The 72,089-nt window shown below is 35.9% G+C and overlaps 1 protein-coding gene across 1 annotated transcript; it reads right to left on the bottom strand.

Moving 5' to 3' along the window:
- Window positions 1-17,296: 17,296 nt before the first annotated feature.
- LOC131057541 (F-box/kelch-repeat protein At5g15710-like) lies at window positions 17,297-60,734 on the bottom strand. The gene is made up of 2 exons (XM_059212689.1): window positions 59,937-60,734; window positions 17,297-17,584 (listed from the first exon to the last, which is right to left on the bottom strand). The coding sequence occupies exons 1-2, from the start codon at window positions 60,732-60,734 to the stop codon at window positions 17,297-17,299; spliced, it is 1,086 nt and encodes a 361-aa protein (XP_059068672.1).
- Window positions 60,735-72,089: the final 11,355 nt, after the last annotated feature.

The following is a 72,089-nucleotide window of genomic DNA, read 5'->3' as shown; positions in this document are numbered from 1 at the left end:
ATATCCTAATGTAGTAAGGAGGAGTTCACCTTCTCAAATCCCAAGGACGTCCTCAGATCTTCAATGGTCAGTGCCTTACATGGCTTAGGTACGTCCTCCTCTATCCTTGTCTCCTACTCAAGTTGCTTCTTACGTTTTCCCCATTGCCACAATGTAAGCTCAAGTTCCTACTGCCCTCACCTTGGCTACTATTGGGACACCAGTTGAACCCCAAGATGTATTCCAGCAAGCCTCCATTCCTTTCCCAGCCTTTTCTTTTATCCCCACAACTTTTCCCATGCAAATGTCTAAAGCAACCTCTATGTCACGTAGGTTGGGTTTTGGAGAGTCCCCTCCTCCGATTATGGGAACAGCATCAAGCCCTTTTCCATTGGGAGATCCCCCCTTTGTCCCATTATTTTCCCCATCAACCCTGGCTCATCCCATCCAGACTACTTTCGTTGGGCCTATTTCGTAGTTTCCTTTGTAGTCCCCCCTGGCGCAGCTTTTGCAGGTCAAGTTATTGACAACCCAGATGATTTCCAGCAACAAGTTACTTTTTCTAAGACTGCTTGCATTGGTAAAACGGGCAAGCAAAAAGAAAAGGAAGGTGCCCGTCTAGCCCATCCTCATCTACAGACGGATTTTAGTGAGGAGAAAGATTGCCTTTTCTTTGCATTTTTTTTCTCCAAGGTTGACAAGCTAGAGTCTCAAATGAGACTGAATTACTACACATTACATGCTATCGGCATTAGCCTTCAAAGTGCTACAGCCTCAGACAAGGTAGAAATGATGGAGGAAACCTCAAAAGTTGTATCATCAGATTTCATCAAAAAGAGTCACCGTCTAGAAAAGATCCAAGTAGAGAATGCCAATCTCTGAGAATCCTTGACCCTACAGAGAAAAGAAGATAAGGCACAGAGCTCATAAATTAATTGCCTACAAATGCTGCTGGCCCAAGCCAATTTAGAAAAAGGGGAGCTGCAGTCAGCCTTTAACAATGTGAGCTCTCAGTTGAAGGGCCAGGAGGCGATGAGAAATGTAGCTCTGAAGGAGTTGCAGGAGAAGGACTCAGAGATTAAGAAATTAAAGGTAGCCTCTAGAGATGCTACTCAGGTGCAAGTGCAGCTATGTGAAAAAGTTCACTTGAAGGAGGATTACACCCAATAGCTGCGTGAGGCTCAATTGTTGTTGTTCAAGGAAAAGATGAGGTTTGAGGTAGAGCTGAAAGCAAAAGAGGCTAGCCTCAGGCAATCTGATAAGCACCTTCTAGAGGTGGAGGCTCTTTTGGGACATGAGGAAGACTAAACATCATAGCTTCAGTAGACGGTGCAAGATGGAAAGACCAAAATCCTCACTCTAGAGAATCAGATGATTATTGAATAGAACAAATGCAGGGAGCTGCAACAAGAAGTGATTTCAAAAGGTGATGAGGTCTCGTGATTGTTGAGCATTTTGCCACCGGTGCAGGTTCCTCGAGACTTTTTGGCAATTCTAGTAGAATTGTATGTTTCACACTGGGAAAAGATTAAGCAATATGGCCCCTCGCTTCAACCTATGTTGAGATTCATTCAAGAAGCACAATCCCTTTGTGTAGAAGCGGAAGCTCTAGTAAATAGTTTGATGGTTGTCTTGGGTCCTAAGATCCCTGTGGCTCAGGACTTGATCCAAATGTTGTATGCAACTCAAGATGATGAACTAAGAGAGAAGCGAATAGCCGATCGCAAGCAGATGATCGAAAGGATGAATGTTTTCATCAATCACCACATAATGGTCATGCATATATCAGCTGCACTAGATCCATTACAAATATTTGTCCTAGAAATCAAGTAGCGTATAGAAAGCTTTGTTTTGCTGGGCTTGCCTTTCCCTTTCTCTGTTGATGGTTTTGTATTAGGGGTTGAACAGTTATCAAATCAAATTCAGTACCTACAGCAAGATAGATCTTTCATCTAGAACCTGAGTGACCCTGTCTCAGTCGAGGACGTAGAGCATCTTCTACATCCCCTTGCCCAGCTCTATGCTCTTTTAAAGTTGGTCCATGATGAACCCACAAGCTTGCTATTCAGTGAGGTCACCTGTTTGGATCAACACTATCAGAATCTGGATGCTCAAGCGTTGCCTTCTAAGGACGATTGGTTGTTATTGCAGTAGGTCTCCGACCTACTCCATCCTATCTTAGCATGAAGTTTGGTCTCTGAACCAGCAATTTTGGGTTCCTGTATTCTGCAGGCAGTATTTCCCCTTTTAGTTGCCAAGAAATGTTCACATTAAAATCCCGGAGGTGATTTTTCAGTCAGAGTATCCTTTTTTCCTCTCTTAGCTTTCTAGTAGTACGTGGCATATAGGACAAGTGTCATCTCGACGTTGCCCCCAATGGTCCATTTTTTGCAATTGAGGATTGGAGTAGTGTGATGATGACAAATGGAGAGGTTTTGCTGACTAGGCTTTTTTCGGGGCCCACCTTGTAGCACAAACGGGAAAGGGACACCTAGCATCTTCACGCTGGCATATTCATTTCTTTTTTGAGAAGTTTTTTAGAAGAGGTCTCCTTGCTTGCTGCATTTTCTTCTATGGTTAGCAAAATCTTTTTTGTTCGGGCCGGTATGAAGATCATCGCAAATAAGAAAAACAACAACCTCGGGGCTGTTTTGTTGGGTGTGACCTCGCAGAATGACACAACTTAGTTTTTTTGTTCAGGGGCGGTTATGCATGTTTGGCGTACTTTAGAGCTATTGGCAGAGCCACGGGCTCTATTTATGCTTGTTTTTTCCCTGTTGTAGAGGTTCAGAACTTTAAAAAAAAACAATCAAGGCTCTTAGATAAAATTTAGCTATTATAGTTTCCCAAGAGGAAGGTTAATCAGAATTGTGCTTGTGGCCTTTCTGATTGTCTCTTTTGGATGCTTAAATAGTTTTTTCTATGCTTTTTCCTATATTTTGATGACTTTAGAGATATCTATCTAATACTCTATCGATTAAACTATGTTCTACACTTGTTATCTGGTGGATGCATGATATATGTTTAGAACTTTATGTTTTTCCAAAGGAGTCTTAATTGTATCTTAATTATAGTTTTGTTTGGGCATGTAGATTGTTTAATAGGCTTTAAAATTGTGTGTTTCCTGGTTTTATATGCTATCTTCTTTTTATGAAATGTTCTGGCGCATCACCTCCACAGTATAGATCATTTTATTTTAAGTTTCCTTCTTTTCCCTTTTCCCAAACCCCCAAGGAAGAGCTGGCTTCTCAAATCCGGAGGTTATTCAATGAATTCCGCGTAGTAGGTCCCCCATCACTAAATTTCCCATAAGGTTTTTCAAAGTAAAATTTAGAGTCAACAATGACCATGAAGCTTTCAAAAATCCTCTTCTCAATTACAACAAAGGAGGAGCGTCAACATCAAACAACACCAAAGGAGCTCATATTAATCACATATACGAAAGCACCATCATTCACATATCAACATATGACAATCAAGTGAATGTCATAAAAATCAAAGACAAACAAGAACATGTGTCAATAAATGCGACCATAAGAGCACAAAAATATATCTTGAAAGGGAACACATCAACATCAACAACTCTCCCCAATACTCAATATAGCTTGGTCAATCAACTACAAAGAACACCCACTTAGATATCTATACTTGAGTTGCTCAAACTTTCACCAAAACACAAGGATATCTTGGAGCAAGCTCTTATCAAAACAATTGTTCCAAATGATCTGTGTATTAATCGATTCCAAGCCATGGTGGCCTAATCGATTCCAAGCCATGGTGGCCCTTATGATGGTACCACACAACATATCTTTTTCTGAATAGGATGATGTCTCCTTGAATCATCTACGTAATACCCCACTACATATCAAGGTCTTAGTATATAAACATTGAGTAAAAAGGGTATTAATAGATGGAGGAGTTGGTCTCAATATATGTACTCTAAAGCTTATCTGTGCATTGGGCTTCTCTAAGCAGTCTATAGATCCCAAATAGAAAATCACAATCAAAGCTTATGATGATGAAGAGAGGTCATCTGAAGGAACTGTAATACTACCCATTCAGGTAGGTCCTGTACAAAGAGACACCATGTGCCAAGTCTTGGACATAGACTTGACACTTAACATACTATTGGGTCATCCATGGATCCATGAAATGCAAGCGGTGCCTTCCACGTCCCATCAAAGTATCAAGTTCCCCTACAATGGACAAGAAATTTTAATATCTGTAGATAATAACCCTTTTCAGTATAGCAATGCTATGGGGGAAGCTCAAGATAGCCTGGTTTCACACAATAGGTAGGCCCAAGCTTCCCTAGAATCCAACCATCAAGAATAACTCAAGTCCTTATCCATGAACTTCAAGAAAAAGATGCAAATAAAGGACCAAGGCATGGGGGAGTACTCTTTTGAACCCTTATGTCTACCTAAATTGCCAACTTCATCGAGGTCTTATGGAGAACCTTCCACATCAAGACATCAGGAAACACAACCCATCACCAAGTTTGATGGTTAATTTATCCAAATGGGCATGCTGGTTGACGAATCGGAAGATAAAGACATCCTTAGTTGGCTATACAAGGATGAAGAAGAAGTCAGATTTGCTACCATAGAAGTGGTCATACCAACAAAATAGTATGGAAATGGGTTCTAGATCATGCAAGCAATGGGATACAAAGGAAAAGGACCTATTGGCAAGCATCAAGAAGGCATCATAGAACCCCTACAACTTCGTTCACAATTTGCAAATGACAAAATAGGACTTGTGTATGGCCAACATATTTCACCTGTGCAAAAGAAAAATCACCATCAAATTACCTCAATGGAAGGAAAAGAAAAATATAATAAAGACTCATGGCAAGAAGCACTACACCAAGCAGTGAAAAAGACATGGAAGGAGCAAAAGCATCAAGAAAATGAAAGACACCGAGAAGAGCTCGCTATTCAAAAGGAGGAAGTTTCTTATAAAAAAGTACATCATGTACAAGAACTTGATCAAACCAAGGTTGAGCCACAACCTAAAGAAATTTCTACTCATAGAAAAGAAATGGTGTAGGAATAAATTCAAAGAATATGAGAAAGCACCAATCCTGAATCAGAACAAGCTACTAAACTTGTGTCAAATATCAGTGATCTTTTCTCACCGTACAATATACCTATCAAATATAGTGAGGTAACCTGGGGCAGTGATTCTAAAACTGATTCCAATGAATATGAGTGGGATAGTTGTTCTTATATTACTGAAGATATTGAGGTGGATACAATCCACACATACACACCCATTTCTCATGAAGGACAAATCTCAAGATCTCAACTGCTTGAATTCTGACCTAAACATATCTATGAGGCTAGTGAGAATGAGTGGTGACAATACGAACAAGGCAATATCGAAGAGAATCCCATCGAAGACTTCAAAAATATCATAGACCTCACCAATATCCCAAATGACTGTAACGATGAATCCATCATGACACTTACAGCAGTTGATCTTAACCCACCAAATGACTCCTTAGCGCTTATATATCCCAATCTCATAGACTAGGAAGAACCCAAATATCATGATATACCAATTCCCAAATGATGAATCAAGTGTCCAATACCTATGCTCAATCAATCTAGAAACATGTTGGACCAGTGAACAAAATAACGATATCTGCAATCATGGGAGTTCCAAGTCTCTCAGTCACAAAAATAAAATAAACAACGGATCTAATGGTGAAAACCAATCAATGGCAGTATTAGATCGCAAAAAAGTAAAAAAATAGGACGTATCTAAGGGTGAAAACCTTTTTGAGGCACCTAAAGATGGGAGACTTAAACTCTTCCTGAACATTATCAGGAAAGGTCACCAATCTTGATAGAGCCAACTCAATCAATAAATATCGACACTAAAGTAGCAGTCAGAACCATACATTTGGCAGAATCACTCACAGAAAGAGAACAACCAGATTTTATCAAATTCTTCAAGGAAAAGTAAATCAATTTTGCTTGGTCTTATGCTGACATGCTAGGGGTAGATCCAAATATAATCATGCATCACTTATCCATTTCTCTTGGAGCTATGTTGATATGGTAGATGATATGGTAGATCTTAATCCACATGTGGATTAAGAAGGATGAATCCACGTGTGGCATTATTGGTCAAAGTAGAACTGAAGAATTTATTAGATGTTGGATTTATCTGACCTATAGACTATGCTAAATGGATCTCAAATATTGTACCAATTTCTAAACCCAACAAAAGTATCATAATATGCACAGACTTCAGGGATCTAAACAAGGCATATCCAAAGGACGAATTTCCTTAACCAAGGATCGACACTATTGTTGATCTAACAGCAGGGCGTGCAATGCTATCTCTCATGGATGACTTCTATGGCTATAATCAAATCAAGATAGCCCCAGAGGATCAAGATAAAACTACATTCACATGTCCATGGAGAACATATTGTTGAAACGTCATGCCTTTTGGTTTGAAAAATGTTGCTGCAACTTATCAAAGAGCCATTACAACAATCTTCCATGACATGATGCATACTTTCATGGAGGATTATGTGGATGATTTGGTAGCTAAATCATTCACCAAAGTAGAACACCTGAGCATACTAGATAAAATCTTTCAATGATTGGAACAATTCAAGGTCAAATTAAACCCTAAAAAGTATGTCTTCGGGGTCACATTGGGCAAACTTTTGGGCTACATTGTATTAGAAAAGGGCATCAAAGTAGATCCAGCAAAAGGTTTGGGCTATCATGGAGATGACACCTCCTAAAAACATCAACCAGCTACGATCTCTCCAGAGAAGGCTTCCATTTGAATATTCATCACTCAGCTGGCAGATAAATGTCTTCCATTCAAGCATCTACTTCATAAGAATATACATTTCAGATGGGAAGACAAATGTGTAGAATCATTCCACTAGCTCAAACAATATCTAATGAATCCACCAGTTTTGGTACCTCCAATAGCAAGCAAGCCACTCATTCTATATATACCAACAACAAAAGTATCCTTGGGGAAACTACTAGCACAAGAGAATCCAGTATGCAAAGAAAGGGTTATCTATTACATCAACAAGACTTTGAACGGATAAGAACTCAATTATACATTCATCAAACAGGCTTGCCTAGCAGTGGTGTTTGCCTCTCAAAAGTTCCGCCACTATATGCTAACCCACACGATCAAGCTCATAGAAAAAATTGATCCTCTCAAGTATCTACTCAAAAAGGAAGCTCTCACAGAAAGATTAGCTAAGTGGGTCATGATTCTAAGTGAGTTTTATATTTAGTACACAGAATGATGGGCTGTCAAAGAACAGGCAATTGCAGATCACCTGGCAGAAGCACCACTACCAGACCAACAACCACTACACGTGGAATTTCCAAACATGGATATGCTCACTATCACCCCTAAGCAATGGACCCTATACTTTGATGGATCCTATACACAACATGGATCAGGTGTCAGCATCCTATTCATCACTCCAGAAGGGCACACAATTCCAAGATATTACAGACTAATGTTTCAATGCACCAACAACATTGTTGAATATGAAGCCTTGGTAACAGAAATCAAGGTACTTGTAGAATGGCGAATCACAGAATTGAAAGTCTATTGGGATTCTCAATTAGTTATCAACCAGATCAACGATGACTATCAGACAAAAGATGATAAGCTAATGCCTTACAAGAGAATGGTGGATGACTTCAAAAAGTATTTTGTGCACATCACCTTTGAGCAAGTTCCAAGATTGGACAATAGAGTTGCCAATGCAATGGCCACTATCGCCTCACTTCTAAAAATTCCAGATAAATATAATCATTATGAATTCCTGGTGGAGCAATTATTTTCCCCAACCTATGACAATTCTGCATCCCAAGTCATATATGCCCTAACCGGTTCTAATTCCCCTCTATACGGGAAGATCTATGACTATCTAAAAAACAATACTCTTCCACCCAACCTATCTCACAACCAAAAACAAAGCTTCATTCGACGAGCCGCTCACTATACCTTAACCGCTGACACACTTTACCACCGAGGTCTAGATGGTACTCTTCTTCGATGCCTCGATCATAACGAATCTGACTCTACCTTACATGAGCTTCATGAAGGTATTTGTGGTACTCATTCAAGTGGTCCTACTCTCACCAAGAAACTTCTCAGAATGGGATATTACTGGCCGAAAATGGAAAGAGAATCCTATCAATTTGCTAAGAAATGTCTTAAATGTCAAATTTATGGTAACCTCATACATGCACCAGCACAGGAGCTACAACCGTTCACTACATCTTGGCCTTTCTATCAATGGGGACTTGATCTAGTAGGAAAGATTCATCCTTCCTCTTCAAATGGGCATAAGTTCATTATCACCATCATGGAGTACTTCACCAAGTAGATCGAGGCAGTCCTAATGACCATCGTGACTGGAAAGAAGATCTCATCATTCATCCTCAACTATCTCATTTGTAGATATGGAATTCCCAGTTCCATCATCATAGATAATGGATGTCCTTTTAAGAATCAAGATGTATGAGAGCTATGTGAATGATTCAAAATCCAATATCGCTTTTCCACACCATACTACCTACAGGGGAATGGCCAAGCAGAAGCATCAAACAAAACAATCCTGAAAATCCTTATGAAAACAGTAAATGATGCTGGCAAGGATTCGAATGTACAACTCAATCCGACACTTTGGGCCTATAGAACGAGTATTCGCACACCTATAGGGGCTATTCCATATTCATTAGTGTATGGTTCAGAAGAAACTCTACCTCTTGAAGTAGAAATCCCATCTCTCTTGAGTATCTTTGAAGGGCCTCATACCAAATGAGGAATATCGAGTAAACAGGTTGCAGGAACTAGAGCTTCTTGATGAAAAATGACAACATGCCTATGACCATCTCAAGGCATATCATAAATGAATATGAAAAATCTATGATCACAAATGTTGAAATGTGGCGACTGATCAACAAAGTACTGTACACTCAGCACGTATCCTCGCCGGGATCCGGGGCTGGGCTGGGCCCCGGGCAAGGGTTCGGGAGCGGTAGCCCCCGAGAAAAGCGAGGCTTCGGGGGTAGCAGCCCCCAAGAAAAAAAAAATTGCCATTTTTCGTTGATGAAAACCGACATTGTAATAAAACCCTAAAAAGGCCGACTTTGTTTGTTGCCCTAAAAATACATGTTATAAGCAGCTGGGATGCTTAAGGCATTGTAAGGTTGATGTACTATTTTTGCTGGATAATAAGAAAGATTGGACGGCTATGTATGGTGGACGTAACCCATTCTGGGTGAACCACGTTAAATCTCTGTGTTATCTATGTCCTATTTTATTTCTTTATCTTTTTGTATTTAAATCTGCATATAATTGTTAGTTCATATTTGCTTCGAATCTGCTTGAAACCCTAACAATTGGTATCAGAGTGAGGTTTTCTGTAAATTGGCAGGAATTTTAAATTTGAGTGGGAGCAATCGAGGATTCCAAATTCAAGGTCGAAAAGTTTAACGGCCAGAATTATTAGTTATGGAAAATGTAGATGGAGGATTACCTATATCAAAAGGATTTGTGGCGGCCATTGGAAGGAAAGGCAAAGAAACTGACCACAATATCAGATGAAGAGTGGGATATTTTAGATAGAAAGGCACTGGGATCCATTTGATTGTGCCTTGTGTCATCTGTAGCATTCAATATAACAGAAGCAAAAATGACTGTAGATTTGATGGCAACATTGGCTAAGCTGTATGAGAAACCCTCGGCTTCGAATAAGGTATTTCTTATGAAGCGTTTGTTTAATTTGAAAATGAGTGAGGGAGGATCTGTAGCAGAGCACTTAAATGAATTTAATACAATTACCAATCAAATGTCTTCGGTAAAAATTACCTTTGCAGAAGAGGTTAGGGCTCTCTTGATTTTATGTCTTTGCTAGAAAGGTGGAATAGCTTGGTTATGGCTGTAAGTAACTCTGTATGTGGTAAAAATACTTTGGTATTTGATGATATTGTTGGTGTTATCCTAAGCGAGGAAATGCGAAGGAAAAGCACAGGTGAGACTCCAACATCATCAAGTAGTGTTTTGAATGTGGAGAATAGAGGAAGATCAAAGGAAAGAGGAAAAGGCCCTGGGAATGAGAAGTCACGAGGGAAGTCAAAAAAAGGACGCTCTCAATCTAGAGGAAAGAAAGATTGCTAGTACTGCGGAAAGCCTGGTCATCTAAAGAAAGACTGTTGGTCTCGGAAAAACAAAGAAGGAGACAAAAATGAAAATGACAGTAAGGAAGCTAATATTGCAAGTAATACTTTACAAGATGCTTTAATCTTATGTTTGGATAATGTTAATGATTCCTGGTTAATAGATTCAAGGGCTTCATTTCATACTACACCCCATAGAAAATATTTTCTAGATTATGTTCAAGGTGATTTTGGACAGGTATATTTGGGTGATGATGAGCCCTGTCAAATTGTTGGAAAAGGAAAGATAAAGATCAAGCTGCAGAATGGTAATGACTGGTTTCTGCAAGAGGTAAGACATGTTCCTAATTTAAGAAGACTAGGTAGTGAAGGTTGCATAGTTAGCTTCTCAGACAGTATGTGGAAGGTCACTAAAGGATCATTAGTATTAGCTAAAGGTGCGAAGGTAGGCATATTATATCTGTGTACTGGTAACACTTACTCTACCTTAGCTGCTACAGATAAAGTTACTGCAGGGACAACAACAATAAATGTTGCAAGAACAGATTCGATAATGTGGCACCATAGGCTTGGGCACATGAGTGAGAAAGGGATGAAAATCCTTCACTCCAAAAATCTATTGCCAGGACTAAAGAAGATCTATTTAGAGTTCTGTGAAAACTGTGTTTATGGTAAACAGAAAAGAGTCAGATTTCTCAAGGTTGGGAAAGAGAAGAAGAGTGAGAAGTTAGAGCTTGTACATTCAGATGTATGGGGACCGGCTCAAGTATCATCTCTTGGTGGCTCTTGTTATTATGTTATTTTTATTGATGACTCAACCAGAAAAACACGGGTATATTTCCTAAAGCAAAAATCAGATGTTTTTGAAACTTTTAAGAAATGGAAAGCTTTGGTTGAGAATGAGACAGGGAAAAAGTTGAAGTGTCTCAGATCGGATAATGGAGGTGAGTATTGCAGCAAAGCATTTGAAGATTACTGTTCCTTAAATGGGATTCAAAAGTAGAAGATAGTTCCAGGAACTCCACAGGAAAATGGTGTGTCAGAGAGAATGAATAGGACTATTATGGAACGTGCGAGGAGCATGAGATTGCATGTTGGATTGCCCTTACATTTTTGGGCAAATGTTGTACATACTATTGTCTATTTGATAAATAGAGGACCTTCAACCCCTTTGGATGGTGGTATTCCAGAGGAGGCATGGACTGGTAAAAAGGTAAATTATTCTTTTCTAAAAACTTTTGGTTGCGAAGCTTTTGTCCATGTTGATAAAGAAAACAGAACCAAGCTTGATGCTAAATCTCAGAAATGTACCTTCAATGGATATGGGATAGATGAATATGGCTATCGGTTATGGGATTTTGAAAATAAAAAAATAATTAGAAGTAGAGATGTTATATTCAATGAGAAGGTTATGTATAAAGAACAGATGTAGGAAAAGAAGCATGAATAGGACAAACAAGAATATGTGGTGTTGGATGAGATTCCTGAAAATGAAATGCCATAGGTACCTGATGCTTAGCAACAACAGATTGTCCCACAAACTCCTGCAAGTGTTAGATGTTCTACGAGGACAAGTAGACCCCCTGAAAGATTTTCTCCTTCTTTGTATTCTATTTTATTAACTGATTCTGGTGAACCAAAAGAATATGAAGAAGCAATGCAGGTAGATGCCAAACAATAGTGGGAGCTAGGCATGAAAGAGGAGATGGACTCCTTGATGAAAAATAAGACTTGGGACTTAGTCCCTTTACCTGAAGAAAAAAGAGCCTTGCCTAACAAATGGGTTTATCAGCTGAAGGAGGAGGAAGGAGGTCAGAAAAGATATAAGGTCAGACTTGTGGTAAAAGGTTTTGCACAGAAAAGGGGTATAGATTATGATGAAATATTTTCTCCAGTTGTAAAAATGACTTCAATTAGAACTGTACTTAGTCTTGTGGCTGCAGATGATTTACATCTTGAACAATTAGATGTCAAAATAGCTTTTCTCCATGGAGATTTGGAGGAGGAAATTTACATGTTGCAACCATAGGGATATGAGGTCAAAGGTAAGGAGAACTTGGTGTGCAGGTTGAAGAAAAGTCTGTATGGCCTAAAGCAAACACCCCGACAATGGTATTTAAAATTTGATAGTTTCATGGCTAAACACGGTTATCATAGATGTCATTCTGATCATTGTGTATATTTTAAGAGATTTGATAATGGCAGTTATATTATCCTATTGCTTTATGTTGATGAAATGCTTGTTGCTGGGTCTAACATGCAACATATAAATGATCTTAAACATAAATTAGCTAGGTCATTTGCTATGAAGGATTTGGGTGCAGCTAAGCAAATTCTCGGTATGAGGATTACACAGGACAGGAAAAATAGAACCTTGAATTTGTCCCAAAGTGAGTATATAAAGAAGGCGTTGAAAAGATTTAACATGCAGGATGCAAAAGCAGTTAGTACACCTTTGGCTAGTCATTTCAAATTGACTAAGGAGATGTGCCCAAAGGCACAGGAAGAGGTTAATAAAATGTCTAACATCCCGTATTCATCAGCTATTGGCAGTCTAATGTATGCAATGGTATGCACAAGGCCAGATATTGCACATGCAGTGGGAGTTGTGAGCAGGTTTATGAGTAATTCGGGTATGGAACATTGGAATGCTGTGAAATGGATTCTTTGGTATTTGAAAGGAACTACTATGAAGGCATTATGTTTCAAAGGATCTAATGCTGCTCTGAGTGGATTTGTTGACTCTCATCTGGCGGGTGATATTGATTCATGGAGGAGTACTACAGGGTATGTTTTTACTATAGGGGGAACTGCAATCAGTTGGGTTTCTAGGCTGCAAAAGGTTGTTCCACTTTCAACCACTGAAGCTGAGTATGTTGCTGCTATAGAAGCCAGCAAGGAGATGATTTGGTTACAATGTTTTCTGGAGGAATTGGGTCAAACACAGGAGGATCGCCCATTGTATACTGATAGCCAGAGTGCCATTCATCTTGCAAAGAACTTTGCTTTTCATTCAAGGACAAAGAACATTCAGCTCAAGTACCACTTCATCCGGATTGTTTTGGAGGAGGGTTAGTTACGGCTTGAGAAGATTCACACAAGTGAGAATCCCGCCGATATGTTCACAAAGGCAGTTCCACAGGAGAAGCTGATTTCTTCATCAGTTTCTATTGGTCTTCTTGATTGATAATTGTGGAATTTATACCAGTCAAGTCCTAGTGTTTTATCCAGCGGATGTTGCATGTACAATGGTGTCATGTAGTATCAGTCTCCAAGTGGGAGATTGTTCGGTGTGGAGCCTAATCAGTCTCCAAGTGGGAGATTGTTGATATGTGGCAACTGATTAGCAAAGTACTGTACACTCAACACGTATCCTCATCGGGGTTCGGGGCCGGGTTGGGCCCCGGGTAGGGGTTCGAGGATGGCAGCCCTCAAGAAAAGTGAGGGTTTGGGGGCAGCAACCCCCGAGAAAAATTTTTTTGCCGTTTTTCATTGATGAAAACCGACATTGTAATAAAACCCTAAAAAGGCCGACTTTGTTTGTTGCCCTAAAAATGCATGTTATAAGCGGCTGGGATGCTTAAGGCATTGTAAGGTTGAAGTACTATTTTTGCTGGATGATAAGAAAGATTGGACGGCTGTGTATGGTGGACGTAACCCATTCTGGGTGAACCACGTTAAATCTCTATGTTATCTGTGTCCTATTTTATTTCTTTATCTTTTTGTATTTAAATCTACATATAATTGTTAGTTCATATTTGCTTCGGATCTGCTTGAAACCCTAACAACAAAGTCATCCCAAGGGATTTCAAAATTGGTGATCTTGTCCTAAAGGAAAATCCCAAAAATCAGCAAGATCGAGAAAAGAAGGGGAAGTTTGAACCTAACTGGTTGGGACCCTTTGTCATCATATCAGCCTATGGATCAAGAGCATATCAGTTGTCAAATTCAAAAGGGTGTGTTCTCAATGAAGCAACCAACAAAATCCATCTAAAGAATTTCTACACTTGAATCGTCCAATGCATGGATCAAGCAAAAAAAAAATTAAAAAAATTAAAAAAATACAAAAAAATTAGAAAAATACAAAAAAAATGAAAAACATATCAAAAGGTACAATAAAAACAAGTGGTGAAAACCTGGCCAAAGGTGCTATTTGTGAGAGAACAACTCCTCTATCTATCAGTGCTCACATCATATCATTGATCCATCTAGTCTAAGCCCATAGCCATCACCGAACACTTATACACGCAACATTATCCCGAACATACTTAGCGTAGTCACTGTCCTTGATTATATAAAAATTTATTTGTATCATATCCCACCATGGCTTGGTGATCAATGTATATATCCACATCAATGAGTGTCCATAACTAGGGGCAACATTCATCTCACTTTAGCATTCAGATAACAAACAAGGATCGCAACATACTAGAGAAACCATTGTCAAAATTGCTCATCGGGCTAGAAATCATTATCCAACTACAACTTCAACACACACACAATGGATGATTTTATTCTGCATTGTGATTTGTTTACATTTGGCATGAATTTTTGACTATTTGTATCTTGATTTATGAATCATTAGATCTCCTGAGCTACTCAAGGATGCACTAAGCTAGAGAAGAAACGAAGGAATCTGGTATTTTCTTTGGTTTCTATCTATGAGGCAATCATTTGTATGGTGCAAATTTGTCTCGAGACATGATTGGAAACATATCATTGAAGATATTTTCCATTTTGCACTTAAAATGGTTAACTCTTGTCTATTTTACACAAGCAACACTCAGGTTATCTTGGTTCAATTATACCTCGATGCTTGTGTCATCTTGCAATATCAAAAATCCATGTAAGTTATACTAAAGTCATTATGGTTCAATTATACCATGATGCTTGTATTAAACTTTCAACATATCAAAATCTCAATGATGACAAAAAGAGCACAAACAAGTGACTAAACAAGAATGACAATGACAGAATTAAAGTGATCATTTAGTTGCATACAAATATATTTAGTTACATATCATTATCATTATCATACATCTCATTTTCAAGATGCATCTCACATCATTATCATTATCATACATCTCATCTTCAAGATACATCTCACAAATCATAACATTCAAATAACATCACATCTCATATCAAAGCAAACACAATACATCATTCCATCACAAATCATGCATTCACATCATCATATAATAATCAACATTAAGAGATCAAGAACATCATTATTATATAAGCATCTAATCATTCTCATAGTATCATCATATCAAATAATGTGCATCATAACTCACATCATCATCAGTAACACATCATCAATGCCATATATATATATATATATCAAAAATGTCAAAATGTACAATGGGTATCATGTCTATCAGTACAATAAAAGTGATCAAATACAACAAAGATGGGTCTCTCAAGTGTGAGTATCTCCTGAGGTGGACAATCTAGAATAGCAGATGTCCTAGCTCTCAGGTCTCCACCAGATGGATCACGTTGGGCAGGCCCCGTAACACCTCTTCTCTCTATCCTCGTATGACTACGACTAGATCGAGTGGATGCCACTGCAGCATAGCTAGGAGCTCTATGATCTCAAGAGCCTATCTCCTAATACAAATGCCTATAATACTCGGTTTCCTTGGCTGAGTACTATATCTCTCTTAGTGTGTCCTGGAGTGGAGCATCGGCTGAGGCTCTCTCTAACCTGTCAGCAAGGGCCTCTTCTCAGCCCTGGCACTCTGTTGTTGTATCCCTATATGCCTGCAACTCTATAATTTGTCGCTGCTACGCTAACACCCATGCTTGTAGCTCCTACACTAAGACCTATAGTGCTCTAATCTGAGAATCCTACTGGTGGGTGGGCACCCTAATCTGAATGGGTACCTATGTCATAGTCCCACCTACACCTGTCCCTATCTGAGGTGCTGGTGGAGGTAGAATGTTAGATATTCTCCTCTAGGCAAGTTGCCTATCATCCTCTATCACTCCCACAACAGCTAACATCACACCTATCCTACCACCCCCACTTGCATCAAGAACAAGACCACCTCTACCACCTCCACCTTTTCCATCTCCACTACCTCCTCCACCTCTACCTTCTCCACCAACCCCTCCACCTCTACCTCCTCCACCACCTCCACCTCCACCTCCATCTCCTCCACCACCACCTCCACCTCCCTCTCCTCCCTCCTCTCCCTTATCCTCCTCTCTCCATCTAGGACCCCCTCACCTTTGTGGCTACTCCTCCTCATCATCATCAAAAGTTGGAAATAGCTTTGTCGGATCAAATATGCATGCCATGGCATGTGCCACAAAGTAGGCAGAGAACTCCTCTGTCATCCCACCATCCACTACCCCAGCCCCATAATCCCAGATCTATCCTACCAGGATATGTACTCATCTACAACTACTCCGCTATCTAGGGAAGGCCCCCACTCTGACACATCCTGTCATTGACAAGCATACAAATAGGCTCCCTATGGTATCCCCTGTTGTCTACCATACTGTTGATGAACACGACTGTGCAAAAATTGCTCAATAATAAAGGGCATCCGCTCAATCATGTACCTCAACATATATACATAGGGAATCTCTATCCCATCCTCCATCCACACCTCACAATCCATATACGGTCTCCAAATGACCATATCAATATCATCCAACGCCCTCCACCAGTGCTCTAGTTTACCCATCTTACATTGGATAACTACACCTATATACCTATAAACATATGCTCGACCAACTGGCCTATCCCTATCTGCAAGCAGTCTCAACACTGGTATATGCTCCCAGGCCCACACCTATAATAATGTCACCCTAGCTGATAGACTAGTGTATCCCAGATATACTACCTGGTGGAGCTCTCTATATAGGTGGGCCAACATGAAAGACCCCCATGCAAACCTGTGTCCCTGCATCACCATATCCTCTAGAACCAATCCCCGTCCAACAACTAGTCCCTTCGACCTACGGTTAGGACACAGAAACCCAAAAATAAAACCTGCTAATACTAACGATAGCGGAGCGTAACCTAGATCTAAAAACTCCTACCATGAGATCTTGTAACCACTAATCTCATTATCTTAAAAAATACGGCGGAGAGCCTCTGTGCCACCCTCCTCGGTCTACTCATAGGGTAGCAATGCCCCAACCACAGGAATCCACAGAATCTGATAACAGTCCTCTGCTGTAACTATCATCTCACTGGTCGCCAAGTGAAAGGTGTTTGTATCACTATGCCACCTCTCTGCCAACATTGTCAATAACCCTTGGTTAATGATATACCGGGGAATGTCTAGTAAAGAGGATAACCCATATCTCTCAATCGCATCTCTGTCAACTTGTGACAAGCGCGGGATAAGTGTCCATGGCTTCGGGAATCGCTCCCGAGACAATAGTACACCAAGCTCTGCCTGCAAATCAACACATATCCATCATCACTTCTCGATTCCATCAAATCTATCAATAATAAAAAATAAATCAACTTGAAAAAGCAAAGCATATCAAAAACACATCAGAAAAATATTTGCATCAATCAGTGAATCATATCAGTGCATCATATCAGAACCCATATCAAAATTAGGACCCATATAGAAATTAGACTCATATCGACTCAAAGACCCATATCGAAATCAGACCCATATCAAAATCAAACCCATATCAAAATCAGACACATATCAAAATCAAAATCCATATCAAAATCAGATCCATATTGAAATCAAAATCCATATCGAAATCAAACCCATAATGAAATCAAGATCCATATCGAAATCAAAATCCATATCGAAATCAGACCCATAACGAAATCAAGATCCATATCAAAATCGAAATCCATATCGAAATTAAACCCATATTGAACTTAGGACCCATATCAAAATCAAGACTCAAACCAACTCAAAGACCCATATCAACCCATATTGACTCAAATCGACTCAAAGACCCATAACGAAATCAGATTCATATCGACAATTTGACTCATATCAAAAAGCAACTCATATCAAAACAAGATCCATATCGACCACAGACTCATATCATAATCCAACAGCATATCAGAATCATACATCATCACAAAATAGGACTCACATCGGATCATGAACCTTATCAGAACAATCGGCGAACCCATATTGATATCTACGCAACCTATCCAATCCATTTGACTTATGATGCATTTTTCACAATGCTTTTTTCTCCAACTTTTTACCTTATGCGCTAAATCAGGGCTCCAAAGCACTAAGTTGCCACGTATGTGCTAAAATTTTCCACGTATACTCTATAAAACACACCTTGTGCGTCATCTTGTTATCACGCGCTCCCTGACATACCTATTGCACTACCCTGTCTGCACAACACACTAAATCTACTAAACGCGCTAACTATTATACCATTTACACTACCATGTTTTCCCAACGCACTCAAGCTATCCTACGCGCTAACAGGCATACCTTAGGTGCTGCTATATAGAACCTATGTGCTAAAATCCCCCTACGCGCTAACCTACCCCCAACCGCGCTACTATTTGGTGCTTAGATGCTAAAACTACCTAGGGTTTGCTACGCGCTAACACTCCTATCGTATGGTCTAGACATTCTACCCTACGCACTAAACCGGCAAATTCTGACCCAAAAATTAAAAAAACATGACAGAAATAAATGAAATTAATCAAAAATAAAGAGAGATTATGGTCACTTACTAGTGGGCCATATGCGGTGGGTCTCTAGTATCGCCTGACACGCTCAAATCGGTGCGAGAGTATGGAATCAGCATCGTGGTTAGAGCTCCAAATGTCACAATCATAAGGAGACAAGTGTGCAAATGATTTTTTTAAATCACTTTTTACCTTTTCATAGGGTAAATCAAAGGGTTAATAAGTGGGGCATGTATTTTACTCCCACTTTTTCATTTTTAACCTTATCAACATCATTATTTTTGGGAGATGAATCAATAATGTGCATCCAACACAGTTAATCTTCTCATATAGCAATTAATTCAAAAACAATCATAACTTGACAACACTTTGTTGGCAATATATAGGAATTGATTATGTGTTGCATTGATGTTTTCTCATTGATGTCAACACTAGCTATTATGGTTGGTTACCGGCAAACAGGTTTTGGTTACAGGTAGAAGAATTATTGTTACCAGTAAGGGTTTAAGGTTTTATCAGCAAAGCTTTTACTGGGAATCTTTGACAGAATGCATAAGTGGTGTTGGTGCGGCTTCTAGATGGAACTCAAGATGTAGAAGGTGATCCTTCATCATGCCTCGACTGATTCGAGACATTGCTTTGGCGTGGTGGACCCAGATTAGGTCTGGTACCTATCTAGGTTATGGATCGGTATCATGTTAACGTGTTCTCTACACGTTACTAGGATGATTTATGGATTGGTTAATGTTGTTTTGATCTTAAGCTGACATGGCATATCATTGTAATATGGATGTATGTAATGATCTTATTGTAATATCTTTTAGGTGGCCGACCTAATTGTTTTAGGCCTTAGGGTTTGTATAAATTGATGTAAGATCTCATTGTAGATCGTGGTGGAAAATGTTCATGGTCATGGAATAAAATATCATATGTGAAGGAGATATGGTCGATCATAGGTGATCGAATTGGGTTTAAGTAAGAGGTCAAAGGCCTCCAGTATTGAGCTTCACTGAGACTGTAATCAGGCATGGTAGATGCTATCTCTGGTAATTCATTCTTCTGGATTGTTGTCCAATTATCTTGAGGTGGTTATAACCTCTCTGTAGTCAGTGAGACTCCTTTGTAATGAGCAGTATGCTCTAGGTAGTGTGCCTTCCTACATGTACAGGCCCCTTGTTGTATCACATACTTTCTACAGAAGTATCATCTAACTATGGGTAGGCTTCCCACCCTGGTTTTTCCCTTTACCAGGTTTTCCATGTACAAATCATGGTGTTATGTGGTATGGTTGCATTGTGTTAATTCTCTGTTTCATTCTTAATTTTTATTGCTTACCGGTATTTGTTTCTGTTATTCTGGTATTCAATGTTTATGTGCTTTGGTTAAAGGTTATAAAGTAGTTTGATTAATATAATATGTTTACAACTAATTCACCCCCCCCCTCAGTTGTCCATCAGTTATACCACTTGAGGTAGACCCTATGGCAACTCATACTTCAAATCCACTGGCAACACTATTTTCAGAAGAGAAATCCCTAAGCTTGATAGAACAAATAATGGGATACGGAAAATCCGAAATGGAGACTCATCTTAGATGTCTTGGCAATGATATTTGGGAGGTCACTGAGAAAGGATATACACCTTATGATCCGGCATCTGGTAATCCTACTCCTGCAGAATTGGAAAAGAATTTTGAAAATGATTGTAGAGCTAGAGAAGCCCTCTTGTGTGTACTCACTGATCAACAAATCATGGGATTGACTAATAAATCATCTGCAAATGTTATGTGGGATAAATTACAAACTCTGAGTGAAGGTGATCCTACTATCAAAATTGCTAAACTTGATGGTTACTAGGTAAGATATGAGAACTTGAAGATGGAAGATAATGAAAGAATTGCTACATTTATGGAAAGAGTAAATGAGATTGTCATGGGAATTAAATGTTGTGGGGGATCTCTGAGTGAAAATGAAATAGTTTCCAAAGTCTTGAGAGCCCTTCCACTAGCGTACAAGATGAAGGAGACTGCAATTAATGAATTGAGAACAATGCCAAACACTTCAGTTAACATAGACATTCTAATTGGGAAATTATATACTTTTGAGCTTGAAGAATTTGGACCCTCTAAAGATACAAAGTTTGAACCTATTTTTCATGCATCATCATCTACCGGCAAAAGTGATTGGAAAGCCCTATATGCAAAAGAATTGGAAGATATGAGGAAAGAGGATGAATAATTCGAGCAACTTGAAGCCTTATTTGCTATAAGAGTACCTAAAGGACCGGCTGGAAATAAGTATGAAGGAAAAGCACCTTTTAAATGTTTTGCATGTAATAAGATTGGTCATTTTGCATCTAGATGTCCTGAAAGGAATGCAAGATTTGAAGAAAGAGTTAAGAAATCATTTAAGCCTAATCAAAACATATATAGATTCAAGAGAAACAAACAATTCTACATAGCGGATGAGGAAGGAGTAAGTGATGACTCTGAGGATGAACCAGTAGCAGACTCTGCTAGTGGATCTATCAATGGAAAGGAATGGGTGTTCTATGCTTTAAAAGAAGATGAACCGGAACCGGCGATCAAGAATGAATAAATGACCCTGGCAGCAAAAGTTAAAGACAAGGATGAATGGGTAATTGATAGTGGATGTTCACATCATATGACTGGAGATAAAAGAAAAATTTTGTCCCTGCAAGAATACAATGGCGGTCAAGTCAGATTTGGGGATGACAAAGCATGTATGATTAAAGGTAAAGGTATTATTTCTTTGGATGGCAAGCATAATACTGATAATGTCTATTATGTAGAAGGTTTAAAGCATAATCTTTTAAGTGTTGGTCAATTGGTGGATAAGGGATACCAACTTCAGTTTAAAGATAGAAAATGCAAAATCATTAACAAAACTGGTTTGGAGATTGCAACTGGTACTCAGACTGGAGGTAATATCTTTCACTTGAACACTAGTAATAAGACATGTTTGATTCCTCATATTGACAAGAGTTGGCTATGGCATAAGAGGTTGTGTCATGTTAATTTTGATTGTATTGTTAAGATCCGTTCAATAAAGGCAATTAGAGATATACCTAAGATTATAAAGCCTCATAATCTGGTATGTAAGGAATTTCAATTGGGAAATCAAGTTAGAACTTCTTTTAAGAGCATACATGATAAATCTAAGGATGTGCTTGATTTGATTCATACTAACTTATGTGGTCCAGCAAGGACTAGAAGCTTTCAAGGTGATAGATACTTCATGTTGATAAGTGATGATTAGTCTAGATTGATATGGGTGACTTTTCTAAGGAAGAAGTCTGAAGCTTTTGAGAAATTCAAGATCTTCAAAGCAAAGGTGGAAATGGAAACTAGATTGAAAATCAAATGTCTGAGATCAAATCAAGGTGGTGAGTTCACATCTCATGAATTTAATAGTTATTGTGAGACAAATGGAATTAGGAGACAGTTATCTGCACCCCGAACTTCTTAGCAGAATGGAGTAGTGGAAAGGAAGAATAGAACCATCTTGGATGCAGAAAGAACCATGATGATGGAAGCCAAATTGCCTCACATCTATTGGAGAGAAGCAGTGAGTACAACATTCTACATATTCAACAGAGTTCACATCAAAGGTGAAATCAATAAGACCCCTTATGAATTATGGTTTGGACATACACCTACTATTAAATATTTCAAAAAATTTGGAAGTAAATGTTATATCAAAAGGGATGATTCAATTGGTAAGTTTGTGTTAGATTCAATGGCAGTCCCAAAGACACTGAGAGGGGGGATGAATCAGTGTCTAACCAATTTTTTTAATCTTTAAACTTATTTATATCTTTACAACCCAAAACAATGTACCGGTAAACAAGAAATAGTGCAGTAAAGAGAAATAATAGAGACAGCATAAATGCACACCATAACACAGAATATTTTAACAAGGAAACCCGATGTGGGAAAAACCTCGATGGGATTTGTGACCCATAATATTTACTCACTGGCCAATATGAATAAATATTACTTACAATAGGGGCCTACACATGCAGGAAGTCCAACTACCTGGAGCGCACTACTCAAAAGAGTCTCACTAACTACAATATGGATAATTAAATCCAATACTATGTACTGCTCAAAAATAGCATCTCTAATGCCTGGTTCAGTACCTATTTAAGCTCAGTCATATATCTTAACCAAAAACCTTTCACTGTCCAACAATAATATTCTATCCTTCTTCCTTATAATTCCATTTCTATTCATTCCTATCCATTACATTACAAAAATGACCTATAAGATCTCATACATATATGAGTCTATTACAATACACCAAGTTGGCTTACAGATAATTAATTTTATTTACAATACAATTCATATAAGAAAAAATTTATCCCATGTCGGCCTAAGTGCTGATATACTTCATTTCCGATGTAATCTAAATGTCGGTGATAGTGTCTACCTGTGTAGAAAACCTATTGCCGGTTGGTTGCCATCAATGACAACGTCAACTATTCTCATTAGAGTGTAGAATGCCAACAGTTTGATCCTAGATGTGATGAAGGGATATTTCTTGGATATTCAATTTAGAGCAAAGCATATAGATGTTATAACAAAATATCGCTGAAAATTATGTAGAGTGCTAATGTGAAAGTGGATGAGCAATACAAAAATTAATCTATATCATATGACAGGGAACTGGCAGTGGAAATAATCATAACTGAACCGGCAATGCCTCAACCGGTACAAGACACTAAGACAATTATACCAATACAATCAGAAAATTCAACTGTGATTGATGATCAGAACAGTGAACGTGAAGTTCAGAAGACACCAAGGTATGTAAGGTTAAATCATTCTAAAGATCAAATCATTGGAGATAGGAACAAGGGAGTTATGACAAGAAGAAGACTGGCAAATGAAGAGGTATGTCTTATTTCTCAAATTGAACTAGCATCTGTTATTGAAGCTTGTAAAGATAAACATTGGTTAAAGGCTATGGAAGATGAATTAGATCAAATAGAGAAGAATAACACTTGGACTTTAGTTCCCCAGCCTAAAAATAAGAATGTTATTGGAACTAAATGGGTTTTTAGAAATAAATTAAATGAGGATGGTCAAGTTGTAAGAAACAAGGCTTGATTGGTTTGTAAAGGATATTCTCAAATGGAAGGAATTGATTATGCTGAGACATTTGCACCTGTAGCTAGAATTGAAGTTGTTACACTATTTCTTGCCTATGCAGCATATAAGAACTATAAGGTCTATCAAATGGATGTTAAATGTGCATTTTTGAATGGTGAACTTGAGGAAGAGGTATACATTGAGCAGCCTGATAGATTTTCACTGACAGATGACAAAGATATGGTTTACAGGTTAAGGAAAGCATTATATGGATTTAAACAAGCTACTAGAGCTTGGTATGCAAGATTGGATAAATATCTTTTGAAGCTTAGTTTTACTAAAGGCAGTGTTGACAGTAATTTATATTACAAGATCACTGATGATGATATTCTGATTATTAAAGTATTTGTTGATGATATCATTTTTGGAGGTGAAGATAAATTGTGCATGGAATTCCCTAATAATATAAAGAATGAATATGAAATGTCCATGATTGGTGAGATGAGATTTTTCTTAACTTTGCAGATTACTCAAACCGATAAAGGCATTTTTATCTATCAAACTAAGTATCTAAGGGAATTGTTGAAGAAGTTTGGTATGGATAATTCCAAACCGGTAAGTACTCCTATGGTGACAAGTGAGAAATTAACTATCAAAGACACATCTGCATCGGTAAATTCAATAAGGTATAAGTCTATGATTGGTGGCTTGTTATATGTAACTCAGACTAGACCAAATATTATGAATGCAGCAAGTATTATTTCAAGATATCAAAGTAATCCTAAAGAAAATCATGAATGTGCAGTAAAGAGGATATTCTAGTATTTGCAAGGAACAATAGAATATGGCTTATGGTATTCTAGAGAGGGTAACTTCGCTTTATGTGCATATACAGATTCAGATTGGGTAGGAGATACTGATGACAGGAAGAGCACTTCTGGTGGAGATTTCTTTCTTGGAAAGAAATTGGTTTCATGGATCAGCAAAAAATAGTCATGCATTTCTTTATCTACTGCAGAAGCCGAATATGTTGCAGCAACAACTAATTGCACTCAAGTCTTGTGGATGAAGCAAATGTTGAAGGATATCAAGGTAAATTGTAGTGAACTAGTAATTATCTATTGTGATAACTCTGTAGGTATTGGCATGTCTAAGAATTCGGTATTTCACTCTAAGACTAAGCACATATCAATAAAATATAACTTTCTGAAGGACAAGGTGGAAGAAAAGGAAGTCAAATTGGTTTATGTGAACACTAAAGAACAGATTGCAGATATATTCATTAAACCGTTGTCTAAGGAATCATTTGAGTATTTGAGAGCGAGGTTAGGGGTATCTACCCCTCTGGTAGAAACTTAATTGATAGAGCAGACCATCAGTCTGGTATGCATCATCAGCTTTATCCTTTACTCCGGGTTGATGTAGTGGTGCTACTACTTAGGGGGGGTAGTCAGCTTTGAGATTCACGGGATTTTGATATCTATGTCATATCCTTGGCATTGATGTCAAAGGGGGGAGAGTTATATGTGAAAAATTCAAATCAGTTTTAGATTGGACTACACTCCTCAGGGGGAGTTGCTGGGATTTTTTAGTTTTTCATTGTTATATATTCTATGAGAAATGTTTGGCACTTCTTGGCACTTAGATGTTTTCTTTTTCACATCTAGTGTTGCCAACAATTCCAAAGTGGGAGATTGTTGGCAATATGTAGGAATTGATTATGTGTTGCATTGATGTCAACACTAGCTATTATGGTTGGTTACCAGCAGACAGGTTTTGGTTACTGGTAGAAGAACTAGTGTTACCGATAAGGGTTTAAGGTTTTACCGGTAGAGATTTTACTGAGAATCTTTGACAGATTGCATAAGTGGTGTTGGTGCAGCTTCTAGATGGAACTCAGGATGCAGAAGGTGATCCTTGATTGTGCCTCGACTGATTGGAGACATTGCTTCAGCATGGTAGACCCAGATTAGGTCTGGTACCTATCTAGGTTATGGATCGGTATCATGTTAACGTGTTCTCTACACATTATCGGGATGTTTTATGGATTCGTTAATATTGTTTTAATCTTAAGCCGACATGGCATATCATTGTAATATAGATGTATGTAATGATCTTATTGTAATATCTTTTAGGTGGCTGGCCTAAATGGTTTAGGCCTTAGGGTTTGTATAAATTGATGTAAGATCTCATTGTAGATCGTGGTGGAAAATGTTCATGGTCATGGAATGAAATATCATATACGAAGGAGATTTGGTCAATCATAGGTGATCGAATTGGGTTTAAGTAAGAGGTTAAAGGCTTCCAGTATTGAGCTTAACCGGGATTGTAATCAGGCATTGTAGATGATATCTATGGCAGTTCATTCTTATGGATTATTTTCCAATTATCTTGAGGTGGTTATAACCTCTCTATAGTCAGTGAAACTCCTTTGTAATGAGCAGTATGCTCTAGGCAGTGTGCCTTCATGCATGTGTAGGCCCCTTATTGTATCACATACTTTCTGTAGAAGTATCATCTGACTGTGGGTAGGCTTCCCACAGTGGTTTTCCCTTTACCAGGTTTTCCACGTACAAATCATGGTGTTATGTGGTATGGTTGCATTGTGTTAATTCTCTTTTTCATTCTTAATTTTTATTGCTTACTGATATATGTTTCTTCTATTCTGGTATTCAATGTTTATGTGCTCCGGTTAAAGGTTATAAAGTAGTTTGATTAATATAATCTGTTGACAACTGATTCACCCCCCCCCCCCCCCACCTCTCAGTTATCCACTAGTTATCCTAACACTTTTCACTAGATCCTTGATTCATCTCCCAAGGGGGAATAATCAATATCGTTGATCAAATCTACAACTGGGGCATCATATCAACATTTTGACGTACAACATCATATCGATAAAATTTTGGGTGGCATATCCAGTGATTTTTCTTTGAATCAACATGTGCACACACGTCACTTCAAAGAGGCAAAATATAGACGTATAAATCTGACCACCTTCCTAGATAAATATTTAATATTTATTTTAACCCCATTCTTCCTATTAATTAAATCTTATTTAATTAATATCTTCATTTCCATCTATTTGATTAAACAAATTACTCAATTTATTTAATTAAATTCACCTAAATTTGGAAGGATTCTTACAAATTTGTCTCCAAAGTCTTCTTAACCATTAATGGTTAACTCAACCTTCTTTCATGGTTAGAGACTTTCTCTCTAACTAACCCTCATCTAACCTAGGTGTCTCATCAAACACTTGTGGCTTTGACCATAGTTATCCTTTTAACCCTTGCACAAGAGTTTGCCCCTTGGATAAAATCTTTATCCATTGGATAACCCTAACCTAACCTTAACCCTTACCTCCTAGGTTCATGTCTTCTCAGGCATTTAATGCCTCTTGCATCTTCTCTCAAGCAACCTCTTGTTGACAATTGTCACCATTTCATTGGTAAGAATTATGAACATGAATTGATTAACTTTCAATCCTAGCCCTTGTTAGGATTATTCAATCTTAACCATCCATTGCCCTATTTTCCATATAAATAGAGCTCTCATTCTTCATTATCCATATATCCAAGTTTCATGCATTTATATTATAGTCTAATTGTATTAAGCATTTTAAGCCTCTCTTTGTTAGAATATCATCATAGCATTTAGAAGCTTTTTCATATCAATAGTATATCCATGCTAATATATCATGTTAGGATAATTTAGCAATATCTTTATCATATCACTATATTCATCTTAACTTAACCATCATAGCTTTTAACAGATCATATAGATCTTAGAATGCATTCATGCATATAGATCACAATATCACTCATTCTTGGAGTTGTCATTCCTAAGTCATTTACTCAATGATCTGAGAGCAAAACATTGACTTTAGGGATCCTGTGAGATAGAGAACAATGGGACACCCCTTGGGAAGTTAAACTAGTTTAAATTAGTTTATACTTGCACTGAGAGTCTCATTGGTATGTGGGTCTTTTGATCTCGATTTATTCATTTTGGTCACCGCATTTTTCCACATACAACTACAATTTTGAAAAGTTTCTAGAAAAATAGAAGCCAAAAGCCAAAAAAATGAAGAGGCGGTTTTGGACTTTAGTTTTGTACTAGATAACTCTCAGTTTTTGGTGGGGCCGAACTTTGATAGTGAAGGGAGTTTTTTTTTTTCATGTCAGGACAATTCTAGTAACTTTCAGTTAACTATAGTAGGCTGATGGGAGGAATAGAAACTTGTTGTTCATGCAAATCTATGGGTAAAAGATGGGCAGTCATCAAAAATTTAACATGCTAGATATAGTTGTGTTTCTCCATGGATTTGCTCACCCAAATTAGTTGTTTACCACTTAGAAAGTGATTAGAGTAGTCTAGCTTTAGTTTAGCCTTGTTTTTATGCATTTTTCATCTTTTTTTAATTAATTGTGGGTTGTAAATTCACCCAGAAACCTTAGTTTGGGGTTTATGAATGCTCAGTTCCAAACTCTATGTAAACCCTTCTTTTGATTGTAAGAGGGGACCTAGATATTTTGCATAGAGATTCTGGTGAAATATTAATACAACTTTGGTGTGAAATTTCTGCCAAATCTTGTGAAGTGTGGATGAATTGTATTCATATTTTAATTATGTTAATTATCCAAACAACTTAGTAAATGCTATTGTTGGTTGTTGAATAACTCAAGAGTGAAGGATAACTTAGCTACAATAAATTTCCAAGAGCATAGTAGGAATTTTGTGTTGCATGTGTGCATGGGTTCCGAAAAGTATTGTGGTATTGTTTGTTTTAGTAAATGATTGCATCATATTTTCATGGATTGTGATAATCTAATTTATATAAATATGGTTTCTCATTGTGGTTTAATCTTCCATGCTTTAAATGATTCATTGATTAACATTGTCCACTAAATTTCATTTTGAAGTTGATTTCTCTATAATCTCAAGTATTGTAGAATAATTGGTATAATCTTAGTTACTTAGATTACTTTCATATATATATATATATATATATATATATATATATATATATATATATATATATATATATATATATATATATATATATATATTTCCAGTGGTAGAACCAATAGACCCCCTTGTTTACAGCACATTGATTTCCATTGATCTATCCTACGTGGCTAAGACCTAAAATTCCAGAACCTTGGAGCATACATTTATGCACTTTTCAAGAGAGAAGTTATGTTTCAGATCTCCTATCATTGGCAGTGCTAACACCTTCGTCAAGAACTAGTAGATAACTTCTCAAATCTTCAATAATTTTGTAGACTAGAATGATTGCATTTCAATCATCTTGAAAATTTCTCGAGATACTCAAGTGTTTCAAATTATATAGTAGATTTCATGGAATATAAATTTGTTTAAATATATATTTTTTGAATACAATTTTAGTGTACACTTACATCAACTATAAACTCGTTATGTTCATTATTTTACCGTACACTTACATCAACTATAAACCCATTATGTTCATTATGACTAATGATATTAGAGAAAATGAGACTCTCTGATTATTATCTTTAATAATGTGGCCATATCCAAGGATTAAAATTTAGTTTATAATATTTAGTTAAATCTAGATTTGAATGAAATGTCATTTTTATTAATCTACTCTAGGATTTGGAACTAGGAAAACAACCACTCAAAAAGTCATTTCAATCAATCAATTTTATTTTATCATAAATTCAAACATGTCATAACTTGGTCCAATTATATGTTCAACTGTCATTTTACATGTGTGTTGTTGATATTTAAATTTGTATTTTTATACACCTCTTCATCAACATGGTAAATCTTGTAAATGTCAGATGTTATTTATAATATAACCTTATAAATTATGAAAACAACTCTTATAATATTCAATGAATTCTTGATCAAATTTAAGAAGGAAAGAGGAGAATTTTTCTAAAATGAAATGCTAAACTACAAGGTGAATATCCATAAAATATTTTTTACTTGTTCCATTAAAAAATTGTACTAAGCACATACCATGCAATATTAATAATTTTTAGTGAAGGGAAAAGGAAACAATTATGCATGATTTTAATATCATTTTCAATTGAAGAATTTTGCATGAGTAAACTAAAAATTTGAATAGCACAACTATTTTTTTAACTAGAGAAAACTCATATATATGCATAACAAGGAGAGATGATACAAAGCAAAAAGATAGAAACAAAAAGAAGATATGAGAAGGTGATATAAAGAGGAACTTGGAGCCTGAAAGTGGAGCTAATTGAGTAGGACTTCAACATTAGGTGCTAGTGTCATTGTGTTGTGTAGATGACAATAATGAGTGGGACTAGAATCAACAAAGATTTGAACACCTATCAATGGAATCTAAGATAGAAGTGGTAGGACATTAGCACTTTCTACTAGCGTCTTTAGGGTTTGTGTGATTCAAAGTGTGACATTTTTTATCACAATCCACTTTGTCCATTTGTAGCTCTATCATGATTAGAATCCCTTGGATTTGTGCCTATACACATGAAATAGGGAAAAAGGTTCTATTAAATAGGGGTTCATCTTAGTCAAACCCTGTGTTGGTGTTCTCACCTCTGCAACAACAACAATAATGATGATGATAAAGAGTACGTATTTTCGGTAGAGTAGAGGTAAAACAAATAACATAAATGTTGTAATGACAAAGTTACCTTAGGTGTGAAGCCCTTGCTCGGATCCCACACAAGTGATGTTGTAGTACCCTCTTGAAGTCTTGCAAGTTTTAGTGCATAACATGAATATAATAATAAACAAGAAGCAATACTTGAATAGTTTCACTGTAATTTTATATTGTAATATGCTTGAGTATTATTCATAGATATATTGTATGTCTAGATAGATTCCCTCTTAGCATATCTATCCTCAAATGAGAAATAGAGGGTTGTTTATATATGCTTCTAAACATACCATGGAAGACCTTTTTGATCTAGGATGACAAGGTACAATGCTCAAGACATCAAAAACCGATATTCGAATTTTTCACCTTTTGAAAAATACCAAGCAGAACACTAGCACCCCAACACTATTATCTCAACATTTTTTACAGATTTAGCATAATTCCAAACTGAGGCCCAAAAGAGTCCTTTTATATACAAAGAATACCAAACTTAATGTGAAATTGTGAAACAAAGTCATTTGAAAAGTAACGATAATACAATAAATAAGACAAACTCTACATTAAATGCATAACAACAAAAGACTCTTACTCTAAAGAACAGAAAGATACAAACAAAACCAAATGCTAAACCCTAATGACAAAATAATTTCACATCAACTCCAGATTTCATCATAACAAGCAGCTGAAACAGTCCGAAAGCATGGCTTCTTTAGATCTGAGGTGTACCTTTCATCGCATCTCAGGAATCTATCAGTCATACCACTTTCACAAATTTTATATTTCTAGATGTTGACGGTACATTTATATTTCCAGGATATACATAAAGTTATGCTTGATATTTAAGTACAAGTTATAGCCAATCGATCAATTGTTATAGTGACGCTTCGCTTTCTTGAAAAAGAGTAAACTCATACATCAAAGAAGAAGAAACAGTTGTTTCATAAACAAGAACGGCAACTCAGCTTGCACGTCGAAATCTGCAAAACCATTTGCAAAAGGGTCTTAGCTTATGCCCTACTGTCAATTGATAGCCAATAACGCCGTTGCTATTCAACAAAGACTTTTGGGGCTACTATGAGTATGAATTGATTGCCAATCTTGCAATAGTTATTTAACAAAGATTTTTGGGACGTGTTTATTCTGGTTTCAAAATGACAGTATGAATTGACTAACATGTGTCGCATGTTTTATACTGTCGATTTTGTAATAAACGGTTATGATTGACTAACACGTCACTATCATACTGTACGAAAGATCCATTTCGAAACCAGAATAGCTGCGACCAGACTTTTGAACCTACTGTGAATTGATTGGCAAATTGCGGTACTTATTCAACAAGGACTTCAAGATGGCAATAGAATCATTCTTTTCAAATACACGTCTACCATGTTAATTTTATATAGGACTTTAAATAAGCTGAACCCTAAAAGGTATAAAGCTAGTGCAAGCTGATAAAAAAATAATCATGATGATTGAGTTGGCTTCCACAACACACATCAGCATAAATTTTTACAGAAGGTGTGTTCCAATAGAATGATGATGTACGAGGAAGTTATGGAATTGTGATTCATGTGTCTCATTTGACAAATGGGAATATCAAGTTTTCTTGGATTGAGTGGAAATGAGATTCTGATGCATAAGAAGAGATAATTATGAAGTTGTTACTGAGTTAGATCCAATGATGCATGTAAGCATAAAACTATGTATGATTAAAAATGGAATTATTATGCGTAAAACAAGCATGAGATTGTGATCAGATTGGTAATCTTTATGATATATACCCTTTCAAATTGAGTGCGCATATAAGACATTGTGGATTCAATATGAATGTGAATAAGACATCGTTTTGGATTCAATTTGAGTTCATATAAGACATTATTGTGGATTCAATTTGAGGAGAAGATGAATATAGTGTCTTACTTGCCTCATATCCTTATTCTTGAACAATTAAGTCATGGAAAGTGAGTCTTATCATTGAAGCCTTATTTTAACAAAATCATAAGTTAAGGTTATAGTGTCTTGGCTCTACTAAGCCTAATAAGTGTAATCTAGTTGTGAACATCTAGAAGGATATGTTTATGTTATATTACCTTGATTACAGATGATTAAACTAATGATTGATAGCTCATTTATATCAATAATTAAGGGCATCTGTGCATGTCATAGGTACATATAATTGTCAAAAACAAAGCTAAATCAAAGGAGATGTCATTAGTTCCATACTATGCATTTTTAAGAGGTTATACATTTTCATTTGACTAGTTCTACAATTTCTATTCCCTATATTTGGTTATTCTGGGTTCTTCTAAAGTGTCTAATTCACCCACATTAGATAAATTTTCCTCCATCCAAAAATAAAACCACTTCTTAAGCTATAAACTTTAATTCTTTAAGCTACATGCATATCTTGCTATTCTAAATAATAATTCAAACTTATGTATTAGGGATATGTATGTATGTATGTATGTATGTATGTGCATGCGTATGCATGTATGTACATGTGTATGTACATATGTATGTATATTTGTGTACCAATGTGTGGTACACATTCCTTAAGTTAGTTATGTTGAGTAATTAATTATATTAGGCAATAAGTATATCTAAATGTGTTTAGTGTTTTACCACTTCATTATGTTGTTAACATGAGGTCTACTTAAAGGATGTGAATATCATCCTAAGGATATGGAAGAGTAAGCTATGTGACATATAGCACAAATTGGCTCCTATAAGAAGTATTGTATGATGTTATCATTTCTTAAGGGTTTATTCTATTTATGCATTAATTTGATATGAAGAACCTTGGCCTATGAGTATCTTTTATGTTATGTGTGATACATCTTCTATGTTGCCTTATTTTTATTATTATATTTGTGGATCTTATCCTTTGGTATCAAAGTATGATTTGGGAAAAGATGATGATGAAACCCTATTTTTTGAAGATTCAAAAATTTCTCAAAATTGGCTACAAATTTTGTATAATTTTATTGAAGTTTAAGGATCAAATAAGAAAGGTGCATTTCAAAATTAAGTGAGTTATTACAATTTTCTCTCGTATTTTTTCTCTTCAAGCCACAAATAACAAATATTTTATTAGCTATTTATATATATTAGGAAATATTATCAAAATTCATTATAATCTGATTTTTTTATTTATTTTATGGTTAAAAATATTGTGAAACAATCCAATCAAAGTTCTAAATAGCAATATGGATGGAATGATGATTTAATGAAAATAGAATCTTAAACACCTAGCTTCAATGGGTTTCATACTTCATTCAATGTGGAGATGCATTAGAGTAGTGGCACCCATATAAAAAATATTTGTGGTCAAAATATAATATGGAAAGCATGTTTTTGTATACATATATGTATATATAATATAATGAATTATAGAAAATATATTTTCTATACATGTGTGTATATCCATATACATATATACACATATATAGATATGTGTGTGTATATACATAGTCAAACACACACATATTGTGAGACATGGACCAACTCTGATACCATGTGAGATTTTGCCAAGACCTAGAGGCAATGGAAAGCACAAATAAGAGAGACAAAATATATGATAGAAATAAACTGTATTCTATCAAGATGAAAATACTGATCAACTTGATCATCAATCGATACATACAATGAATATGAGCCTGCTTATATAGGCAAGGCTATATAGATATGTGAGCACACAAACATGACATGTGGCTCAATAAGAAACAAGGGTAGGTAGGAAATAGGTGTGGGTAGGTAGGAGAAACAATATAATAGTCCACATGAGGTGGATCACCCACTGAATGTGGAGTGTAACAACAAGATAAGATCAACACCATAAAAGGTGGAAATTATCCTACACACACTATCCCAATGTGGCACAAACACCCAAGTGTCTCATACCCTAACTACTATGTAATGCATTTCCTAAGTAAACTTAAGTAAGGTGTAATAATTTCCAAGATGAATAATTATTTACACCAACACCCCCCCCTTAAGTGCAACTTAGGGGAATGCACTTAAGTCTACAATGCAACTAAGCAATGCAAGATGGGTCTCGACTACGAGGCCATGTTAGGTACCCATGTACAAATGCAAATGCATGAAAACCAGTGCAAGGAAATCTCTCACAAAGCAGGGAAAGAGAGAAAAACGCAATGGGAAAAAACCCTCCCCAAAAAGAGAGATGAAAACTAGATACAAAGAATTCTCATAGAAGTATGTGAAGGACAAAACCCCATGTGAGGAAAAAGTCCCCCCCATATGAGAGAAGAAGAAGAGAGACTAGGAAGCCCCCCCTCAATCTGGAATCTGCACCAATGATAGAAACTCAAAGATAAATGAAGAAACTGCTCCATGAACGTCAAACAACATTCCTCCCCTTAGGAAGAAACAAAACCAAAGGTGTATCCATGAAGTCTCCCCAACCATGAAGGGAAGATGAAGCAAAAATACTCATGATGAAAGGAATCTCTGAAAACTGCTCAAGTGTCCCCATGTCGATGCTGAAAGGTACCCCCTCCAAAGGTGGTAAACTGTGCCACACTGCTAAAAAAGGCACTCCAAGATCTAGTGGAGATGAATGTAGAACAATATCCAAAGACTCATATGTCTCCTCAAAAGATAAAGAGACCTCCTCCAAGTGTTGTACAAAAGTATCCACAATCATGTCAACCTCTAAAGATTGATCATGCAGAGAATGCACAAGAGGGTCAGAGTTATCCCTCGCAACAATCAAAGAAGGATCATCTTCATCAAAGAGAAGATGAATGTCATGAATGGTGTCTCCCAAATATGCAATGTAGGAGTCCACAAACAAACCTGAAATGTCTATCAAGTAGGCATCCCAATCAACTGAAGTTGGAAGACATGAAATATCCTGCTGCACTGAATCATAAGAAGGCAAAACTATCGCACTAGCTGCATCATCAGGTGCAATAGGTGGTGTGATATCAATAGAAGGAGATGAAATGCAAGGCTCAAGAACGGGGTCACATGTGAGAATCCCCAAGTTCAAATGCCCAAAGTTCTCCTCAAAATTTGAATCATCAACATAGGAAGAACCAACCTTATCAATAGGACCAAAATCTGAAAAAGAGTACAACCGAGATGCATGATCAACCACCCCAGTCGCAATGATAGCTCCACTCTCTAAGTCTCTAATGATAACTGAATTAGGTGTGAACTCCACAGTTTTCCTAGTTGCCCCATGTGTGATTTGATAGATGGAAAGAAGATTATTTGTCAAGTGGGGTACACACAACACATCATTGAAGGAGTTATCCCCCATGGCAATAGATCCTTTCCCAATCACATCCATGTATGTATGATTGCCCATCAAAATCTGCGGCATGTGGCAAGGCTCAAATGTAGAAAACATAGACTGTGAAGATGCCATATGATGAGAAGCCACTGAATCTAGAAGCCATCTCCCTGAATCATGACTTGTAGTAACACAAAGAGCTTGTCCCTTTCCTTTATCTATCCCAAAAAAGTTATCCTTTCCTTTATCCTTGGAAGAAGAAGCCAATGTAGGCATTCTAGAAGATAGGTTGATTCTATTCTTCTTAAGAAGATTCTTCAACTCATCAATATCCTTCTTATAACAATGATGTTCATCATGTCTTGACTTCTTGCAATATCCACAAAAAAGATTGTCTTTATATGATTTCCTCTGAGGTGAGAATAGTGAATCACCTTGTTGTGGAGAGGAAGATTGTGCTCCATCTTGTTGTGATTTAGACTTAGGTTGCTTTTGATTCTTGCCTTTTCCTTGATTACTTTGATTCCCTTTGTTAGCCACCAAAGCTTGTGACTTTGAAGATTTGAGAATCCCCATCGTGGTCGACTTACATTGCTCAAGTATCAACATCTCTGTGAATGAATCAAATGAGGGAGAAGTGTATGATGAACCTTGAGCTAGCCTATGGGTGTGAAAGCTAGATACAAAGGCTGCATACTCTAAAGGAAGCTTGTCCAACAAGTTATAAACCAATTGAGCATCTTTTTTGTCAATTCCATAATCCTTTAGCTTTGCTCTTAGCTCAATTATTTTTGTGACATAATCTTGGATTGTATCAAAATCCTTGGGATCCAAAGTTGTGAGTTCACTATCAAGCTTGTAGCCCTTAATCTCATCAACTTGACCATACAATTTCTTAAAAATATCCCAAGCCTCTTTAATTGTAGTACACTTATCAATGTGAAAAATGAGGTCATCTGATACATACTTTCTAAGAGTTCCAAGTGCCATAGAATTCTTAGTAATCCATTCAATTTGAGCATTAGGATCAGCCTTAGGATCAGGTGGTGTTGTAATAGTTTCATTTACATAATGAATGAGTCCTTTTCCCATTAGTTTACTCCATGCTTTAATCTTCCATGATGCATAATTATGAGGAGTTAAAAGTGGAAATTTAGGAGAACCCATAGCACCAAAATGAAAAAACACAAGATAGAGAGAGACACAATCACACAAGACACCCCCCCAAAATACTCAATCAAGAAATCCCCCCAAAATGGTGATTTTGGCACTTTATACTTAGTGCATATACAATGGGCCACTTTCAAAACAAGGCAAAGTGGAATTCTCATTTCAATTTACAACTTCTCAAAATGAGATCTAAGAGACTTCAAAAAATACTGCTAGTGATCTAAACTGAGATTCAAGCAAAATGCAAGTACCAAATATGTCAAATATGGCTAAATACAAAAAATATAATTTCTATTTAAAATCACTACAAACAGATGGCAGATTATGAAATTAGATGAAAAAATATGCACTTTCAATAAAAACGGCACCTAAAAAGGAGTCCATATGAGCCCAAACGAAGCCTCCAAAGTTGTAAAAATCAAGATTTTACGATTTCCAAAAAACCTATATCCAAAAATCAGAAAACTCCTACATCACTATACAGAAAATGAAATTCTACCCCAAAACAAAAAAAATTGCTCGAAAAAACGAGTCCAGATGAGTGAGATGTCGCTATTTGAAAATTGTCTACAAAATTATAATTTCTGGAAAATTTCTACCACAGCGTCAAACTTCAAATGCCTCTAGATTTGGCCTCTGAAGTCCAATTTTGATAAAACAAAAGGCAAAACTGACTTTCTTGGTCCTCCTCAATCCAATAGGAACCTCATATTTGACCCATCAAGCTTCAATAATAACTTGCAATAGAAAACTCCAAAATACACAACCTCAAATAGCATCAAATTTATCTCAATTAGCAAACCAATGACACTCTAATGGCTCTGATACCATGTGAGACATGGACTAGCTCTGATACCATGTGATATTTTGCCAAGATCTAGAGGCAATGGAAAGCACAAATAAGAGAGACAAAATATATGATAGAAATAAACTGTATTCTATCAAGATGAAAATACTGATCAACTTGATCATCAATCGATACATACAATGAATATGAGCCTACTTATATAGGCAAGGCTATATAGATATGTGAGCACACAAACATGACATGTGGCTCAATAAGAAACAAGGGTAGGTAGGAAATAGGTGTGGGTAGGTAGGAGAAACAATATAATAGTCCACATGAGGTGGATCACCCACTGAATGTGGAGTGTAACAACAAGATAAGATCAACACCATAAAAGGTGGAAATTATCCTACACACACTATCCGAATGTGGCACAAACTCCCAAGTGTCTCATACCCAAACTACTATGTAATGCATTTCCTAAGTAAGGTGTAATAATATCCAAGATGAATAATTATTTACACCAACACATATGAATCACCATATAAGTAAATATATATAGGAAAAATTAATGATAGAATCACAAAATATTGGTACTATAAGAATTTGTCAAAATAGCCAAGATCAAGAGTTCAATGAATAGCACAATCAAGAGAGATAAAATGTTGATAAGAATAAATTGTATTCTAATCAAGATGCAAAATAAGATCAACTAGGTCATCAAAATTACATACAATGAAGATGAGCTTGCTTATAAAGGTAAGGTTGTATGAATATTTGAACACACAATTATGACGTGGCTCAATGAGAAACAAGGATAGGTGAGGGTATGTAGGAGAAATAATAATATATTCCACAAGAGGTGGATCACCCACCGAAGGTGGAATGTAACAACAAGATAAAAACACAAAAGATGGAATTTCTCCTACATGCATCATCCCTATGTGCACACTTCCCTAAGTGTCTCATATCCAAACTACTATGAAATGCATTACCCTAAGTCAACTTAAGTAAAGTATAATTATAAGACATAATTTACACCAACACCCCCTCTTAAGTGCAACTTATGGGAATGTAGACTCAAGTTAACAATGCAATATGGTTCAAGTGGATACTAGGCCATGTTAGGTACCCATGTACAAATGCAATGCAATCTCTCACAAATGGATAAAGGGAGAAAACCACATGGGAAAAAACTCCCCCCCAAAAAGAGATGAAAATACAAAAGAACTCTCAAAGAAGAAGTATGAGAAGGACAAAACCCCATGTGAGGAAAAAGTTCCCCCCATAAGAGAGAAGAAGAGAGAGCAAGTAGCCCCCCCTCAATGTAGAATGTGCACCAATGGTAGAAGCTTGAAACTACTCCATGATCATCGAACAACGTTCCCCCTCTTAGGAAGAAACAAAACCAAATGTGTATCCATGAAGTCTCCCCAATCATGAAGGGAAGATGTAGGAAAAAAACTCAAGATGAATGGAGTCTCTAAAAATTTCTCAAGTGTCCTCATGTCGATGTTGAAATTTGCCCCTTCCAAATCAAGTGTACTAATCTACACTATTGAAAAAGGCAATCCAAGATCTAGTGGGGATGAATTTAGAACATGATCCAAAGACTCACATGTCTCCTCTAAGGGTAAAGAGACCTCCCTCCAAGTGTTGTACATAAGAATCCACAATCATGTCAACCTCGAAAGAAGGATCATGTAGAGATTGAACAAGAGGGTCAGAGTGTTCCCATGAGATCTTTGGTCAACATGGATTTTTGCGTGTTTAGGCGAGTAGAAAAGGCTATTTTTTTCACATCTCCACTTTTTGCCCCCCATGATCCTGCACTAACCCATATCCACTAACTCTTGGGTCAGTATGCTCTTGTGATAAATAATGTATATCAAGAATAATTCTATTGAATTAACTTCATCCGTCAAAACTAGTGGAACTACAAACACAATGGAATAAGACCACAAGAGACAACAAACAAGTGTATTTTTTGAGTCAACATGGAAGGGAACAAAAGGAGATATCAAACTTTGCATTGTCCTCAAGTAGACAACAGAAGACACATTTATGAACAATAGCACATGTATGACATAACATAGATATGACATAAAGAATAATTGAGATACAAATAGAGTAATATCACAACAGATTCGACCTCTTTATTACTTTGCACTAAAAAAGTAACACGGGTCATCCAAACAAGACCTAACATAAAACAAAAACATGTCAAGTAGCACATCACGAGGGAAGCACATTACAAAGAAGCAAACACAAAAGAAAATCCACGACAGAAATGAAGCTATTCAATAAAATCATCGGTCTCCCAATCTTTCTTAACATCATCTAGGGATGGTGGAAAAGATGCAAGAGGAGCTACTTAGAGCACAACAGATGGAGCTATTGCAAGTTCTAAACAAGGACCATGTTCTAAGGATGAATCACTTTGTTTGTCACTAGGAGCTAGGATTAATGATTTTGAAAAATGTGAAGATAACTCATGATTAATTTCAAAAATTTCATACATATCATCGAAATCATTAGAATCAACGTTGTTAGCATGAACAACATTATCATCATCAATATCATCATATAGATTAATAAAAATAGGATCTTTAACATGAAAATAAGTTGAACTATCATTTTTCTTAAGAATTTTTAATTTAGGTGATTTGAGTTGAACTTCCTCCATAGGTTTAGGTGAAAGATAGAAAAATGAGACCAAGTCAACATTTGGTGTCTTCAGGGAGGAAATGGTTTATGAAGCAAGCTCGGGAACCTAAAAATGACGTACTCATCAGTGCTCTCTCATATAATGATTCCTTTTAGTTTTAGTTGAGGCTTGTGAGGGCTAAGGATCAATGGACATATCAAGAAGTGTACTTTCATGAAGGATGAGTTAGTCTATTTGGGATTTGTGATATCTACTGATGGTTTCAAGATGGACCCTGAGAAAGTGAAAGCAATTGTCGAATGGCCTACACCGAAAATAATTGGAGAGGTAAGATCATTTCATGGATTAGCTAGTTTTTACCGGAAGTTTATCAAAAATTTCAATTCAGTTTGTAACCCTATGACTGAGACCATGAGAGGAGATCGGAAGGAATTCAAGTGGACCACTAGAGAAAACAAATTTTTTGAATTGTTGAAGTAGAAAGTGATTGAGAAGCCTGTGTTAGCTTTACCGGATTTCAATAAAGTATTTCAAGTGGATTGTGATACAAGTGGAGCAACAATAGGAGCAATCTTGAGTTTGGAAGGGAGAGTAGTAGCTTATGCCAGTGAGAAATTAAATGATGCCCGGAGGAGATATTCAGTGTATGATCAGGAGTTTTATGCCATAGTTCAAGCCTTGAAGAAGTGGAGACATTACTTGTTATCTAAGGAGTTTGTGTTGTATACAGATCATCAAGCTTTGCAGTATTTGAACAGTTGGAGTTTGTTGAATCAAAGACATATGAGATGGGTAGAATTCTTGTAGAGCTACACCTTTGTGTTGAAGCATAGAAGTGGGAAATATAACAAATCTTTTGATGCATTGAATAGGAGAAGGAATTTGCTAACAGAGATGAGAGTGAAGGAATTGGGATTTGAAGATTTGAAGACATTGTATGACGAAGACCCGGATTTTGCAGAACCTTGGAAAGCATGTGGAGAACCAGTTATGGTGGAAAAAGCAAGTGGTTGGATTATTTCCTTTAGGATGGGATGTTATTCAGAGGAGTTCAGTTGTGCATACCTAAGAGTTCTATGAGGGAGAATCTGATAAAGGAGGAACATAGTGGAGGACTAGATGGACATTTTGGTATTGATAAAATAGTAGCTTTGGTGAGTGAGTAGTACTTCTAGCCCCAGATTCATAAGGATGTTAAGAGATATGTGCAAAGTTATAGAATTTGTCGAGTTTGAAAAGGAAGTAGTCAGAATGTGGGATTATATAAACCTTTGACAATACTCGTAAGACCTTGAGAGGATATAAGCATGGATTTTGTACTTGGATTGCCTAAGACACCGAGAGGGAATGATTCTATATTTGTGGTAGTGGATAGATTATTGAAGATGGTTCATTTCATAACTTGTGAGAAGGCATCAGATGCATTGCATGTAGAAGACCAATTTTTTCAAGGAAGTGGTGAGATTGCATGGATTGCCTAAGAGCATAGTTTTAGACAAAGATAGTAAGTTTGTTGGTTATTTTTTGAGAACACTTTGGAAGAAGATGAAAACAGATTTGAAGTTGTTAAGTTCTACTTTTCATCCACAGACTAATGGACAAGCAGAAGCAGTTAACTAGAGTTTAGGAAATTTGTTGAGATGTTTAGTAGGGGATAAAACCAGAAGTTGGAATTTGATCCTCGCACAAGCAGAGTTTGCCTACAACAATTCAGTGAATAGAAGTACCGAAAGAAAACCTTTTGATATTGTTATCGGAGTGCATCCTAGAGGTATATCAAAATTGAGAGACATTAGCAATGAAGACCGAAGAATTTCAGAAGCAGAAGATTTTGCAAATCACATGGCAGCATTGCATATTCAGGTTAAACAACATATGGAAGACATGAACAACAACTATAAGGAGAAGGAAGATGAGAAGAGGAGACATAAGGAATTTGAAGTTGGCAATGAAGTGATGGTATATCTAAGAAAAGAGGGATTCCTGGTTGGAACTTATAACAAGTTGCAGATGAAGAAGTTTGGATCTTGTAGGATTTTGAGGATGTTTAGTTTTGGAAATGCATATGAAGTGGAGTTACCGGATAGTATGAGTATTTTACCTGTGTTTAACATTACAAATCTTCATGAGTATCATGAACCAGAATTCAGTGAGGATAGTGTTGTAGAATTGGAGAAACAGTTTCCCTGGAAGGAACTGGACAAGATTGAAGAAAGTTTGGATGGTAGGATTGGGTGTAATACCTAGAGCAGTCAAGATAAGGAATATCTTCTGAAGTGGAAGGATAGACTAGTTCAAGATTCATCTTGGATTTCTCAGGCAGAGGTAGACTGCCTTGGTTTCCCTCTAACCTCGACAAAGTGAGAAGCTCACTTTTTCAATAACCTCGGATGTCTGATGCAGAAGAATCCTTGATTCATAGCAATCTTGCATTAACAGAAAAAAAATTCTTTTTGTTTTGCTTTCTATTTGCAGTTTCAGTTTTCCTTTCTGTGTGTCCCGGTTTTGGCTCACCAAATCCTGTGTAGGTGGATTCTACTTGAAGACTTGATCATATTTCTTATTTCCAAACCTCATCGTATTTGGATCATTTTCCGACAAGATATCATGTTGGTGTTGGAAATAAGCCACACTGGGACCTACGATGGATTGGTCCAAGAGGAACCAGTAGCTTAGTGGTAGAGCACTCTAGTAGCATATGGAAGGTCCTAGGTTTGATTCCTAGCTGGTCCATGTCTCGACATGGTATCAGAGCTAGGTCCAGGCTAGGAGCACCAAGCAAACGAGAGGTGTGGCTTAAGAGGGGTGTTGGTGTTAGAAATAAGCCACACCCGAACCGACGATGGACTGGTCCAAGAGGGGCCAATATCTCAGTGGTAGAGAACTCCAGCAACGTATGGAAGGTCCTAGGTTCGAGTCCAAGCTAGTCCATGTCTCAACATATCGCTATTGGCTTCCTTGATAGTTTCTTGTTACTGGTTGACAGTTATTGTTATCGTTTGATAGTTCTTGTTACCGGTTGCCTAGACCTATTTTGGTGATCTACCAGAACCCCTTCTGAAGCTTGCAGAGCCTTGGGTGATGATTACAATGTTCCTTGGCATGTGGCCTACCTTTTACCATGATCTATATTTCATCCTTTGTATTTTCTAGAGGAATCTCTCGGCAGAGGCTAACCTTGTTATTTGCACGTTAGGTCTTGTTACTCAGGTTTTGATCCTTTTAGGATGACTAGATCCTTGGAATTGATATATGTAATTGTAATTGTGCATTAAAATGAAATAATTAGAAGAAACAAGTAGCTAAACTGTGCGTAGAAGATAGATCTTAAGATTCAAGGTCTTGGTTGTGACCTATTTTGTATGTTCTACTAGGCCTGTGAGCCGATATGTTGTAATCTGGTTGTTATCGATGGATGTAATCAAATTTCATGAATTAAAACAATCTATTATGCATTTCCTCTATCATGTCTTTTTGTTTCTGTTATGTTTACTCTTGTTGATCGGTCCGGATTGATCTCTTTGAGGTCCCTCCTCACCGGTGACTGCTTCCCCGATTCATAGCAATCTTGCATCAACCAAAAACATTTTCTTTCTATTTTTCTTTCTGTTTGCAATTTCATTTTTCCTTTTTATGTGTCCCAGTTTCAGCTCACCATATCCTATGGAGTTGGATTCTACTTGAAGACTTGATCATCTTTCTTATTTTTAGACCACATCACATTTGGATCATTTTTTGGCAAGATATCGCTATCAGTCTCCTGTTACCAGTTGACAATTCTTTTTACCAGTTGCCTAGACCTATTTTGATTATCTACCGGAACCCCTTTCGAAGCTTGTGGAGCCTTGGGAGATGATTCTGATGTTCCTTGGCATGTGGCTGACCTTTTCTCATGATCTACGTTTCATCCTTTGGATTTTCTGGAGGAATCTCTTGGCAGAGACCGACCTTGTTATTTGCATGTTAGGTCTTGTTCTTTGGGTTTTAATCCTTTTAGGCCGACTAGATCCTTGAGATCGATATATATAATTGTAATTGTGCATTAGAATGGTATAATCAGAAGAATCAAGGAGCTAGACTATACGTAGAAGATAGATCTTAAGATTCAAGGTCCCATTGTGACCTATTTTGTATGTTCTACCAGGTCTCTGAGCTGGTATGCTATAATCCAGTATGTTGTAATCCGATTGTTACCAGTTGGATGTAATCAAAATTCATGAAATAAAACAATCTGTTATGCATTGCCTCCATCATATCTTTGTGTTTACTCTTGCTGACCGGTCTGAATTGATCTCTTTGAGGTCCCTCCTCACCGGTGACTACTTCAATAAGATAGAGAAGCCTTGCATTGTTTAAAAAGGATATGATACAAGGGAGAGCATGGTAATAGTAAGGAGGCATGAAGCATATGGAAGTAAAATGGTATCAAGATAGAACTAATTAAGAGGACAACTAGTCTAAATGATGACAAAGAGCATGAGCAAAGAATTATCAAGGGCCTCAAAAGCACTATTGATAACTTAGAGGACAAACATCTTAAGAGAAAATCAAGAATATATAAATAAATAACCTAATGGTGAGTAACAAATAAATAGCCAACATGATGATTATATTGATTAAATGATATAATAATGTTACAAAGTACAAATAAGATAGTGCTTATATAGTATAAGGTAATGCATGATTCCGTGGACATAACTGGATTGACTAGCATGATAGAAGGAACGTGATTCAACAAAGGTGAAATAAGTGTCAATAAGGTACAAAAGACGTAGGCACATTATTAATTGACATAATTAATTAATTAAGATTATCCTAATTATATGTTTATAATGTAGTAGTAATAAACTAATTACTAGTAAATAAAATGGACCAATGTGCAGGGTGAGGATGCCTTTGTGTGCTCGATTGACTCTTGAAGTAGTTTCTTCCTCTAAATCTTTAAATAGGAAGAAAATTCAATTGATGAGGAGATCCAAACCATAAGGGATAGTATTTTTGGAAATATGCATGAGGATTTGACTATACTTTGACATGATTTTTATACCTTTTCCTATAAAAAGATGAATTGTTCTCTTTCTACAAAGATATGGCTAACTATGTGAATTTCTTTAAGAGTTGTTTATAGGGACAACATCTTTGAGGTGATGGGTACATTTTATACTCTATTTTTGTATTTTAAGGATGTTACTTATTTCTATCTATGCCTATTTTTCAAGCCTAGGGTGGAGCTTGGGAGTTGTGGTTTGGTGATTAGGAGAGTAAAGGGATAGTAATTTTAAGAGGTGGTGGATAGGTGCATTGCTTGCAATAGTTTCAGGTATTTTACATAGCTTAAAAGTATGTTGATGTTTTTATTCTAGCTAGATTTCATGTTAATTTTTTTTCCTCCTCGAATGTGTAATTACACTAGAGGCATAACCTACAATGACACCATATAGAGGCCACCAAAATGTCGGTGTAAGAAAAAACAATTGATTAATATTCTGGATAGTTAGATTTAGAAATCTAAGAGTCTGCAAGGTAGTGAAAGAGAATTGGCAGTTTAAAAGTAAATTTCTCATTCCATTTTACTTCACTCCTATATTTAAGAGCTCTATTTTTCAAGTGATTTGGGCATTCAGCCTCATATCATGATGAAAGCGAGCATTCTAGAATACACTACAACATTGGCGATGGCGACAAAGATAAGCGCAGTGGAGGCATCTTCTCTATGACCATAATAGATCGGTCCCTCTTTTCCAATTGCTTACTTATGCAGCTTCCATGCCTACAATGTTGAGGCTGCTCTCTTTACTCTATTTTTTTCATTGATATGCTCAGCAAATGAATATGGAGATGATAGATCACTTCTAACATTTTTGTTTTCGAAGATTTGACTATATTTGTCACCATTGTATGTTGGATTTTCAGAGAGTTCTTTGTTTTTCCATTTATCAAACGATGATTTTAACACAGAGAACTGCAAAAGTCATATGCATTCTTATTTGCCTATTTGAAAACGGCACATGTATTCCTATATGAGCTGAGGCATTTCACTTTCACCTAGCATTTAAATAGGTAGAACAAATGAATTTTTATTTGTTTTATTTCTTTGCATTTCACTTTTAGTAGGTAGAATGGATTCTTTTTTTATTTGTTTTATTTCTATAGTTTCATGCAATATTCTGAAGCAACATAAGCTCAAGTTGCCAATAGTGAAAATAAATTCACATCTTTTGAGTTGACAGGATTCAAATTTAACAAGCTTTCAGGTAAATATATATTCCTGAATTTCGGATATATTCTTCATTTTGCATTTTTTTCATTGCATTTTTTTGGGGAGTTACAAATGCATATCAGTTACAAATAGTGGAGACACATGCAAGTTGAGAATAGCTGATGATTGTAACGGATGGAAGTTTTAGAGTAATTTAGATTTGCCTATTTATTTAAGAGCACCAAAAGCATTCCATAACATAACTAAGCAATCTAGGAGTCTACCTTGCTATTCATGGAATCGCATGCACAAATCACAATATTTGTTTGCACAGATCTAAGCGGAGGCATTTCATCTAAAAGTAAGAATGCCTACAATAAAACATTATTTCTTCTCTAATATTTATGTTTGTCAAGAATTCTGATGTGTTAGAGAAGAAAAGATCAGTTGCGTGAAACCTTCAAGAGATTATTTTTCAATAGATTTTCTTTTAGATTGTCTGTACATTTAATCAATTTTTATCTCTTTCTTTTAGATTTCATATTTGTATTTGTTTGATCATCACATTTATATTGTAATGAATATTGATCAATGAATAACTTGATTCTATGGGAAATATCTATCTCAAGCTTCATTTGCGTCACCAACAAGGTTCGAGTTCAAAGCCCAGAAATGTCATCCCTCACAATTATTGTTGCTCTATTTCTTTTGACCAGATGCATGATCTTGTTTAATGAACTAAAGAGAGTAGGCGCAAGTTACACCATTTTAAGTTCTACTGCAATATCTCATCATGTAAATATTGATCCGCTTTCTTGTTGTGTAGATTGTTTGAAGAGGCAATATGTATGCATGTATTGTATTTATATTACCATGTACAATCATTTATCTTTTTTACTGCATAACATCATTAAATCTCTCATATCATTGAAGTTCATTCAATTTAATATACTAAATAATAACAACTAAAGACTAAATATTGTTGGGGAGAGGGGAAAATTTGAGTTCTATTTGGAATTAAGAGTGGGGTTTTCTCTTATTAAATTTGATATACTTTATACTTAGTATTTGCATATTAAGCATACCATATAATTATATTCCAAGTTGTTGTGAATTACTCTTAAATGGTACCTAAAATTTGTGCTCTAGAATTTTTGCAATCGAATAGAAACGTGACCTACAAATTTGTTCTCTAGAATTATTGCAATCGAGTGGAAACATGACCTACAATGGACATAACCTTGACGAATTTGTGTTGCTATAAAAATGATTTATTTCTCTTCTTAATGACATTTTTTGAATGAAAGTATAGAGGATCAATGTTAAGGTAGTTTTGATTTTTAAATAAATTGCAAAGCTTTTGTTATGTTTCAATATCAGAATTGTCACTTTCAAACTTTTTTTTCCTTTTTAATAGCAAAGATCTTAATTGACAATCAATTATGCTATTGATTGATAATCTAGAATACAACATTTTTCATAAATTTTGAAATATTTTTTTCTTAAAGTTTCTATAATCTAACCACTTAAAATAAATTAAGAATGTGACAAATATCTTTCTATATTTTTAAATATGAATATAGTAACATTTTTTTATCTTCCAAAAATCTACTTATAAAGAATGCCTAAATAATATAATAATAAGGGAAATGCCTCAATATAATAGATAGAATGTCTCCAAGACAAGTTTGTAGCTATCTTAGATGCGGTACTCAATTTAGGAATGTTTTTTACTATGCTTATTGGTTTCAGAATGTTTGTAATGGATGTGTGTTTGTAAATGTTAATTTTTATTTTGAATCAAAATCCCAATGTTTATTTAGTACTGCAAATAAAAATGCAACTTTCTTCTTTCAAAGAGTTTTTCCTTAAAAGAACATAAATAATGGTTTTAAATTGCTATTTCATCTATGAACCATGCTTTACAAGAAAGTTTCTATATCTATTATCCCTATTATCATGGATATGGGTGAAAAATAATGAATTATTTTTAGATAATTATATGCTAAAAAAATCAAATAATAAGTAAATAATGTAGATAAATTAAATAGCTCTTAACTCAATAGAAAATAACAAAAAAATTTAATTTTTTTTGGAAAAGATGGGATGAGAAAAATCTAAAAAAAATTGTAGACAATGTATTTAGCCAACAATGAAAGCAATAAAACAACAATATCTCATAGTGCACAAGTTACATGGAAACGATTAGATTTTCATCATAAATACAAATGATTTTAATAATTTCATCAAAATTATAAAAAAAAAGATGAAAGTGGCACATAAAAGATAGTAGAATTAATATAAATTTATTAAAGACATCCATTTGAAGGATGCTCATATATATTATATTGAAGTCTTTTAGATATCTATACTAATCAAGAATTTTTTAATATGTATAATATAGTTATTTTATTTAACAAAAATTATTAAATTTAAAATTCATATAATTTTTCTTAAACATTATTTTATTTTATTTTATAGAATATATAATAATTATTTATATATTAAATTATTATATTATTTTACTTAATAAAATACATAATCTTTTCAATAAAGAATTTTTAAGAAGTAAATGAAAATAGGTTCAATTTTACAAATAGAAAATATTTTATAACATGTAATAAAAAATATTGACTCAAGTCTTAACTCTAACACTACACCAAATTTAACCCTATCCCTAAACCAAATTGAACCCTAACCCTAATTTAATTGAATAATAATCCAAATTCTAACCCTAATTAGACTCAAATCCTAAGCCTAACTATAATTAAACCCTTATTGCAATCAAACCATACTACAATTGAACCCTAACTATAATTAACTATAACCCTTTAAACTCTAACTCTAAGATTTTACTCTAATTGAACCCCAACCGTAAGCTAATATCAACCCTAACCCTAATTATTCTTAAACCATAATATTAATTAAACTATAACTCAAATAATATTTGAACCCTAACCAAAACCCCAAGATTTATCCTACAGTAGTAGTTCCTTAATTATAATCTAACATTAAACCTGACCCTAATATAACCTAATCTTAACCCTAACCCTAATATAAATATATTTGAACCTTTATGATAACCTAACCCTAAAATTAATCCAAAAGATAATTAAACCGTATCTTGAACTTGAGCCTTAACCCTAAAGTAACCTCAAGCATAAACCCAAATTTACCTTGACCCTATCCCTAATCTAAACCAAATTGAACCCCAACCCTATTTGTATCTTTATGATAAAATAAACCATAACTATAATTAAATCTTAACCCTAACCTAAAAATTAAACATTTTTCTACAACCCGAACCCTGTTTGAATCTTAACACTAAATCTAACTATAATACTAATCATAATCCTAATTAAACCCTAATTAACTCTAATTCTAACCCTAACCCAAATATTTTCCCTAATTAAACTCCAACCCTAACCTAATCTTAACCCTAACCATTATTGTGCATGAACCATAACCTCAATTGAATTATAACTCTAACCCTATTTCAACTCTTACCATAATTTAATCCTAAATTGATATCTAACCCTAAACCTGAGCATGATGTAAACATAATCCTAATCATATCCCTAATCCTAATCCTAATCATAACCTAACCATAACCATTACCTAACCCTAACGATAATCATGTATCATAACCCTAAAATGTAACCCTAAACTGAATGCTTGTTACACTAACCATAACAGAAAACCTAACCCTATCCCTAATCCTAAATTAACCATAATTCTAAGCCTAACCCTAAATTCTAACACTAAACCCTAACCCTAACCCTAAATCCTAACTATAAACCCTAACACTAACCCTAAATCCTAACCCTAACCCTAATCCTTACCCTAACCCTAAACATGATGTAAACCTACCCCTAACCATTTCTCTATTCATAATCATGTGGCCAATGCTAACCAAAATCCTAACTCTAACCCTAACCCTAACCTCAACCATGAATTAAAACCTAACCCTAACCATAATCATAGCCCTAAACCTCACCCTAGCCCTAAGCATAATGTAAACCCTTACCATAATCGTAACCCTAATCTTAGCCTTAACCCTAACCATGGTGTAAATCCTAACACTACCCACTATGTAAACCCAAACCATAACACTAAACTTTAACCCTGTCATTAATCCTAATCCATACCCTAAGCCCTAACTATAACCTTAATTCTAACCCTAAACTTGATTGTAACCCAAACCCCAAACCTAACCCTAACACTAATCGTGATGTAAATTATAACCCTAGTCATAAGCCTAACCCTAACCATTATCCTAACCCTAGCAATAATCCTAAGTGTAACCCTAAGCCTAGCCCGACCATGATTTAAATCCTAAAGTCAAATAGGCACCGTGATGCTAACTCTAACCATAATTAAACCCTAAATAAATTATAATATTAACCCTAACCCAAATCAAGATGTAAATACTAAAGTCAAATAGGTGCCTTGATGCTAACTCTAACCATAATTGGACAATAAATAAATTTTAATACTAACCCTAACCCTAATCAAGATATAAATGCTAAACCTAACAATAACCATAATTATAACCTTAAACCTAACCGTAACCCAAACCCTAAAACTAATCCTAATCGTAACAATGATGTAAACACTAACTATCATCCTAATCCTAATCCTAAACCCTATCCCAAACCCTAACCATGATTTTAACCCTAAACCCAACCATAATCCTAGGCCCTAACCCTATCCATAATCCTAACAATAACCCTAATCATGGTGTAAATCCCAACCATAATGCTAACCCTATACTTAACCCTAACCATGATGTAAACACTAACATTAATCCTAACACTAACCCTTAACCCTAACCTAACCATGATGTAAACCATAACCCTAGCTATAATACTAATGTTAACCCTAACCATAACCTTTACCATAGTCCTAACCACATCTCTAAACCATTACCCTTATCATAAACCTAACCCTAACCCTAGCAATAATCTTAAGCATAACCCTAAGCCTAACCCTACCATGATGTAAATCCTAAATTCAAATAGGCATCTTGATGTTAACTCTACGTGTAATTAAACCCTAAATAAATTGTAATACTAATCCTAATCAAGATGTAAATCCTAACCCTAATGATAACCATAAGTATAACCTTAAACCTAACTATAACCCAAACCCTCAAACTAACCCTAATCCTAACAATGATGTAAACCCTAACTATCATCTTAATCCTAATCCTAAATCCTATCCAAAAGCATATCCCTAACCCTAGCCATTATGTGAACTCTAAACCTAACCATAATCCTAGGCCCTAATGTTATCCATAATCCTAACAATAACCCTAATCATGGTGTGATTCCTAACTATAATGCTAACCCTAAACCTAACCCTAACCATGATGTAAACACTAACATTAATGCTAACACTAACCCTTACCCCTAACCCTAACTATGATGTAAACCATAACCCTAGCTATAATACTAACGTTAACCCTAACCCTAACCCAAACCATGTTGTAAACCATAACCTTTACAATAGTCCTAATCACAACTTTAAACCAATACCCTTATCATATAACCCTAACTCGAACCCTAAACTAGCCTAATCATAACCCTAAATTTAACCCGCCAAAACCTAACTTTAACTCTCAAATTATTGCTAAATATGACATAAACCCTAACCTTAATCATAATCTTGACCTTAACACTAAACTAGCAACCTTAACCCTACCCATAATCCTAACCCTCACCCTATCCCAAATGCTAATCATGATGTAAATCCTAACCCTTACCCTAATTATATAATCTTAAACCTAATCCTAATCCTTAACCCTTACCATAATTCTAACCCAAAACTTGACCATAATGCCAAACACTAAACCTAACCCTAACCCTAATTATTAACTTAAACCTAATAGTGATGTTGACCCTTACCATAATATTAACCCTAAACCTCACCCTAACACTAATAATTAACTTGAACCTAACAATGTTGTTAACCCTAACCCTAACCTTAACCATGATGTAAATCCTTACCCTAACCATAATTCTAATCTAGACCCTAAACACTTATCATAACCATAAACCTAAAACTAACACTAACCATGCCCTAAACCTAACCCTAACCCTAACAATATCCCTAGCTATGATATAAACCCCAAACCACACCATATTCCTAACCCTAACCATGAACCCTAACCCTATTCCTCATTTAACCCTTGCCCTGACCTGAACACTGATTTTCATTGAATACTAACCCTTACCCCAAACATTATCCTAGAATGTTAACCCTAATTGTAAGATAACCTTGACCCTAAACTTAATCTCACCACAATTGAAACCTAACTATAACCCAACCTTAAATTTAACTCTAATCCTAGAATTAAACCCTATTAAATTGTATCCCTAAACTTATCCCTAACCCTAATTCAAGTATAGTTTTAATTGAAACTCTAATCCTTGACTAATCCTAACCCTAATCTAGCCCAAACCCTAACTATAATTATGGTTACATTAATAATAAACCCTATCCCTAACCATAAACTTAACCCCAACCATAGCCCTAACCATAATCCTAAACCCAAAGCAAAACCTAACCTTGATGCTAACCCTACCCATTATCACAACCTTAACCCTAAACCCTAACCCTAACCCTAACACTAACAATGATGTAAACCTTAACCCTAGCCATAATACTAACCTTAACCCTAACACCAAACCCTAACCCTACATGAAATAATTATAAATGAAATCATAATCCTAAGCCAAAAATTTGATATAAAATCTAAACATAATTGAAACACTAACAATAAACCCTAACCCTAACCCTAACCCTAACAATGATGTAAACCTTCACTCTAACCATAATTTTAACTGTAACCCTAACCCTATTCATAATCATAATACTGAGCATTAAATAATGTTTTATGCTAGCATTAAATAATGTTTTATACTGTCATTAAATAAAAATAAATCTAATACAATACTTTTTATAGTTCAAAATTACTTGCATGAAAGGAAAAAACATTGTTCTAAAATTGTTCTAAAGATCTCGAGTTCAAAAAAAAAAACATCTTCTACTCTTAAGAAAGCTTTCAACATATTTTCCATCACATCATTCATGAAGAAAATAATAAATAATTACTTCATTTTAAAAGAATAAAAACACTTTCGATTAAGGGCCGACATAACAGCCTTCAAACAATCTTTTTATTATAGTTTTCAATTGAGCATTTGATGCCCCACAACACCTGGAGCAAATGTAACGCAAATCCCCACATCTTCAATCTCTCTCTTTACCTGTCGGTTGTGGACTAAGCTCACCAGCATTTTTTTTCCTTTTAAACAAACTACTGAAGGAAGCCGTGCACAACTTTATGTGGCTCTCATTCTATTCATAGAAATTGTGATTCCTCATAGTCGAAGAACCACACAAGACAACCAAAAACAACTGAACTTAAATGAATTTAGTACCAGCCATAATTTCTAGTGGAAGGCATCTCATGCTCATATATCTCATACCTGCATGAAACTTGGGAAGCCAATTCCAAGAGCTTCTGCTCACATCATACGCAAGTATCTCCATGCTCTCATTAGCTCTAGAACAGATCTTATCTCCCACTCCCACGCATTCAAACCAATTTGAATTCGAGTTCCTCCTAAATTCCTCACACACAGAACTCGGCATTTTCCCAATCTCTTCCCACTTATAATCCTCCTTTGTCGTCTTCTGAGAAACTAACTCCCACATGTTAATTATGGGTAGCTTGGACAGCTGTTCGTCCTCACCCAGAAATAACAACATTAGTTATGGGTAGTTTTGGACAGCTGTTCGTCCTGACCTAGAATTAGAAAATGGTTGTTTTTGTCAAACAAGTGTTGTTAGGATAATAACAATTGTTATTTAATAGTGGCTTTTTTTAGGTGACACCTCATAGCCAAAATTAGTTATTGGTTAATTGAGTTGTCTTAATCTCAGCCGTTGGTTTGAATTAATCTCGACCATTGGTTTTCCAATAGAGTAGTATAAAAAGGGGTCATGGGTCATTTGGAAAATAAGAAGTCTTGAGAAGAATTTGCAGTGATAGCAAATAGTCTTGCAGTGTTAGCAAGAGGCGCAGTGATAGCGTTGATATAGCAGTGGAGGATATCAACAGGAGATATTAAGAGTTTGTCGGAGTTCTGCCAATAAGAGGCAAGGAATTCTTTTGTAATTCTTATATTGCTGAAGATTAATATATTTTCCATCTGTAGAACTGGTTTTCCCTTAGGGGTTTTTCCAGGGACGATTGTCCAAAAATATTGTGTCCTTGTGTTGCTTATTTCTTTCCGTATTTTTAGTGAAGTTGCAGTTGTGTTATTTTTTGATATTCAGCTATAAATTTATTTTCAGCAGTTAAATAATTTTTATGAGATAGGAGATTAATAATCAGTGACTGCAATAGAATTTCTACATGGTATCAGAGCTTTGTTGAGGGTAGAAAAGGTTTACCCTAAGCAAAGGAAAGAAATTTGAGTTTGACCTCTTTCGAGTTATTGTTTTCCTTTATTTCTTTGAGATGGCCTCAGCAGGTTTGAGAGATCAAGATAGATTGGATGGTGCCTCAAATTTTGGTGTCTGGAAAGCCAGAATTTCTTTATTGCTGGAAGAGAATGGTATCAAGGAATATGTTACTAGTACTGTAGCTGTACCTACAGATCCAGTACAACTTGCAGCATACAAGAAGGATGATGCCAAGGCGAGGAGGATAATCCTTGATGGTGTCAAGGACCATGTTGTTCCACATATCGCAGAGTTAGATACAGCGAAGAAGATGTGGGACGCCATTCTAAATCTGTACCAGAATGCTACCACTAACTGGAAGCTGATTCTCAGAGAAAAATTGAGGAATACCCGGATGAACAAGGGAGAAGATGTTACAAGTTACCTCACCAGGCTTAGACTTGTCAAGGATGAGTTAGCAGCTGTTGGAGATAAGCCAAATGAAGACGAGCTAGTAAGAATAGCCCTAAATGGGTTTTCTAAGCAGTGGGATGTCTTTGTTCAAGTTATTAATGGACGAGACACCTTACCAAGTTGGGATCGACTTTGGAGTGATTTCACTCAGGAGGAGCTTAGACTAAGCCTTGTCAATGGAGCCAACAATAAGAGTCAGAAAAGTGAGGTAGAACAAGAAAATGTTGCCCTAGCGGGAAAGGGGAAAACAAAGAAGGGATCTAGCAAAGGAGCAAATTCACAAATTGAAAAGAAGAAGAAGGACCTATCTAAGGTCAAGTGCTTTGGTTGTCACGAGTTTGGCCACTATGTCAGCGATTGCCCACAAAGGAAGAAAGATAAGAAGGGAAAGAACCAAGTGGCAGCTTCAGCAAGTGCAGAGGAGCTCTCTAGTAGATTGGAGGATGAGTTTGCACTCATAGCCTGTATGATTAGCTCAACCTCACAGAGTGTCTGGTATATAGACAGTGGGGCGTCATTTCATATGACAGGAGTTCGAGAGTACTTCTCCAGCTACAAGGAGGAAAACACCAGAATCCAGATCTCTATGGGGAACTTGTCCAAGCTCAACTCAGTTGGGAAAGGGACTATTCAACTTCAGAGGGAGAATGGAAAGGTAATTCCTCTTCATGATGTGTTGCATGTGCCAGGCTTAGGTATGAATTTGGTTTCTGTATCTGTCCTTCAGGATAAAGGGTATAATGTTCTCTTTAGAGGGATGCATGTTTTGATTAAGCATAAAGATTGGAAATCACCCGTATCTATTGGAGTTAGGAGTGGTCGCCTTTATAAGTTGCAGTTTGATACTCCTAAGGCACTCATGAGCAGCAGTAACCCTAGAGATCTTGGAGAGCTATGGCATAGGAGGATGGGCCATATTCATCATGGAGCACTTAGATTGGTTCGTGAGACGGTGACAGGTGTTCCAGAGGTGAGCACAGAGCATGATGATGTATGTAAGGGATGTGTGTTGGGAAAGTTTGCGAAAGCATCTTTTCCAAGGAGTGACACCAGATCTATGGGTGTTCTTGATCTAGTACATTCAGATGTATGTGGACCAATGTCGACAAAGTCTCTAAGAGGATATGAGTATTATGTTACCTTTATTGATGATTTCTCCAGGAAGACCTGGATATACTTCTTGAAGACCAAGGATGAGGTTTTCAGTCGCTTCCAAGAGTTCAAGGCTCTTGTGGAGAACTCAACAGGAAGATAAAGGTTCTTCGGTCAGACAATGGAGGCGAGTACAAAGGAAATGACTTCCAGGATTTATGTACCAGAGAAGGAATCAAGAGAGAGTGGACTGTTCCTTACAATCCACAGCAGAATGGAGTTGCTAAGAGGAAGAACCGTTCTATTTCGGAGGCAGCAAGGGCTATGCTACATGACCAGGACATGCCCCGCTACTTATGGGCAGAAGCATGTAGTACAGCAGTCTACATTCAGAATAGGGTTCCACACAAGGTACTAGGGAAAATGACACCAGAGGAGGCTTTCACGGGGAAGAAGCCAGATGTTGGTCACTTCAGGATATTTGGGAGTTTGGCATATTGCCTTATTCCTGGAGACACACGTACCAAGTTAGATCAGACTGCAGAGAAGGGGTACTTTGTTGGGTATAGTGAAACTTCAAAGGCATATAGGATGTTCATTCCAGGGACCAAAAGAATTATTGTTAGACGCGATGTCAAGTTCATGGAGGACAAGGCGTTTAGAAGATCCAGAGATTTGCTAGCAGATGATCGGAGTGAGCAGCCAACGAAAGCTCCAAGTCTAAGTCAAGGACAGCAAAGCTCAAGTACAGTTATTAGTACAAGCATAGACTCAGGTAGTGAAGATTCACAGAGTATGGAGCAACTGGTGCAGCAGGATATGCATCTAGATGATATAGAGGTTGATATTTCATCCTCTACAGTTGGCAGTAGGAACCATGAGGTTCAAGACATACAAAGGGATACTCAGGAGTCTGTGGGAGCTTCTAGGAAGAGTACAAGATAGAGGAGACAACTAGCCAAGTTCAATGACTATGTGGCATTAGTTAGCCAGTTGGTAGATAGTGAACCTTCCAGCTATCAGGAAGCTGCAAAGCATCAGGTATGGCGAGATGCTATGGTTGAGGAATATAACTCAATAATGTAGAATGATGTATGGGAGGTAGTGCCTAGACCAACTGATAGAGCAGTAGTTGGATCGCGCTGGATCTTCAAGATAAAGCATGGTGCAAATGGTAGCATCGAGAAATATAAGGCGAGGTTTGTGGTCAAGGGGTTCTCTCAGAAGGAGGGAATAGACTATGAGGAGACATTTGCTCCTGTGGCCAGGTATACTTCTATACGAGCTGTAATCTCATTTGCAGCACAGATGGGATGGCAGATCCATCAAATGGATGTCAAGACAGCATTCCTTAATCGAGAATTGAAGGAGGAGGTATACATAGAACAACCAGAAGGCTTTGTAGCACACAACAAAGAGACCCACGTGTGCAGATTAAAGAAAGCCTTATACAGACTCAAGAAGGCTCCCAGAGCGTGGTATGAGCGCATTGATACATACTTGCAAGAAATGGGCTTTGTGAAGAGTGAGGCTGATGCGAACCTCTACTACTTGGTGGTTGGGGGTGAGGTTCTCATTCTTGTTCTATATGTGGATGACTTGTTTCTTACTGGTGCGCTAGGGCTCATAGAGGATTGCAAGAGGGACCTTGCAGAAGAGTTTGAGATGAAGAATTTGGGACTTATGCACTACTTTCTAGGCATGGAGGTGTGGCAGACTGATGGAGAGATTTTCCTTGGTCAAGGGAAATATTGCATTGAAATATTGAAGAGATTCGAGATGGAAGATTGCAAAGCCATGTCTACACCCATGATCACTAATTGGAGGAAGGTAGATGCATCCAAGGAAAAGGATGTTGATCCCACCCTATACAGGCAGTTGATTGGTTCGCTCATGTATTTGGTCAACACCAGGCTAGATATAGCCTTTGCAGTAAACTCTCTTAGTCAGTTCATGGTAGAGCCAAAGAGAGTGCATTGGACGGCGGCGAAGCATGTGTTGCGTTATCTTCATGGTACAATTGAGTACGGGATCAGATATGTTCGAGGTGAAGGTATCAAGTTGATAGGCTATACTGACGCAGATTGGGCAGGCAGTACGATGGACAAAAGGAGTATTTCAGGATGTTGTTTCAGCTTGGGATCAGGAGTTGTTTCTTGGTTCAGTAGGAAGCAAAAATCTGTGGCCTTGAGTTCATCAGAAGCAGAATACATAGCAGCCAGCATGGTGACATGTGAAGCTATATGGCTTCGGAAGTTGCTAGTAGCCTTGTTTGGTCAGAAGGTTGAGACTACAGTGATACACTGCGACAATCAGAGTTGCATCAAGTTGACTGAGAATCCAGTGTTTCACGATAGATCGAAACATATAGACATCAGGTATCACTTCATCAGGGATTGTGTACAGAGGGGGATTGTTCAGCTACAGTACATACCTACAGAGGAGCAGGTAGCAGACATTCTAACCAAGGCATTGGGGAAGGCAAAATTCATCTTCTTTAGAGATAAGATGGGTGTCGTGCAGAACAGCTTCCTTGCTAAGAGGGAGTGTTAATTATGGGTAGCTTGGACAGCTGTTCGTCCTTACCCAGAAATAACAGCATTAGTTATGGGTAGTTTTGGACAGCTGTTCGTCCTGACCTAGAATTAGAAAATGGTTGTTTTTGTCAAACAAGTGTTGTTAGGATAATAACAATTGTTATTTAATAGTGGCTCTTTTTAGGTGACACCTCATAGCCAAAATTAGTTATTGGTTAATTGAGTTGTCTTAATCTCAGCCGTTGGTTTGAATTAATCTCGACCGTTGGTTTTCCAATAGAGTAGTATAAAAAGGGGTCATGGGTCATTTGGAAAATAAGAAGTCTTGAGAAGAATTTGCAGTGATAACAAATAGTCTTGCAGTGTTAGCAAGAGGCGCAGTGATAGCGTTGATATAACAGTGGAGGATATCAGCAGGAGATATTAAGAGTTTGTCGGAGTTCTGCCAGTAAGAGGCAAGGAATTCTTTTGTAATTCTTATATTGCTGAAGATTAATATATTTTCCATCTGTAGAACTGGTTTTCCCTTAGGGGTTTTTCCAGGGACGATTGTCCAAAAATATTGCGTCCTTGTGTTGCTTATTTCTTTCCGTATTTTTAGTGAAGTTGCAGTTGTGTTATTTTTCGATATTCAGCTGTAAATTTATTTTCAGCAGTTAAATAATTTTTATGAGATAGGAGATTAATAATCAGTGACTGCAATAGAATTTCTACACCACATAATTACGCCCTTCAAACAGTGATTATCTTCGATTGCCCCAACCACAAACACACCACTTTTACAACAAACAAGCCGAACCCACAAATTGTTGGCGTCTGTTGTCGACATGGCCATAACTCTGGTGATCCCCTTTTCAATATTGTAGACCATTATGCCCCCACTGGAAGTCACACCAAACAAAGAGTCCTTGAAGAAGAAAACATTTTCGTTTCTTATAACCACATCAGGAATGCTGCCTGCAACTTTCCATGCCTTGGTAGTCGAATTATATGCTTCTATTAAAACTGTACCAGTGCTGGTCATGCCCACCACCATGACTATATATGCGTCCATATTATTCCTTGCTGGTACAATTGCCTTAGCCATAATTCTACTCACAGAAATCATTTTTGGCAGCGTCGAGTACACTTGGGTAAGAGGATTGCAAACACATAGCGTTGGAGAATTAAAGCCAAAGCAGACATTGGCGTTAATGTCTGCCAAGAGCAACCCAGAAGTAGATCCTCTGAAATTGATGGGGCAATCATGAGGTATGAAAGATAAAGAAATGTTTCGCCAGGTGCGGGTGAAGAAGGAATAGATTAGCGAGGGTAGTTGTGTTCTGGCAGGGCAAAGAATGAGAAATAGCTGGCTATTTCTGGCAATAGAATTGAAATGTTGGGACGAGAAGAGAGTATTCCAGATCTTGCAAACAGCCCTGAAACGGAAGAAGCAGTCCACGGGAAGGCATTCGAGTATTCTCTCTATCAAATGTTCAGGCAAATCCAACCACATTGTTTGCTTAGGAATTCTGAGAGCACCCATTTTCAGAACTAGAATCGATTATCCCAAATAGAGATGGACAAAGATTTATAGCAGTCCCAAGCTTACCGTTTACTCTAAGTCAGTCAGCAATCAGATAGCAAGTAACGCGTGTGTAATATTTTCTTAAATGAATAAATTAATAAAAGCCAAGAATAAAGGTGGTTTAACTTCCTTCTTCCGACTTTCCTCATCAGCGTTTTCTTCTTTCCATACAGGGGCAAGCCTACATTGGGTCGGGTGGGTCTGCTTTATGTATGTGGTCATCTGGATTTTATGTATAGTTTATTACATTGATCTAAGCTGATGTCTTTCTTGCGTAGACATGGCTCCGTTCACGTGATTTCCATGACAACACATAACTGTAGATGTACAACACAACAAGAGCCAAACAGTCAGTTTCCCATGACTACCTAAAAATTTGTATATTTGAATTTTATCGTTAGATCTTTTGGGGGATTGATTTAGGTGAAAGCCTTTTTCTTATATAATGATAACTTTCTATGCAGTCAATTGTCCTCCCAATCAATGGTCAAAAATATATTAGCCAATGTACAATTAAAAAAATAATCTTGATTCATCGTGTAAACATGTAAACAAATATTGAAAGTTTGATTTAAACGTCACAACTTTAAAGCTCTGTTCAGATTCTGCTTCTTTAGGTACTCTTACAATGGTACATGTTTGCTTTTAAATGATGGTAATCACGTTTCTATAAAATGTGCTACTAATGCTTCTTTAAAATGATGGTAATCACTTTTCTTTTAAGATTTTTCTGTTAAAATTTCTCCTCAGTATGTATATAAATAGAAGATGAATAAATGAAAAAAAAAAAATTAAAATTTAATATCAATGAATGAATGAATGGTATGAAAAATTTAATAAATTTATTGAAACCTTTAATACATTTTATATTAATTTATTTGAAATTAAGTAAGAATGCTCAATTAATCATTAATGATTTAATAGTGATACCAAGTGAGCTCTAATTCAATTTTAATATAGTTTATTATTATTATACATATATTGCTGTGTTTTACTCTTACTTGCAGCAGTGATATAAATGTAATAATTACATAAATATATGGCAGCATTATACCAACTCAAAATGTTGCAATATATTTATTTTATAAACTAATAAAATTTATGCAGACTATATTCCTGAAACCATTTTTGAAACCGTTTCTTTAATAAACAGTATAAAATGATTCTATTTTTTTTAATGACATAAAGTAAACAACAAGTTTGAGTGATATACCTGTTTAATTGAAGTATTTGAAACAACTTGCCATACTAAAGTAGATGTTCATCAATAATAGATAGAATATCATGGCATATTTTACTGACTTTAACCTCTACTTCCTTTAATCAATTGCAAAGTAGTTAAAAACTTGAATAAATAATTGAATAAATAATTAAAAGAAAAGTAAATTAATAGTTAAGGAATAAATAACTCAATATTTAATTACCCTGCAAATGATTGTACAATAAATATAAATTTAGATGAGAAAAAATATGAATTAATTCTTTAATTCGAAAAATATATAATTAAAATTATTAAAGTTATGTAAAAAATTATTAAAACCAAACATTTTAATATGTTATTTCATAACTGTGACTGCTAATAATCATACTTAGTAAATAACCATAAAGTTTAGTAAATAAAAATACTCAATATATAAACATAGAAAATAAATAATTTATTTCTAATAATAAAAATAAACAAAAATTATATATATATATATATATATATATATATATATATATATATAAAATAAAATAAAAAATTATTAAAATAATATGTAAACATGTTTTCGCGGGCATGCAGCCTATTCCTTTAAAAGTCTCATTTATACTTAAATTGTTAAATCGTTAATCCATCATTCGTACTAAATTTCAAATAAATTAATATAAAATGTATTAAAGGTTTCAATAAATTTAATATGAAATTTATTAAATTTTTCATATCATTCATTCACTCATTGTTATATTAAATTTTAATCTTTTTTTTATTATTATTAGGTTTCAATTTATAATCTTCAATTGAGAAATCTTCAAGAAAAGAATGCAAGATAATTTTCACTTGGTATTTTCTTGAAGATTTCTCAGTTGAAGATTATTTGATACCACTATTAACTATTTAATAGTGATACCAAATAATCTTGCAATTTTGACCATTCATACAAGAGATTATAGAATTGACTAAAACTCCAAATGAAATCGGCGAGCATAGCTATTTGGCATACTTCAATTCATAGTATATATGACCATTCCTTTGAATTGAGACAATATATTATTTTCAAGGTTTCAATATCTTCATCACAACTTTATCATTGTATGAAATTTTGTATTTATAACTTTTTTACACAAACATAATATATGAAGTTTCTATCTAAAATATTCATGTTATATAAGTTATAATGCATCTATTAATTTTCTTGAAATATCATATGTTATGTAGTCATGCCACGACAAAGAATGAATTTTGAATATGAGAACAGCGGAGACAATATCGAAGGGATTATCAAAGAGAATATCGTAGAAGACAGTGCAAACAAATGATAGATGTTGAAAGGGAGGAACAAAGACAAAGACACAATGTGATTGAAAGACATGGATATCTTAGACGTAGAGCAGAAGTAGCCATAGAAGAATTAGAAGCTCAAAATAGAGAAGTTGGAAATACAATTGGAAGTGGTCATGAACAAACTTGTCAACAACAATATCATTCTCAGAGGGAGGATAGGCAACAAGTTCATCAACAATCAATCGAAATGCAATGATTTCAATATGATGCAAACATTCAAATGAACGTTTAGAATGACGAATTACCATCTATTCGATATATACCTCAAAATAGTCAACATGTTCCTCAACCTAAAAGAGATGAAGGAACAGAAAATAATATAAAAAATTTAGAAAATCCTAATGGAATTCTTCAAAATGATTTGAAAAATGTTCAACTTGCATTTCGACACTGATTGGACAACTTTGTTTCTCCAGCAATGTGTTATATATGTTAGGATTATTACCTTGGAATAAAAGTGTATCGTACTTCACAAGGTCCTGTATGTAGTAGGTGTTGTCAGAAACAAGGAAATAATAGATTCTCCTCCTCAAACAATATGGATCCAGGACCACAGCCACAAGAACTTGCCAACCTGACACAAGTAGAAGAAATGTTCATTGCACGTGTAAGTCAAATTTTACAAGTCACACATGAGGTCAAAATAAATACAAAGGGTAGACAATAAGTTTTCCACAGAATATTTAACGAATTTCCAAGATTCTGCCACATCCAATCAAAGACTTGCCAATAATTATTGTTCGAAGAAAAGATCAGCATGGCACGAATGACAACTTTACAGTAAATACAAAACGTGTCTATAAAGCATTAAAATACAAAATAGAACATGACAAGTTCTATTCAGATGTTACAATTGATCATAATGCTCTACATGATTTGGAAAGAGATTGTGATCACAATATCTTTGAGAAAATAAAGACAGTGCACATGGAATTTTATTCTGACTCAAATCAAATTGTATTTGTTGGTCCAATTGTGGAAATAGATGATTCTAATATCATAGATTGCACAACATCAATGGCTTCAAAATCACCAAACGTGCAAAGAGAAATAGAATTAATCCAAGCATGGGTGAATAATCAAAATGCAGATCCTCCTGGATTGATTGATTGACCTACAATTGGTGTCTCTAATCAATGAATATACAACATCAGGTTTACTTGACATGGCATTTCCAACACTATTTGTTGATGGTAGGTGTGATTGGTTGGAACCAAGAATAAGATGAGTATACCTACATGAGTATGTCAAGAATTTGCTTCGCTATAGGAACCAATGCTTTGGAAAACACCCAAGGTTTTGATACTACATGATGAACATGATAATGAGGCACCAAGCATAAAATTCAACTATTGTATTTGCAAAAAGGAACTTTCAGGAGTTACCTATCACAATAAATGAATTGCGTGAACACATGGAGAACTTTCCCAACTCACACCTAGTTGATAAATTGATGCGATTTGGAACAACATTGAGAGGTACTAGATCATATTTGACAAAATGTCAAGCAGAACTCTTTGGCATGCTCCATCAAATGGGAACACTGACAATATTCTTCACACTCAATGCAGCGGATTTGTATTGGCTAGATTTACATGCACTAATGCCAGGAATAGCACCAACAACTCACGTGAAGCTCAAATATGGAGGAAACAAAATGTTATCGATTATCCTCATATAGTTGCCCACTACATGCACTTAAGACATTCTATATTTCGCAAAGAAATACTAGAAAAGAGATTGAATGTTAAAGACTATTGGTGCAGATATAAATGGCAACATAGGTGATCACCACATGCACATAGTTTCTTATGGATACATGGAGCACCAAATATGGATAGTATAGATTGGTCTAATGAACAAGAATTAAAAACTACTGAAAGATATTTCCATTGCATTGTTCATGTATGGAATCCAAGAGTAGATATTCCTCAACGAAATGTGCAGGTATAATGATAATGAGTTTCAAATGTAACTTATGTTTTTTATTAAGGAAAATCAAATTTTAAGGGACCCGAAACCCGCTTACATATCGAAAAGAAAAGCAATAGAGAAACTAGAGAAGATAGAACAAAGAGAGAAAGGCAGCAAAAGAACAACACAAAATACAATAGCCAAAGTAAAGAACGGCAAAAGGCCAGCGAGAGACTGGCACACCTAAAACAAAATTACATTTCAAGTGAAAATTTTTATAGTCTCTTCTGCATCCTTGACCAACATCACCATCGCATTTGCTGCCTCTTTCAGTTCTTTATTTTCCTGCATATGTTGATTGCCTTTGGTCTTCAGCTCCAGCTCACTTGCATTTTGCCTAGTTTTGCATCTGGAGGAGTGTTGAACAGAACTAGAAGCCAGCTCGTCATCAATAATCAGACCATTATCAGACTCACCTTTTTCTTTGAGAATCCTCACCACATCCTCCAGGTGCTTCAAATCTCCCTTTATAATCTCACTTTCCAGCCAGTCCGGAATTTCTTTTTCATCCTCTGCAACACTAGTATCCTCTGCATTATCCTCTTTACCTTTAATGTTGATATCCTTAACCAGATTGTCAATTTTAAAATCCAACTCTCTTTGTTTTTCCTGAATGCTAGTGATGTTATCAACCACCCACTTCTAGAAATTGAACATTTCCAGAGTGTTGTTTCTAGCAACATTTAGAATGGAATCTACATTCTCCATATTCGGGGCAGAATCCTCAGACCTAGAGTTTCCCTCCTCCATGTTATGCTGAGTATCATCCCTGTTATCCAAAACATAGGAATTATGCTTCGCCTCTGACTCTTCAACATCCTCTTCTCTCTACTCATTAACTTTGTCCCCTTCCTCACCCTCAACCTCCTTCTCCTGCTCATTCTCTGCCTCTTCTTCCACCCCCTTCTCCTGCTCCTGCTCAGAACTAGCATTCTCTTCAGTGTCTTCTTTAGCTTTTTCACTAACCCTCGATATTTTTTTAGGAGGAAGATTAGAAGAATCCTCATCAGAGTCAAAGTCATCATAATCCTCAGAAATATGGACATTCTCCACAAAGGGATCATCCTTATTAGCCTTAGCTTTACCCTTAAGATGCTCATATATTAACAAAATAAGGCCTTGGTGAGCAATGGGGTAGGAATTATGTTTCTTAGCATGGTCAGCCAGACTATCATTAAGGGAGGAGGCCAAGTAGAAGGGAAGAGATATCTTAGAGCCATGGCGAAAATGGTTAAGGATAACAAAGTGGTAATTGTAGACTTTCGAAAACCTACCATCAACCATAAGATACTCCATTAACACTTTCAACATTTTCTGCCAGAAAGATTTTACCTGGTTAGGGAGATAATAGGAAGCATTATCCTTTTTGGCGAGACGAGCCCTTTCTTCTTCATTTTTGGGGAAATTCTTGATGGCTTCCACCGAGAACTTGCGGTCTAACTTGATGCCATCCTTTTGCAAACCGGTAACCTCAACCACCAAATATTCATCCACTTTCTAGGTCTGACCAAACAGAGTAACTTTATTATTTTTCCAGCCCTTGGCAAAACCATAGGAAACGGACTTCTTGCTCCCATGCAATTTCTCCATATAATTGGTGAAGCCATATCTGTGCAACCTTCTCCAAATTTTCCTTTCACCTTTCCAGCTATCACAGCTGGTAGGCTCATTATGGTTGAGATTTCCTCCCATAATGTGATAGCTATTCAAGTCGAAACCCTCAAAGGAGCGCTAACTGACCAAATGCTGAAGAACAGAGATGCTAGAATCAAAAACCAAGGTGATTTTCTTGTTTTTCAAGTAGCCTTTTAAAACATGCAAATTAACCCAACACTTAATATGATAAGGCCCTTCACACCGATACTCATTATCACAATGCCTGAGACAGGTAATCAACTGACAATCTGCCTCAATCCAAAATCTATCATTGAAGTCCAAACCTAGAAAGGTAATAATGAAATTAATATGTACCATGGACTCTATCATAAAATAATTTCTCTCAGACTCTGTTCTTACATGATGATTCTCCAATATAATTAGCATCCTCTGCTAAAATGACCCCCTCATTGGCTAACAAATCGGCTACCCTGTTATCTTCCCTAAAGGTGTGGGTAATCACATGTAACTTATGTTATCTAATATAAATGTGAATACTTTCTATAAAACCAACTAATACATTCATTTTTACTATTGGAGGCATTCCAAAATTTTCTTAACATCCATGTCTAAAAAAATACAAGACAACTTGCTAAGATGGATATTGTTAAAGATTGCAAATAAATTCTAAGCATAGTACAAAGACATATAATGTGTAGAGAGGGTGCATGTTTAAGAAAGAAACAAGGAAGAATGGTTTGTAGGTAAATACAAGTTATAATAAATATTTTTATATATAGATTAATGTAAAGTTTGAAAAAAATGCTAAATAGTATTTATAAATAAAATTTTAGATACAATGCTCCCTGGGCCTTAAATTTACATGGATCAAAATTATATGAAGACATTAAGAGCGGTGAAAAAAAAATTGAGCCAACAATAAATGATGACAAAGACAATTCAGACAACTGCTACATACTGCAATTGTGGAGAGCAAACATAGATTGGCAACTGGTTCTCTCAAAACATGCAGTGATAAAGTACATTGCAAATTATGCAACAAAAGCAGAGAAGAGCTCAGAAACCTACCATCAAATGTTAATGTGTCTTGCAAATATGGAAAACCCAGATGATCTAGTAGCAAAGGCATACATGAAGCTCCTGACTAAAACTATTATAGAAAGAGATGTTGGAGCTGAAGAAACATACCACATACTCTTAGAACTTCCCTTGGCTGAGAGTAGTAAAAGATTTGTTAATCTCAATGTTTCACATGAAGTATGCAAACCTATAGTTGTATGTGATGAAGATAACAATGAAGAACAGACAAAATGATTCATTGATGGATATAGAACAAGGTCATTCTCTATGGAAGCCATCACACTTATTGATGCTGCTAGATCATGGATATATAATCCTCGGCAAAGAAGATATAACAAATGGGAGCCTAGGGAAAAATCAACTATTGTCAAAGTGTTTCTAAGGTTTATTATAATTATTACTTTACAAGCCATTACGTGACATGGAAAGAGATATAGGTGACAATAATGACACCATAATATCAAACTAGGAGTCATTCAATTATAGCCCTTGGCATGTGGAGCAAACAATAAGTATAGAAAATGATGAAAATATTAGTGATTCAGAAACTGAAGACAACGACAACATTCAAGAAAATATTACAAAGCATGAATGGGAAATCATATCTAGGCTACATCATCGTGATATAATGCAACTCTCAGAAAAATAGATATGTTGGGAAGAAGGGATATTGATAGACAAAAAAACGGGTCTAATGAATATCAAAGTGATGAATAAACAATTGAAGCAATCAGTTTCATCAATACAATGAGAGATAACAGATGCTTGATACATGATGATATACCATAATATATCAATTATTCAAGCTTGAGTGACAAATAAGAGAAACCATTGAACGTAATTATGTCGCACTCATATGAATGAAAATGGATGCCATTGTATATGATAATTCAAGGAACAATAGGAACATGGAAATCATATCTGATTGGTGCAATTAGTGAAAGTCTTAAAAGTGCAATAATGCCTAATCAATCTCCCCTTCAATTGCTTGCACCAACTAGAGTTGCAGCATTCAACATAGGAGCATTGACTATTCATTCCAAGTTGAGAATTCCAATAAAATATTTTGCTCAACTAGAAGGAACAAGACTAACAATTTTTCAAGAAGAACTATCGCATGTGAAGTATTTATTGATCAATGAAATGAGCTTCATTGGAGAGAAATTACTAGAGAACATAGATTCTTGACTTTGCCAAGCATTCCCAGAAAATTCTAAATTAAAATTTGTAGGTATATTCACAAATGCATTCAATTATAATTAATCATTGCATTTTATAATAAATCTATTTTAAATATATGGAATTTCCATTTTTGCATTACATAATATTTAAAAATATGTTTATCAATCATTGTCAGGTGTTTCTATCATTTTAGTTGGAGACCCTTGTCAAATGCCTCCCATCAAAGACAAACCAACATATGATAGCAATAGACGAGAAAAGATACTATGCTAAGACTTCAAAATTATGGTTACCCTAGACAAAGTATTTAGACAAGATGGAGTACACATTGAACAGATACAATTTCATCAATTGTTGACAAACCTAAGAGAAGCACAACCTACAATTGATGACTGGAAGTTGTTAATGTCAAGAATAAACACTAACCTTACTACAACAATCAATCAAGAGTTTGACAATGATGTTTATTTGTTCTCCACTAATAATAATCTTCAAAGTCATAACAGAAAAAACTATATTCTCTCAAACAACCTGTTGCACGCAACATTGTGACAAAAGTTGCAACTATTAATGCAACTGAAGGTAGTTCTCATGATGAGATTGATATGGAGTTGTTGATTAGTAAGAGTGAAAGAGTAATCCTAACTTGTAATCTATGGATAGAAGCAGGTCTTGTAAATGGAGCATTAGGTTATATTCAAAATATTATATACAAACCTGGAAATATGCCACCAGAACCACCAACATATGTAATGGTTCATTTTGATAATTACTTTGGATTTCTGTTTCAGGATCACAATCCACAAACAATTCCCATTAGTGTAAGACAAAGAGGTTCTACAATCCAAATACCATTAAGACTAGCTTGGGCATTAACAATACACAAATCGCAAGGTTTGACACTTAGAAAAGCCACAGTTGATATAGGACCAATTGAAAGAACAGGAATGACATTTGTCGCTATATCTCATGTTAATTCCTTGCAAGGACTAAGGATAATGCCACCTTTCACATATGATCACTACAAAAAAATGAAGAAAGGAAAACAACTGGAAAAATAAAAAGCTGAAGAAAATAGATTGAAAGCTTTAGAAATCAATTGATGTAATATATTTTCATAAACATTCACTATTTCATGTGATCAATATTGGATTTGCATACTTTATTACATTTACATGTTTATGCAATAGCTATCATGCTATATTATATTATTATTAATATAATAGTAATGCCAACTTTCAACCTTATTGCAGCCCTATCATTAATATAATTACTAATAATAACTTTAACACTAGCACTAACCCTAACATTAACTCAGATCCTAATTTTCATGAGATCTATTGAAATTAAAGTCCATGCAACTGCATACTCTATATTTTTTCCAAAAATGTTCTTCTACAATATGTTGAATATGTTGAATATGTTGACATGTTGCGTACTGATTTTATGGCAACAAGTTATGTATCCTCAAGCAATCATCTTATAATCTTGCTTGGACAGTACTATAGAAACTATAATGGTCGAAGGTATGTTGAAATTTATGAGTCAAATTCTTATTCATGGAATCAATTGTTTATTGAAAATTCCTATTATCCTTTGGGAAGAGGTTTTTGTTGTAAAGGAAGATTTTACTGGATGAGAAATCATACAAACAATGGTTACATTATTGAATTCAATTATGCTACATTGACTTGGACTATAATTCCATCGCCAGCAGGTACTACTACAAAGTACGCACCATTTGTTGATTTTGACAATACAAACAAAATCTTGTGAAAACTATTATGATGTTATGGTTCACTAGAAAAGTTTTACTGCATCTTGATAAATAGCTGGATGTGACAATTGCATAGTGTTGGTTGACAAAGAATATCATCAAATTTGGAAGTTAGAAAAAGATGGCAAAGAAATAAATAAATGGTCTCCTTTACAAATCGATTTGCTCAAAACAATTTATAGGATGTCAGTAAATAACAATGGAAGCATATTAATTGTGGTAGACAAAGTAACATTATACAATATTCAAGGAAGAATAATACGAACCATTGAATTGCAAGAGTTTGACCCAGAACTATTGAAACCAATAAATATGGAAGCTATATACCATTGTCTATCATGCTAGTAGTTTGTATGAATATATGGTGGCCACAATAATTTCTCAACTAGATTGTGTGAATATATGCTACACACAATTATTTGTAAAATTGTATATTTTTTAATGTGGAATTAGAATTTTGCAATTGAGTTCCGATAATTTCAAATGTACTTTTACATTTGTAATTTGAAACTATACTAAAATTTTATTGTTGTCATTACTTTTACATTAATTAAATATACACTACAATATTTAAATTTGATTATTTTCACTACAGTGATCGAGAATCTAGACTTTGAGGAGGACCCCATTGGGGACAAGAAGGAGGAGGGCCCTAATACCACTATGGGGGGCCCTGATGGGGATGTTGTGGATGTAAATGTGACTAGGGACCCCGTGGTCCCGACCACCGTTGGTGCAGCTAACATGAGTATCTCTGAAATGAAAACCTAGGACCTCATTGATAATAAGGAGACGACCCCTATGAACATGGATACTAAGGGTCTTATGGGCATGGAAATCCTTGATAGCAAAGCTCTAGAATCTGGTAATTTGGATTCAGATTTAGAAATGGCTGAACAGGTGATGCATTTTATCCCTCTGATGGGTCTGGTTAATGATAGTGATAACTCCCTTGCTGGTGGTGTACCCAAAGAGATTGAAGAAACTATGGATGACTTGGCTGCTGAGAACCCCCAGGAGGTCCCTACTCTCCAACAAATGGAAAAGTTGAGCACGGATGTGCTAGACATCATGCAAAGAATTGAAAACCTCGGCCCTGTTCTTGATCTGCAGACTATCAAGGAGGATGTCACCCAACTCA

The sequence above is a fragment of the Cryptomeria japonica genome, chromosome 10 (genome assembly GCF_030272615.1).
Source record: "Cryptomeria japonica chromosome 10, Sugi_1.0, whole genome shotgun sequence".
NCBI classification, from domain to species: Eukaryota; Viridiplantae; Streptophyta; class Pinopsida; order Cupressales; family Cupressaceae; genus Cryptomeria; species Cryptomeria japonica.
The sequence above is the reverse complement of the archived record's forward strand: the minus strand, read 5'-3'. Positions and strand labels throughout refer to the sequence as shown.

What these genes read in the sequence shown, in the direction of transcription:
- LOC131057541 (XM_059212689.1), bottom strand. Translation starts at nt 60,734, where the DNA reads ATGGGTGCTCTCAGAATTCCTAAGCAAACAATGTGGTTGGATTTGCCT. An exon ending in ATAATCACTGTTTGAAGGGC is followed by an intron (nt 17,585 to 59,936) that starts GTAATTATGTGG and finishes GTTGATTTGCAG; the next exon opens with GCAGAGCTTGGTGTACTATT.